The sequence below is a fragment of the Vigna angularis genome, chromosome 8 (genome assembly GCF_016808095.1).
Source record: "Vigna angularis cultivar LongXiaoDou No.4 chromosome 8, ASM1680809v1, whole genome shotgun sequence".
Lineage (NCBI taxonomy): Eukaryota > Viridiplantae > Streptophyta > Magnoliopsida > Fabales > Fabaceae > Vigna > Vigna angularis.
Genome location: NC_068977.1, coordinates 19,664,670 through 19,736,758, shown reverse-complemented (window position 1 = coordinate 19,736,758; position 72,089 = coordinate 19,664,670). Strand labels below are relative to the sequence as shown.

At 30.4% G+C, this 72,089-nt stretch overlaps 2 protein-coding genes and 1 pseudogene across 3 annotated transcripts; 1 reads left to right on the top strand and 2 right to left on the bottom strand.

The window, feature by feature from the left end:
- Positions 1 to 4,155: 4,155 nt before the first annotated feature.
- LOC108343810 (mitochondrial import inner membrane translocase subunit PAM16 like 2) lies at positions 4,156 to 9,133 on the top strand. Its single transcript, XM_017582200.2, has 4 exons — positions 4,156 to 4,436; positions 4,906 to 4,993; positions 7,905 to 8,038; positions 8,854 to 9,133. Exons 1-4 carry the CDS (start codon positions 4,434 to 4,436, stop codon positions 8,977 to 8,979), a joined length of 351 nt encoding a protein of 116 aa, XP_017437689.1. The 5' UTR covers positions 4,156 to 4,433; the 3' UTR covers positions 8,980 to 9,133.
- Positions 9,134 to 18,849: 9,716 nt separating this feature from the next.
- On the bottom strand, positions 18,850 to 31,463 carry LOC108344290 (uncharacterized; annotated as a pseudogene).
- Positions 31,464 to 33,028: 1,565 nt separating this feature from the next.
- Positions 33,029 to 35,855, bottom strand: LOC108343938 (ethylene-responsive transcription factor ABR1). Of its 2 annotated transcripts, XM_052867009.1 has the most exons (3): positions 35,423 to 35,823; positions 35,045 to 35,320; positions 33,029 to 34,451 (listed from the first exon to the last, which is right to left on the bottom strand). In XM_052867009.1, exons 1-3 carry the CDS (start codon positions 35,577 to 35,579, stop codon positions 33,649 to 33,651), a joined length of 1,236 nt encoding a protein of 411 aa, XP_052722969.1. In that variant the 5' UTR covers positions 35,580 to 35,823; the 3' UTR covers positions 33,029 to 33,648. The 2 variants fall into 2 exon arrangements, with proteins under 2 accessions (XP_052722969.1, XP_017437886.1); XM_017582397.2 differs by having other exon boundaries at positions 35,045 to 35,855.
- Between the last annotated feature and the right edge of the window lie 36,234 nt (positions 35,856 to 72,089).

The following is a 72,089-nucleotide window of genomic DNA, read 5'->3' as shown; positions in this document are numbered from 1 at the left end:
TACAAGGAAATTGTTGGATAATATTTTGGGACATTTGGAGGGCTGTCACATAATTCTCCACATAGATATTTTAGAATTAATTAAATTGTAATTTAGTATTGTAGAATGTTTTTGGATTAACTTTTGTAGATTGAGCCAATTTTTGACAAAATGAACTAGGCCTAAAAGTGGGGTGGATGACTTGGCACCCTAGGGTTTTTTGTGTGGACCCCACCCTCATTAAAGAAAACTCACGGGCTTGAGCAGTTGCCAGAGGCACTTAGTTTTTGGTTGGGGGAACATTTTTTTTCAATGGGAAATGGTGCAACGCTGTTTTCAAGGGAAGGAATGAAGAGCTTTATGTTAATTTCATTTTGTTTTCGTTTTTGGTTCATGCACTTTTTTTTTATTGAAGTTTAAGTCTATGATAGTATTGTCCAACGTTGCACGGTGATTATTGGAGAGCTGACTCGTTTTGCTGGAAGTGGAGCTGGAAACGATGATTATCTTGGAAAGAAATGAGGTGTTGATTCACGGAGGAAGTGCGCACCCGAGAGCACAATGGAACACTGCTTTTATTTTGAAGAGGCGCTGGTTTCATCTTGAGAAGCACGCTGACTCATTTTGCTTTGGAGAAAAAGAGAATTGGACGGTGATTCAAGGGCTGTGAGGGGAAGATGAGAGCCGCCACCCTCCCTTTTTTTTTTTTGCTAGAACCGTCCAATGAAGTGCACGTTTTTTCTTTCTTTTAAAGTTGGAAGTAGAAGCACGTTGGAGAGAAGCATGCAGCTCAACTTTGCTTGCACGCTGATTCATGGAAGAGGAGAGAATAGGTGTGGGAAGAGTGTCTCGTGAGGTGATTACTTGGCAGGGAGAAAGGCACAACCTCGGGATGGACGTCCAGGAGAAGCACATGTGGGACGTTCATTTTCTTTTAGAAGGAGCTCATTTATTTAGCTGAATATGTCACGGCCTGGAGGTGTGCACGGGAACGAGGAAGCAGAGAGGAGAAATGGTGACGTCCAGCAGCTGTTGTCACGTCTTTCGGAAGGTCACTTATTTTGGTCTTCACGATTGAACAAAGATGCATTTTTATATTCTATAAATTTGAATGAGTTAAACAAAGCATGCATAGAGTATAGAAGAAAAACCCTAACAATTAATGAAAGAAAGCATATAGATTAAAGAACTAATTTTAAAGTGCACTGACCATTAAAAATAGAATTTTTAAGATGTCTGGTTCATTGGCCTAAACCCCAACCTCTCTCTAAACTCTGTTCTTATTCTTTTTGCTCTGCCTTCTCTCTATCCTTTCACAAATTTCAACCGTTGCATTTTCAAATAGGTGGTGTTCCTGCGTTTCCGGAGTCGAGAGCTTCCCATCCATCCGATTAATTTTTGTCTTGGGTGGGTAAGTCATTCTTTTCTGTTTCTCCATTTCTCTTGAACCTAGGGCATGCAACTTTGGTAGTTGCATGTAGCCAGTAGTTTTCACCTTTAGATTCTCTACCTATTCTAGCTCTAAGAGTTGTCTTTGTCTCCACTTTAGTGGGTTGTAGGGTCTTGCTGTGTGCTGGCTGTGTAAGGCATTGTTAAGGTCTTGTTGTGAACTGAGTTGTACTGTTGTTACAAGGTAAGAGGAGCTAGCTATAATTTTTAAATTTATTTTGTTTGAATCTGTTTTATAAATGGGTATACATGTTGACTACCGAATTGATGTGTTGTTGGATTGTATTTTATATTTTAAGCATGTTGGATGTTATGAACTGAGATGTGTGGTTGATGAGACTGTAGTGGTTTGTTTGGGAATCATTTTGGATGAACGAAAGGGATGTAAATTGAACATGTAGGAATAGGATGGGGTGAGATTTCTGTTTAGTGTCAATTTGGTAAACAGGTTCAACAGTTAGGCAGAAGTTTTAGGTTAGTTCAAGGGAAGTGAGGTATTGAAATTGGGCATTTGGGGTCTAGAGCACAATAGGACAATTTGGACAACTTAGATGGGTTAAATGTAACTTGTTAAGCACATAAGGAAAGTCTAAAACATGTTAAAAATAGTAGAATTGATCTTAGGTCATTGGGTTGTTGATTTAGATGTTTTAGAGAGTGAAGTAAGTTTTGATCACTTGAAAATCATTAGAGGAATGTTAGAAATCACATAAACACGCTTAACTGGGACATCATCACGATCTAGAGATCTTAGAAAATGGGAAAAAGGACTAGAATTGGTCTAGAGGGTGCAAGTGGGCATAATCTGCAGAATTTAGCGTTCTACAGGTTATGCAGATTCGCTATGCGAGTTGTCTCGCATAGCGAGACCTTGTAGAGAGTGCTCACTGTTTGAGTCATTCGTTGTGCGAGTTGGTGCGCTATGCGAATGACCAGAGGGTGTTGCTCTCTGTTTGTGGATTCGCTTGGCGAATGTTGTCGCTATGCGACTGGTGGTGGTTTGGAACCACTGCCCATTTAATTCGAAAGGCAAGTGGGGCGCATAGCGAGAGTTTTAAGGGGATTGGCCTCTGTTTCGTTTCTCGCTATGCGACCTGGGTGCGTTATGCGAGAGACCTAAAGTCTGATACTTATTCAGACTTAATTCGCAAGGCGAGCTGGGTGGGTGCATTATGCGAAAAGCGTCAGTCTCGCCATGCGAGGGTGGTGCGTTGTGTAACGAGTGCTGGACCTAGTTCTCTGAATTTTCTTTTGTGCTGCGTTTGATTAGTGTGCTCTTGCTTTGTTTGTGAAGCATTCTTTAGCATCTATAGTATTGTATTGTGATATTCAAACAAGTATGTGGATTGTAGCAAAAAGTGTATGATTATAAAGTGGTAGAAATATGATCCAAGTTGTAAACCAAGTTCCATCTGTGTAGAATCTCTTGGTGAGATTCTTAGAGTTTAAAATGAGAGTAGGAGCTTAGTCTTGGGGGTCATCCTGAAACTCTAATGGTTTTTCTTCTCACGTAGAGAGGATTGCACCATGTGAGGAGTAGCGGGAGGTCTTAGTCTTGGGGGCTTCCAGTATGCCTCAAGGCCCAGAATAGGCTAACCTTGTGAGTGTGGTAGGGTGGGGAACCCAAGTTTCATAAGCCACCACGAGTGCAAGACCCGCCATAGCTCGACTATCATTCTAAAATCCGGACGAGTCAAGTCTAGTATTCAACATGTTAGAATGTATGTTTTAAACTGCTTTGATTGAAGTTTACCCTAGTATGTTATATACTTTTAATTGTATGTTCTTTTATATATAATTAGCTCACCCTTGCTTGTTTGCATGTGTTTCCTCTTGCGATGATCATTCACTTGGATGGGAGCAAATGTCAAGGAGGTGCCTCTAGAGCATGCATTGGAGGGAGATGACGTTGAATCCTAGTTTCATTAGAATTTCTTTATTTTAACTTATGTATTTTGAAAAACTTTAATATGTAGAACCCTTGGTATGTTGGAAGACTCTAGTACTTCAAGCTTTAACTTCTTAACATTTTAAGGATGACTATAATTTTAATATTCTATTATATGTTTCTAACTGCTTTTCAATATTATAACTTGATGACATAAAATGCCGTATATTTTGGAATGTCTCTGTTATATGTCTCTAACTGCTTTCCAATATTATTATTATTACTAATTTATTTTATTATATCAATTTACTTTAAACTTGTGATTCAAATAATCTTAAAATTATATCAATTTACTTATATATTTATTCTTTTAGCATAAATTTATTAAATTATAGAATATTTTTTATTAAAAATAATTATAAAATAAATAATTTTTATTTTTTTAACTAAGTAGATTTTTATTATTAATAATTATTTGAATTAAAAGAGTAGTTATTAAAAAAGATAAAATGATAAAGTAACTATTTTAATTTATGTAATGATTAAATTTTGATAACAATCATTTAAAAGATAAAAATAAAAATGTAACTATTTTAATTTAAAATAAAAATTACATAAAATTAGAATATATATATATATATATATATATATATATATATATAAAATAATCCACTATAGAAGTATAGAAAAAAAAGTTAAAATTATTATTATTTATTATTATTTAATAAGTTAAATAAATAAATTAAACATATATGTATCTTTGGGAACATATAATAACTAAATGGTATTATTAATTTTATTTTATTATAACGTGATTAATACAATGGTGTCTAGTTTAGTCATTGCAGAGGTTCCAGAATTTTCTAAACATGTATTGTCACAGAATAGCTTTACAATTCTCAAATTGGAACCCTAGCCTCCTCCACCACCGGCGTATTCTTTTCCTCCTCTTCCGCACGCATATTTTCTTGTAGAAGAAGATAATCCTTGTTTCGTGTTTAAACCAAAAAATTAACTCAATTTTTGGTCCGCAAGCTTATATTTTCTCATCTACAGAGAAGAAGAAAAACCCCCAGCTTGTTTATCGCAAGGGTTTCGTATTGCTGATTCTCTAGCTATGGTATGTTCTTCTTTTTCTATTGTTTTTTCTATCAACTCTCTGTTATATGCTGTTTACCTTCTGTGCATCAGGGAATCGAGAATCCAAGCTTGTGTATCAGAAGGGGTTTATTGTTTCTTCTATAGATTCCTCTTTGATTTTCTTTTGTTCTCGTTGTCTCATGAGATTTAGATTTTAGATGGGTTTTATTTGCAGGTATGGCCGTTTGATCAAAGGGTGTTATAAATTTTTTGTTTTTGTAGCCAACCTTGGTTATTTTGTTTTCATTGATTGTTATGCATGTAACTGGGTTGTGATTTCTGTGTTGGTGTAGTTTAGTTTGTTTTGGGGTGTCGTAGTTTCAAGACCTAGATTAGGGCTAACCCACGCTTTTTATCTATGTATCATCAAAAGGGAGAAAAAAAAGTGAAAGAGAGAAATAATCTGTTATCTGTGGATGATAATTTTCAGTACTGCTCTGTTTGTGCAGGCTGCTAAGATTCTTGCGAACTTGCTTGTAATGGGTGGAGGAATCTTGGCAAGAGCAGTTGTTCAGGCATATCGTCAAGCACTCACTAGTAAGCCTTTCAAATTTGTCTATTGATTTGCGAACCGTGGGATGAGTGTAATTGCATACTAATTTACTATGCAATTCTCTGGTTTCTAGGTGTTTGGTTTATTTATTAGGCTTCATCTATTTTTATTTTGTATATATATTTGTGCAGATGTTAAGTTAGTTTCCAACCCCGAAATGATTTATCACTTAGTGGATATTATACTTCTATGCATCTTAAGAATTTAGCAGCTAAGTTTGTTTTCTGAAGATATGTAGGTGCTATGCTTTTGTTGTCTTTAGCATTTGCCCAAGGGTGGCAGGGGATTTATAGAAAACACAATTTTGGAGGGCTAGCCAAACACAATTTCATACACGTTTTAGGTCACGATTCAAAGGAGAATTGTGACTCAAACAATATCAAAAGCAATATGGGAGCAAAAACTAGTGTTACAGTGATTTTTATTGCACAAGATTCATTTTGTATCAAACGGTAATTACCACGGTCTCCACCTATCTGTCAAGCTTGAACTTGACACGGGTAGTTTATAATCTCATGTCACGTGTGCACCTGTGTGCATTGCTTTTTACGTTAGTGAACCGTCATAAATATTCATAACTTTCTGTCTTGTGATCTCCACCCGTCTTATCCTTGCTGCCCATTCATGCGTCATTTCTGTGACTGTAAACTTTTGCACAATTTTGCATTAACCGCCCATCATTCTCCATACAACACTGCAGGTGTTATCAGAGTTTAGTAGATCAATCTGTTCAATTTATTTTTCTTTGACACTCTACAGTTACAATATATTTCAGGCTTCTCATTCTACTTGCATTTCAGTACAATAGGTGACCTCGTAATTGACCTTTTTCCTCTGAACTGGACTACTGGACTCCCTTTTGTCTCTAAAGAATTTCTTTGGTTGCCTCAAACCTATTCATCCAGGAAACTTCTTTGTTAGACCTCCACATCTCCACCGGGTTTCCATTAACTTAAATATACCTTGTTCATTTGAATAGGTGCTACACTCATGTTTCAAAATTTTGCAGTGGATACAATATGTTAGACTTCATTATAGGCTTTCTTAAAATGTATAGATTTTGTATGATATGACTTTCTACCATGGTATACTTTATAGCATTCTAGGCTGATGGATAGCTTAGTAGTGAATCATCTAGTATCTGTTAGAAGTCCCACATCGACTAGAGATAAGGCCAATTTATAATATATAAGTGGATGCAAACTTCACCTTACAAGCCGGTTTTGTGGGGTTGAATTAGGCTTAAAGTCTACTTCTTAACATTGTATCAGAGCCTGGTTAGAGTCTATCGTAGCGGTTGAAATATAATGTCTTTATTATTATGAATATTTATGTTAGGGTGTTGTCAGAGGCTTCGCACCCTTTTACATTTCAGAACTACTGTCTCCTATAAATGCAGTAGTAAGTTGTATCAGATTTTCTAAGTGAAAAAGAAGACTTTTCAGTTTCTCTAACTCTTCAAGTTGGTATCAACACTCCCCTTCAATTGAAGGATATTGTGATGCACTCGAGTTGAAGGATATTGTGATGCACTCGAGTTGAAGGATATTGTGTTGCAGATTGGGCTGGTTGTCCAATTGACAGAAGATCTACCACAAGATATTGTGTTTTACTTGGAGGAAACCTTGTATCTACGAAAAGTAAGAAACAAAGTGTTGTTGCTCAATCTAGTGTTGAAGCTGAGTATTGATCTATGGCTCTAACTACATGTGAGCTTGTGTGGATTAGACAACTCCTTCAAGAGTTGAAATTTTGTGACAATGAGCAGATGAAGTTGTACGGTGACAATCAAGCTGCCCTTCGCATTGTCTCTAATCCAATGTTTCATGAAAGAACAAAACACATAGAGATTGATTGTCATTTTGTTAGAGAGAAGTTGTTGGCAAATGATCTTGTTACTGAGTTTGTCAACTCTAATGAACAAGTCACAGACATTCCGACCAAATCTCTAAGGGGGCCTAGAATTCAATTTATATGTTTCAAGCTTGGTACATATGATCTATATGCTCTAGCTTGAAGGAGAGTGTTGAAATATAATGTCTTTATTATTATTAATATTTATGTTAGAGGCTTCCCGCCCTTTTACTTTTCAGAACTACTTCTCCTATAAATGCAGTAGTAATTTGTATCAGATTTACTAAGTGAAAAAGAAGACTTTTTAGTTTCTCTCAATTTCTTAACATAGTATCAGAGTTTGGTTAGAGCTTATCCTAGCGATATATTTGTTGTTTGTTGGGCATGTTGTTTCACCTGCTATTAGGCCGTTATTGAATCACCTATTAATATTCAATCTCACGCTCGAGATGTATATACCTCGACGTGAGGAGGTGTATTGAAAGTCTCACATCGATCAGAGATAAGGTCAATTTATAATATATAAGTGGGTGCAAACTTTATCTTACAAACTGGTTTTGTGGGGTTGAAGTCCACTTCTTAATGGTATTCAAACTGAGTTTTGGTACGCTAGTTGTTTCCTTTTAGCAGTTAATCTATCACTTCTGTAGTTTCGTGGTGCAACATAGGTTCCTTTTTCAGTTTGCAAAAGTTTTGGCATTTCTCTCATCCATTAAGAGCTGGAACTTCCTTCATTCACCAAGCATTATTTTGTTCTTTAAATTAATGAGGATAACAAGCTAGGCTATTTCCTCTCGATGAAGTTTTTGATGATATAACTCTGATACTTAATGGAAAATTGTAACAAAGTAGTTCCTCCATTCTATCGGTAATTCTGTGGTCTTTGTCAAATACCTTTTGTTTTGACTCTGATACACATTTTAGTGTCTTTATTCTTCTTTTCGTAATGTCTTGGCCTAGTCTATCTCACACTAAACACACAGATATGGTAACACAGCAGCTCTGGATCTTATTTTTCTTAACATTATGTTGTAATTCCAGATGCCGCAAAAACTGGTGTTGCACAGGAGACAATACAAAATACCATTCGCAGAGCTAGCAAGGCAATGACAGAGCAAGAGGCTCGACAGATTCTTGGTGTCTCTGCGGAAACTCCCTGGGAGGATATTATCAAGGTTAGTATATCATTTATGTTGTAGGTATATTACCCATTTGTGTTCAAATTTATAACTTGCTAATGTGTGAAATGCATTTTGGAGGACAGCATATTGAGTAATAGGCTTCAATTGGAATTCAATAACTAAAACTACCTTCGAACTCATACTAGTGAAAAACCTAGCTTCATTTAGAAAGGAATTACATTTAGAAAGGAATTACAGTTTTGAAAAGTGTAATGTTTAATAATGGCATTAAATAGAGTTAACTTAGTTAGAATTTGCTTATATTTTTCAGTCCATTAGACATGAACATATGTTTTGTTTAAATTTTAATCTCTCGGAAGCTTGCGATAAAATACTAGCTATATAATGTATTTTGCTGGTGTTTTTCATCTTTGGAAAATTGCCAATTTTTTTCATTTTTGCTCAATTTAAACCCCCCACATTTTTTTCTTGGATTTTCTACACACAACATAATGATCTGTGCAACAAGGTGAAATTTCTGTTTCGTTACTTGGATGTTGGTTGCAAAGATTACTAAGTAACTTGCACAGTAACTTAACAGATCTATGGAATGAAAGTTTAGATTTTTAGAAAATGCAATGACAAAAGTAAAGGGGATTTAAAAGTGAGGCGAAAACCAACACCTGGCAATTTATCAGGAGAAAAAAATTCCATTAACCATATATATATATATATATATTGTGATTCTAAAATGCACTTGATTTTAAGATTAATGTTCTTGACTTCCCAATTTTTAATGCTGAACTATCCGTCAGTTCAGAGGGCTAAACTGTTATTGTTTTAATCATTTTTAATTTCTTGCCATGCAGAAATACGATAGTTTGTTTGAGAGTAATGCCAAGAGTGGGAGTTTCTATCTCCAGTCCAAAGTACAACGTGCCAAGGAATGTCTAGAGGAAGTTCAACATGGCAAGAGTCAGAATACCACTAGTTGAGAACTTAGATTTTCGCCATATTTTATATTATTACCCCTTGTGTAATCATTTTGGCCTACAAGCTTGTATACGATTTGCGTTATCAGAAGCTTCTGAACTATAATTTTAATTGCTACCAAAAAATGTACATGATTAGTTTGAGATTGACTGCAAATAGAGGATACTATCTATAGAACTGAACTACCCAAATTATCTTTAACAAAATCAAAATCAGAATGGTAGGCAATGATAGTAATGTGATAAAAAACAGTTTCACGTTTCTTTATTTGATTGGCATTAGAATTTTGGCATCTTTCACTTTCAGTTCACTGCTAATCTTCAGAATCACCTTTGTCATCTATTGTAATTTCACTAACACAAATCTCACATGCATTTGTTGTTCTCGTAATCTCTATCGTGTTTTGGTGATGAATGTTTTCAGTTAGGACTTGTTTTTTTAAGTGGATTTGAGAGAGTGGATTTTAGGGGATTTGAGAGAATTTGAACATAATTTTTTTTATTATTTTTTTAAGCGAATTTGGAGGTAAATGAGAGTTAATTTGAAAATAAAATTTGTGATAATTAGTATAGAATTGTATTGACGTGACAAATTAAAAAAAAATATTTTTAAATTTATTCTTATTTACCATTAAATTTGCTTAAAAAATAATAAAAAAAATTATCTTCAAATTTTTTTAAATTTTTTAAATTTATTTTTTTAAATCCATTCAAAAGAACATGCCCTTAAAGTTGGTGATGTATAGAAAGGCCTCTCAGGTTGGTGATGTATAGAAAGGCCTCTCTTTGTATTGTCTGTTGGATTAGGTGGTAAATAGCCACAGAGAAATAAAAAAGAGATGGGAAGAATAAAGAGAGAAAAGGAATAGATAGTAAGTGTATTATTTTTTCCACTTGTTTAACCGAATAAAGAATGTAAAAGGAAATGAGTGAATTGTCTGATTTTTTTTATGTTAATTAAAAAGAAAGAATTTACTCTCTTAAGAATAATTTTGTCAAAGTTATACGTTTTTTTAAAAGAAAAGAAGAATAATATTGTTTTTATTTAATTTCAATTTTTCTCTCATGCAATTAAGAAAATTAAAGTATTTAATACTTTTATCAATCTATTTCTTTTAATTATAACGTGAAATTAAACGGTGTTTCAAATCATTGAAAATTATAAACTCTCACGATTGTTTGGAAGGAAAGGCAATTTTGTCGTAGTTAAAAATTTATTTTATTGAAAAAATTAAAGTAAATGGTTTTTACAATTTAGTTTAGCTATAACTTAATTTTAGTGTAATAAAAAATATTTCATTTTATTTTTCCCTTTTAAAATCGCGGAGAAAGAAGTTTTTCCAAATACACTAGTAAATGGTGATTACTACATTTTATTTCAAATTAGTTTTATGATAATATGATTTCTTTAAATCCTCATCCTGGATTTGATGAGAGATTGATTAACTTTTTAAAAATTTATCTCATTGAAGATTATTAGTTCATATTCCTTTTAAGTGTTATTAGTAGCAAAGGAACAAACATTTAGAACACAATATTTCACACAATATTTCGAAGATATTGGATAAGTCATTATAAAAGAAACAATAACAAAGTATAGAACTTATCCCCACAACTTTCAGGTTTGTGAAAATTGATTGAACCCTAAATTTTATATGCACAGATGATATGTACATCATCCAAAAAATCACTATAGTCTGATAGAAACCATAAACCAAACAAATTCATATCATTTTCAAGTTAAAATATCATTGAACTTCATCAATAGAGATCCACAATATGCTTTCTCATGCTTATCCTTACACTTTTCTCTTTCTTTAATATCTAACACTTTGTTTTATTTCATTGGATCTAATTATCAAAGAGTTATCAACATAGAAAAAGTTTATACATTTTTTATGACCTCATCTTAATATCCATTCAAGAATAAAGAAGAAAAGTTATACTTTTTCTTGGTCCAACTGCTTAATATGGTAGGTAAGCTACCAATCATCCCTTTCAACCCTAATTTCCAAACCCTAAATGCAAACCATGTAGATCTTCCACTTCATAACTGAAACTTTTCTCCCACATTTGTTATTGGAGATCTCACATGGAGAATCAAAACTCTAAAATCCATAAATTAAGATCAAAATTCATCTTAAGTGAATTTATAAGATTTAATCCAACTTAAACTTAAATAATAAGATGGTGTTAAAATTTATGTTAGTGGCTCGTTTTAGAGAATGAAAAAGTGTTGATGTACTAAAATGTTAGTTTTTTATTTACTTACTTTATTATTACTTAATTTTAATAAGGAAAATCAAAATGGGTTAGGGTTATCATGATGATAGTCTGACAAAATAAAATTTTCTAAGAAAAGTGGCATATGTTTTGTTTTTTTAAAAAAAGATGCTATTTGTTTTTCAGAAATTACTCTTTCAAATTTTGGGGAAAATATTACTATAGTTTTGCTTTTTAAATTTTCCTTTTGAAAGAAAAAGAATTATCTAATTCTTATAAAATTTTAAAGTTGGTTTAATACCTATTTTGGTCTCTCGTTTTGTAGAGTTTGTTCAAAGTTGTCCTCCTTTTTTTCAAAAGTTCATTAACATCCTACTTTTCGCAAAAACGGTGCACGTTAGTCCTTTTTGCTTACACCGTTAGAAAGATTAATGACAGAGTTGTTTACCTGGCGAAACCTAAATTAGCTGTACAGTTTATTATTACGTGGCATTATCGGTTTTTCCCTCTTTCCGCTTCTCTCTCCTCCCTTCGCCGCTGCACACCGTCTCCCTCCTCTTCGCCAGACCCTAACACCACCCCTCCATCCTCTACGCCAAATGCAAACCCTCCTATGACATCGACACTTTCTTCTTCGACAACGTTAACCCATTAGAAGACATTGACTTCAACCCACCGGAGCCCCCAGAGGGATTTGTCGCCCCTCCCTGCACTGTATTTCTAAACTGTTTGTTTGTTTTGAGTGCGGGAAGGGCGAGGAGATGGGGCGCGGCGCAGTAGCGGAGAGAGCGGAGGCGTACCGACGATCTTGGTTTACGACAATGGTGAAACACTGAGATTGGAAGATAGTGAGGTTTTTTACGTTAAATTATTTCTGAAGCAATGTGCAATTAGGGATTAGGGTTTGGCACGCGCGATTATGGATTTCACAGCGGAGAAGAAGGAATCAGAGAACAACAACACCAATAATCCCGAAAACGCTCATCAAACATTAGATTCTTCTTCTGAGTTAACGTCGACAATTGGTCTTTACCCTCTGAAGGTTTTTCTCCCTCACTTTGATTTTTTTGAATCTTGGCAACTGAATTACAGTATTATTGGTTAACGATGAATATGAAGAAGTGTGATAAAGATTTTGAGTGGAAAGAGGACTGCCACGTGGCACTCTCTTATTGGCTGAACTTGCCAACTAATTGGACTAATTGGACAGGTCATCTAATTTTGGCCACCAGAGCAACTTTGCCGTTAGTTTTTTAACGCCGTAAGCAAAAAGGATCCACTTAAACTGTTTTTGCGAAAAGTAGGATGTTAGTGAACTTTAAAAAAAAGGAAGGACAACTTTGAACAGACCTTACAAATCTAGAGACCAAAATAGGTATTAAACCTTTAAAGTTTCTTTACTTCGAAACAATACACATATGACTAGATATTTGAAAGCATTTGAACTTTATAGAAACAAACTTGTGTTATATTTGTTTTCATGTGGTTCTATATACTTTATCTTAAGTTTACTAAATTTAGGATCATGTAAATATAAAATAAAAATTATTTAAATGTGGAAAGGAACGAGCTTTGAATTGTCAATAATCCTTTGATAAATTATAATATTTTAATTCTTGAATACTTTTGACATTTTGAATCAAAAGTTTTGTTATTAAATGAATTTCAAATTGGTGTCATTCTCACTAGTGAGTCTTCTCTTGAATGGAGTGATCAAACATTCCATAACTAAAAGATTTTGAGTTGAATTTATAACGTGGACTTTCATTCCAAGGTCTTCTAATTATAAAGATGTTAAAAACAGATTAGTATTTTAACAAATAAGTTATGCTTTTAATGATTTTGTTAAAGTTCTTTATTTATTTATTTATTTCTATAGTCAAATGACCCATTCTATTCAATAGTCTTATTAAATATTAATATAAAGCTAAACATGGTATTGTTTTAAGATTTAATTTTTCTTTTGCTTCTTAAAGTTATAAGAACATTTCCTTTTAGTCATTATAGTTAAAAATATCTCACTTAGTTCCTATAGTTTAATTTTTAATCTTTTAGTTAAATATTGGGCAAAGTTATTAAACTGGACAAATTTGCCTCACATGTTACGGAAATAGGCAAAAAAATTTTGAAATACGAAAATAAACAAGTCGTCGGGGACCCAGACGACTTCTAATAAAGAAGTCGTGTCCTCCCACGACTTCACACTGTTCATGAAGTCGTGCACCCCAAAAACGACTTTAGAGTATGGTATTCGATTACCACGTATTCTAATCAATTACACCGTTTTTAATAAAAAAATATAAAAAAAATTGAAATCGTAAGGGGTTCACGACTTCAATAAGAGAAGTCGTGCACCCCCAACACAACTTTACTTTTTTTTTTAATTTTTAATTTTTATTAATTAAAATCATTTATAATTTTTAAAAAATATTTTTAAATGTATTTAAAATAATTAAAATTATATCTAATTAATAATAAAAATTTTCAATATTATTAAATAAATAAATTTCATACTTTTAATTATTTTTGTAATTAAATTAAATTTTTTATAAAAGAATTTCAATTAAATAATTTATAACTATAATTATTATAATTATCTAATTAAAAATTCAAAAAAATTTATATTTTATTATAATTTATTGTTTTTAACTTTTATTATTATAGTATATTTTTTTACAAAATTATAATTAATTAATAATAATTTTTTTCATTATAAACTATTTAAATTAATAAAATTATTAAATATAAACTAATTAAATTAATAAAAAAGACTAAATAACTAAAATTGTGGAGGGGGTTAACGACTTCTTGTATTGAAGTCGTGCTCCCCCCATACACTTTCACTTTATTATTATTTTTATTTAAAATGATTTATAATTTTTAAATTATATATTTAAATGTATTTAAAATATTAAAAATTATATATAATTAATATTTAAAGTTTCTAAATATTATTAAATAAATAAACTTATTTTTTTTATTAAATTAATCACATTTTTTAAAATTATTTTAATTAAATAATTTATAACTATTATTATTGTAATTACATAAATTAAAATGCATAAATAATTTATAATGAAAAAAATTATTATTAATTAATTATAATTTGTAAAAAAATATACTATAATAATTAAAATTAAAAAAAAATTATAATGAAATATAATTTTTTTTTAAATTTTTAATTAGATAATTATAATAATTATAGTTATAAATTATTTAATTAAAATTCTTTTATAAAAAATTTAATTTAATTACAAAAATAATTAAAAGTATAAAATTTATTTATTTAATAATATTGAAAAACTTTAATTATTAATTAAATATAATTTTAATTATGTTAAATACATTTAAAAATATTTTTTAGAAATTATAAATGATTTTAATTAATAAAAGTTAAAAATTAAAAGAAAGTAAAGTTGTGTTGGGGTGCACGACTTCTCTTATTGAAGTCATGAACTGCCGCTACGATTTCAATTTTTTTTATATTTTTTTATTAAAAACGGTATGGTAATCGATTATACCATGTGATAATCGATTACCATACCCTAAAGTTGTTTTTGGGATGCACGACTTCAACCTTGGTCAAATGAACAGGATGAAGTCGTGCAGGGGGACACGACTTCTTCATTAGAAGTCGTTTGGGTCCTCACGACTTGTCTTTCGAAATTTTTTTGTCTATTTTCATAATATCTGAGACAAATTTACCTAATTTGGTAACTTAGTCCAAATATTGACTAGTGTTGTTCAAAATAATCAATAGACTAAGTTTATTCAAAAGAGGTTATTCAACATTTGAAGGGAATATCAACATGTTGTAAACCTATAACTAGAGACCAAAATAAAATGTTTTAAATTGAAAAGATTAATAAAAAATCTTACAATTATAAAGATTAGTTTTTTTATACGTGTATTATCTTTTCAACCAATCTCGTAAAACACAATGTAATACTAAATATAAATACTTCTTATCAAAAATTCAAATCATGATTCATCATGTGTAAGATTAATTTTTTTCTTATACTAAAAAGAAAATATTTCATTAGATTTAACTCCTTAACACATATTTCAAAAATGCCAGAAAGCAAAATTTATTTAAAGAATTAAAAAAATGTTTATTTTTTCCAAAAATTTAATAGTTATTAGTATTTTAAAAAGTGTGTTTGTTATGATGGTTAGAATAATTTAATTTAGTTATGAACTAATCTTCAATTAATGTCCTTTGGACATTTGTTAGTGAGAAGTGAATTTTATTGTTGGTGGGTGTTAGGTACAACACACATCGCACGTGTCAAAGTGATCTAAGCTGCACACGTGCCATGTTGACGAACTGCTGTCACGTTTTTTCTGTTTTTTAGTATTTTCCCTTTTAATAAATAAATAAATTGGAATCTAATTAATTTAACTTTGTCCGTTACGTTTCTCTACATGATTGCCAAGTGGTGGGACCACATTATCCATCACGCCACGTGTTTTGTACGTGTACATCAACTTCAAGGAATTAACTAAAATATTAAGGCAAACGTTATCACAAATTTGTTAAAAGATTAAATGACTTTTTATTTATTTAATAGTATATTTCAATATACATATACACTCTTTTTTATATCGGAAAATGAAACATCACTCAACTATATATGAAAGAAGCTATATCTATTTTAGTACTCTTCGATGATAATTTTTTTAATATTAAATAGATATTATAGAAAAAAAAGGAGTGATGATGTAGATATAACAGTTAAATATGTTTCAAATATGTTTTTAGTCTCTAAACTATCATGCAATTTTAAATTTAGTCTCTCTTTCAAACTTTGGTACACTTTGATCTTTGTGTTTAAATAAACTGTAATTTCTCGTCCTCCAAAACTAACACCATTAAAACTAGGTTGAACTAGCTAATTGTGTCACATCACTTTTCATTTTCTGACTGAGTTAACTCTATACTTTTTTCACGTGGAAGGTTCGCGAAAGGGGGTGGTGGCTTATGCACTCATCTTCTACCTCGTCATTTTCACCAACATCAACCTCCTCCACAATGCCAACGTCAACACCTTCATCGTCTTTTGCTCCTTAACCCCTTCTTGAAATTAAAAGTTTCTTCCCTTCATTCACCCCAATTGACGATCTCCAAATTGCTTCAGCGATTTTCTTGCTGAAGTAATGGCTTTCAATTTTGGAAGTCCTTATGCTTTGTAAAGTGAATGACTAATAATATCTTCAATTAATGAGAGACATTCCAAACTTCTAAGCTAAGCTTTTACTGATGTTTCAATTCCAACCTTGTAGTGCACAAATTCATGCTTCTTCTCAGCATCCCAAATCTCTAGAAATGCCTATCTCATATTATGAATACTCTCATATGCATGATCAACTCCCGTTGTACGAATAAATGTGCACACCTGCATTCACATGGGATTTTAATTAATTACAAATGTATTTAATTCAAAGAATGAATATGAATACTTTGATTCCAAGTGTGTCCAGGTATCCACAGGCAACATAAACAAAAGTGAATAAATAATGTCATTTATTGTAAAAATGTGTAAGACTAAAGAAGTAGCAGAGGAGTAACCGAGTGTGTGTAGTTTAATTGTTTGTCTTCAAGATGCAAACTTTGGTCTGGGAAGCCCCGAGTCCCTCACCAATCCTCACTCAATCCCCATCTTCAATGGCTTCTTCTACCAATCGAGCAAACCTCTCTCTTCCTTACTCCTCAAACCAGAAATCCAAACTTTACAACGAGCCATCGAGTTCCGCCACTTATGCTTCTATTCTTGACAATTGTGGGTCCCCCACCTTGGGAAAACAACTTCACGCCCATTCCATAAAGTTAGGGTTTCGCGCCCACGAGTTTGTCACCACCAAGTTGCTCCAAATGTATGCAAGAAACTACTCTTTTCAGAATGCATGCCATCTGTTCGACACATTGTCCTTTAGAAATTTGCACTTATGGGTCGCACTCCTGCGTGTCCATGTTAAAAGGAGGGACTTCATTGAGCTTAACTTCAGGAATGGCCTCGAGAAGGAGTTGTTGATGAAGTTGAGGATTCTGATGTCGTGAATCTCCGTCAAAGCATCGAGATCGATCGATCGTGAGATATTTTGAGGTGAGATGTTGAGGATCCATGAGGAGATAGCCTCCCACATGAAGAGAAAAGGGAGAGAGGATTGATACGTTTGAGAAAAATGAAAAGTGATGTAGCACACTGTTAGCCAACTCAGCTTAATTTTAATGGTGTTGGTTTTGGAGGACGACTAATTATAGTTTCCTTAAGGACAAAGATCAAAGTGTATCAAAGTTTGAAAGAGGGACAAAATCTAAACTCACATGATAGTTGAGGGATTAAAAGCATATTTAATTCTAAATATAAAAAAAATGGTGTTTTAGGAATGACAGTGGTTTAAAAATAGTGAGACTCGATTATTTTAATATTAAACATTTTTATTATAAATAATTTTGCTATAAATGATATTCATTATTTTAAAACTTATTATTTCTTTATAAATCACTTTTCTAGAGTTCTCTAACTTCTTTTTAGGAGTTATTTTTCTCTGCTCATCTGATTGAAGTTGAGACAGTAGGAGTGATTCTGGCGACGAGCTCTTCAATTTAGATCGATTAGTTTCTTCGTCTGAGTAAGATAAGTTTCAATCCCTTTTTTTCTGGTCCTTTCTTGATTCACTACAAAAAAAAGGTTATTTAGAGGAGTTTTTTTTTTCGATTTGCGGGGGTTTTCACCCTCCGCAAAATAAATTCCAGGGGTTTTTCAAACCGCCGAAGTTTGAGTCGCCACAAACTATCTACGGGGGTTTTTTGCGACCCCTGGTATCGCGTTCAATTTGCGGAGGTTTTTCTGCGGAGGGTAAAAACCTCCTCTATTACTGACTATTATTTTGTGGGGGGTTTTAACCTCTTTTATTTTCAACTATTTGATCACAAAAGTTTTCTATATTTTTTTCAGTTTTTTATTTAATGATTATTAAAATATATAATATCATTTTTTATTTAATAATTATTAAAATATATAATAACTACCTATTTTCACCAATTTCTTTCTTTTCTTCTTTTTTTTTAATTTGAAAATTAAGTAAATTTTTTTTAAAATTATTAAATACCAAACAAATATGATTTCTCTGAATAAAAAATTGATACCATAGAACAAAAACCCCTGAGTAGGAAGGAATTTTGAAAAATAAATTGAGAGACAATTGTATGTTACAGAAGGATAGGCTAGAAGTCAATGTAATCCTATTGCAGAAATAGTTACAAAGAAAGAAATGTGATCCCAATTCATAATAAACTAAGTATAGTTTTATCCTAAAACAATATCATAAATTTCCTAAAGATTACTTCCATCAGATGATTGTCTTGTTCCCAAAGAAGACTCTGGCTCATTTGCATCACGAGCTTGCTGAAATAATATAAAAAATATTAATAAAATAAACTCAATTACATGTGCTCACATTTTGAAAATAATATAAAAAAAATCAATCAAATAGAATAAACATGTTCTATCAATCAAATAGAATAAACATCTTCTATCAAATAGAATAAACATGTTCTAAAAAATCAATCTTATGTATAACCAATTTATAACTTGAGGACAGCAGCTACAAACTATAAATATACAGATATACATACTTGAGTCAAAATCATCTTATGTAAAATTGTTCATGATTATTGAAGGGCGTTAAACATTTATGAACGTACTTGTCAACAAAAATATGCTTCACCCGGCCATATTTAGAACACTCTTCCTCTACATCTTCTTTAATGTCTATATCAAAATCTGGTTCCGACTGCATTGCAATGTTTACCATCATCAGTACTTTGTTAAATGAAAACATTACCTGTTACTAAAATAAAATCAGTGAACCACAGACCTCAGTGGTAGGATCAAACATATTCTTTAAAAGTAAACACTCGCTTGGGCTTCCTACAGGTTCTACCATTGGGGTAGGCATAACTTGTGCTGGAAGAACTGGTGCACCAATAGGTAAGCTAACAGCCTACTGAGCAGGAACTGAGCCATTCACAACAGGCATACCCATGCTGCAAAGTAGAAAAATGTGAAGATTACGACCAATGTTGCTAAATATGAGGAATACTAGTATTAACAATAAACCTTGCAGAAATGTCAGCACCAGCCAGCCTCTGCATCAGCAATGCTCTGGAGTGAGCATTTAAAGTCTGCACAACAAAAGAGTACGGTAGATAAGCAAGGTTCTTAATTTGAATGTAGATCATTGTTATTATACCAGAAAAATAAAAACAAAGGCAGGAACAAAGGAGCTTACTTAACACCCTCGGAATTGTACTCAACTATAAAGAAATGTGTCATAAGAGAGTACAAAATGACAAGTGAAGGTCCAAGGATAAAAGGTGAAGAAAATAAAAGGATAGATCTTATCATATAAAAGAGGGAATGCTGAAAGCACCAGCTTCTAACCTATGTACATAATTTACTTATAACCTAAGAGCAAATCCTCACCAGCACTAAACACTGACACTTAGGCACAGCTAATGTCTAAAATATAAGACATCATACGTGTGTTTGTGTTGGGAACATATATTGAGAATTGAATTAAGAATTATATTTTCACCTTCGAAAATATAAACTTGTTATGCGTGACAATATTTATGATAATAACATGCAAAGAAAATATTACGAGGGAATGTGTGGTCACTTCACAGTGCAATCTTTTATCAAAAATTCAAGATGAAAACATATTTCTTAAGACAACTAGTTAAGCACACTAACAAGCAGCCTCACAAAAAAAAGTGGCATCAATTTCTAGTTGCTTCAAAAGTATCTAATCTAGAGTTGGTGACCTCCTACATCATCATTATTAAAAAACATACTCTCTAGTTCTGGCTCATCAAGTGACAAATTAGACACTATATTCTAATTTTCTATTTTTATGTTCATTACAGTACATTAAATCATTTTAAAATTTTAACAATTGTTTTTACTTCAATACAATTTAAATTAATTTGTTAATTTTTTTTATAGTAGGAGTTTCCTAGAGGTATTGATACAGCATTTCTGAAACTTTTTGCTTTGATAAATATTTCTAACTTCTGGAAGGACAAAACACTACTTTTTAAGAGTTACATTGATTATCATACATTTTTTAAACACATCTTTAATAGAAAAACTTTCTTTTTCTATAAAGCACAGACAGTAATTTTGAAATATTGCACGATGAGGATTAGATTTAAAATTCTTAATAACGTGCCAAGTTGTAACCAGTTTTGAATACTTTATATAACGAAACAAACTTACCAATCCACCTTCATCATCATCTAAGTCTGCCGATTTTGCGGTGGTATCTTGACTTCCAACATGATCCGTTACACATGAGACCTGAATTTGATGAACAACATCAATCAGAAACACATGAACTAGCAGAATTGTCATCAACAAAACTTAAAGATACCAGGTTAAAACTAAAATGTACAACACAATAATTCCACCTTGATAGTCCTGCCAGCAATCTCCAATTTTCCATTTAAACTCTGAGCAGCCTTGGCATGTTCAAGATGGGTAAACTGCCCAGTGAAATTAATTAAAGAGATAAATACAATTATGTCATAGAGCAAAGTTTTGCAAATTTAGGTGTTAGAAACGAACTTGAACAAACCCAAAACCCTTGCAGTGGCCTGTTTCCAAGTCAAGAGGCAGTTGGACAACCTCAACAAGACCAAATGGCTCAAAAATCTAGAACAGAAAAAAAAAGAATGTCAAGTGGTGATAAAACTGTAACAATAAAAATCAAATCGGTAACAATCTATCAACAAACTAGATCCAGTTTAGAGGAACTTAATTGAAACTACAATGTTCTAGTTACCACAGGAGCAGATAATGGAGATGTAGGTTTTGGAACTGGTAATTTCACAGGAGCAGATGATGCTGGGGATATAGCCTTGGGGACTGGAGATTTCCCAGGAGATGATGTTGGAGATGAAGCCTTAGGAACCGGTGATTTCACAGGTGTAGATGATGTTGGAGATGAGACCTTGGGAACCGGTGATTTCACAGGTGCGGATGATGTTGGAGATGAAACCTTAGGAATTGGGGATTTTGCAGAACCTAGGGTTCAGGTGAGCGGAGTGAGCGGTCTGCAATCTAAACGAGAAATGAAAGAAGAGGGAGTGAGCGGATGGAATGAAGGGAGAAATTAGGATTCAGGTGAAATGAAGGGAGAAATTGTCAGAAGATTTTTAGAAGAAAATTAACTTTTAGAAAAATAATGGATTTAGGCAAGATGAGTTTTAGATCTGAAGGGAATAAAATTTTAAAATTGCTAAAATGAAACTTAGTCTAAAATTTTTAGAGGGAAAAATGTAAAAAAATTAGAAGATGATGAATAAAAATATATTTTTATTTGAAGAGGTTATAAACCTCTCTTGAAAGGAATTAAAACCCCCATAAATATTGTGAGTTAGATAATTTAAATTAAACATCTTAAAGTATGTTAATTTGAGGGGGTTTTTTATAACCTCCTCAAAATAACCACCTCTAAATAACCTCTTTTTTGTAGTGATTTGTTGAATGCAAGCCCTGCTTAGTTTGCCTGCATCTTTTTAGTCTTCAGTTAGAGTTTTTGTTGATTAGTGGTTTCAATGGTGTATCTTGATCGTCTTTTCGTTATCTGTAGGTGCAAATAGAGCTCTTTGAGCTGCGGGAGTGGTATAGGGTTCTTTAGAGCAGTTTGGTCTTCTAAAAAGGTAAGGGAAGCTAATTTGTTTGTGTTAAACTCTTTGGCAAGTGCATCAAATCGTTCAAGTAATAAACCGTGGTAAGACCAGGTATCGTTTTCCCAAGAGACTCGTAATACTAGAAAATTGTGCGATTAACAACTCATCTAGACTCAAGAACAACTCATCATTTAAGAATATATGCAAAAAGATAAATTCACAAGTAATTACAAGGTTGGACTTTGGTATTGAAGGCACTTGGAAATGGAAAAGACTAGAAATGATATGAAATGACATTGTTAAGGTTAGTTTTCACCAATGCACTCTTGTGTATAACCAATTTCATCTCTTCTCTATCAAATTAGTAAAGTCAATCCACTAAAACACTCTAGCCCTAATCCCTTAGGTGAAAAAGCCTAGGTTTTCCTTATCAAACTCCAATCCCTTGGACAATCTAACAAGCAAACCCGCATTAAGAACTAGGATCAAAGACAACATGTGAATCATATCCCATCCCTGGCTCAATGACCCACAAGGACTCTTGTTTCAGTTCAAGATTTCATATTCCATCCTTCGCTCAATGAAACCCCAAAATCAAGTCATGAACGTCCCCATTACATGCAAGCTTTAAGATCGGAAACAAGAATACTAGTAATAGATAGAAAAGGCATTTATAAATATGAAACAATCATTCATTACACAAGAGTTCATAGGCTACATCTAACCCTAACAAGATGAATCTGGTTCTCCATTTCCATGGAGAACCCTAAAGCTTACAAACATGGAAGATGGAAGAAGAAGGAGACCCAAAGGAAGAGGAGGAGATGTTCCCACAAGCTCCCCGCGTCCTCCATGAGCTCCAGACGTGAAATCGCGCCTCCAAAGAACCAAAGACCATTTTTCTTTCTGCCTCGTGAGTATATATACTGCCCGAATTCTCGCTTAAGCTAAATTATTCTCGCTTAAGTAAAAATGACTTTTAAATCAATGACTTCTTGGATCACAGAGACTCTTCTACGTAATGGAGGATCTTCCTAACATCAAAATAGATCAAAAAACAAGGGATTATAGTATTATTTACGTAATGTAGCTCAAAATATAGATAAATACTAAAACTAAATAAAAAAAAGGATTTAAGCAAGTAATAAGCTAAAGAAGAGTTGATTTTGCTACTACAATGATGCTTAGATAATGGTAAGAATTAGCATTATCAGTTTGTCTTTAATTTCATGTTATAATGTATGAGATTATGTTTACTAAATTATGATAAATTATGTTTGAATATGTATGTAAGAACAAAAGTAACTTTGTGTGTGTGATGTTGATATGTTGATGAATGCTTATGGTTTTAATTGAATATAGGTACTGATTAGAGTGTTCTTGATGTAGTATTATGATTTCATTATGTTGTAGAATTGGAAGTAGTGAAAGATAAGTGTTAAGGGGTTGTTTTGGATGAAATTTAGGGGTTTTAGTATGTGAAATTTTAAAGTAATGATCAAAGGGGGAAAACTGAGTTTTAGGATTTGTTGTATGGTTATTTGATACTTGTTTCAGTTGTGAGTTAGCTTATATATGATTTACAAATGAATAATAGTCAATTGTTTATATCTTGAATGGGTTTTAGGTTCATTTTAGGGGTTTTGGAGAATGAGATTTTGATTTGGAAGGTTTCAAGTAGGTTTAAGTGTTTGGGGTTTGTTTGAGTCATTTGTAATTTGTTCAGACCCCTAAGCGGCTTAATTATGAGCCAAAAGTTGTAGATTTGATTTATGGTCTATATAGTACAATTTTAGTTGTTTTTGAGTTGGAACTTCATGACATAATGAGTTTAAACTTAGTTTGTGTTGGATTACATACTCTTGGATAGGTCATTGGTGGCTTAGAACACAAAATGGAAGTAGTAAAGAATGGTAGGAGTACCTAAAATAGCTCAAGTTAGGTTGGAGGATGAAAATTCTGCAGAATTGGTGTTCTGCAGAATTATGCAGAGTGGCTGGGCAAGTTAATGGCTCATTGGGCGAGTAATTGAGTGTTTTGGCAGTGAGTTTCACTGGCTAGGCGAGCTAGCTCGTTAAGCTTGTGGAGCTCACTGTATATGCTTTCGTTAGGTGAGTGAAGGTAGCTTGCTGGACGAGTTTTGGCGATCTTGGGCATTGAGTTTTCGGGGCAAAGCGAGCTTCCTCATTAGACTGTATGAGCCCCCTGTTTGGGCTCTCGATGGGTGAGTGGTTTGTTCTCGTTAGGCGAGCTTGTGCTCGTCGGAGGCCATGTTTTGGAGTTGGGTGAGTAGGTTCGAATTCTTTTAGTTATTTTGTCTTCTCTTCTCTCTTTTATGCTTGGATTTAGATGGTGCAATGTTATATTTAATGCTCATTGATGTCATTTTGAATGATATAATGGTAGGGAGATTGTGATTGAACTCATGAATGATTTGGAAAAAATTTCTAAGATGAAATTCTTAGTGGTAGTTTCAAGTAAGTGATGTATTGATGTAGGGACTCAGTCTTAGAAGTTATCTCGACGCTCTAATAATCAAATCATCTCAAATAGAAAAGGGGATTATGTGGTGAGGAGTAGCATGAGATCCTAGTCTATGGTCTGGTGTTATTTGTCCATAGGTAGTAGATAGATTAACCTTGTGTGGTAACTTGGAGGGTCAATTGTCTCACCACTACAAGTGTAAAAACTTGTCATAGTCTAACATCAATACATTTATCCAGATGGTTTTATCTGAGTAAATGACATGCTTAGGATGATTGGTTTGTTTTGACTGAAATAGGATGTATAATGAAATCTTAATGTGCAATAATTGTTTATTCTTTTACAATATTAGTTTACCCTTATTTTTATGTTTGTCTCTTTTATATGTCATCTTCTTGTTTGCAATAATTATCTTAATGGTGGGAGTAGGTGAGAATGTCTTTTCACTTACTCTAGCGAAGGATGAGGGTGAATCACATAAGTAATTAAATGGTTCTACAAATGTAGATATTTTCTTTGTGGTAGGTTTGTTTTACCTAATTGTTTTATGATTATCTTTGTAACGTTTTATTTTAGTAGTTTTATACTATTACAATGAATCGTTAGAGATGAAATGTTGATATCATAAAATAATATTTTAATTATAATTGTATTATTTTTTAATTTAAAATTCTAATATATATTATTATGCTATTAAAGGATCGCTAATTGTGTGTAATTTTTAACAAGGGTATCAAAGAACTATTTCTCATAAAAAAAGTTAATATTAAGTGAATACTTAACATTCATATTTTATTAGGAAGTGTCAAAAAAGTGAGTTAACTCCATTTATAATTATGAATTTAGCTAAAAATCAGTCAATCTTATTTGTTTTATTTTTAAATAAAAATAAATTTTTTAACTTAAATGATTTAAATATTATTTAATAATATTTTGATATTTAAAAGTGTCAAGTTATTAACTTAGTAGTAAATAATTATAAAAAATTAATTAAAAACTTATAAATAAAATAACAAAGAGTTGTTATTAATAGGTTACAAGTTAACCTACCCTAATCTATTTAACTTATAGACTAAGTGATCCAAATTTAGTTTAACCTAGATTTAATTTTTTTTTATCAATCTAGTTCATACCCAAATCAATTTAAATAATAGATTTAAACTCATTTTAACATGTTTGCTATTCATAAATAGAGGAAAAAAATATCAAATATATTAAATTTTCTTGGACACTATTGAATTATAATTTATTCATTTTTAATAACCACATTAATACGATTGCGCGCTGTCTTTCTCTATATATTATGAAGATTTCTCGTCTAGTGTGTATTATTATTTTAAAATTAACAAGTATAACTATTTCCTCCACAACATAACTTTCTAGAAGAGCTTTGTTCAAATGTTGTTTTATAATATTTCTTACATCCAACGAGAAAAAAAAAAGACAGTTTAAAATATATTTTAAAAATTTCCCTTTTGTAATTTTATAATTATAATATTAAATGGTATAACTAAAATCACTTTTAATTTTTTTTCAAAATACGAAGTCACGAGTGAAAACAACATATAAAATGAGCATTATAAACATATTTAGCACATTGCATGATATTTTATCCTAAACTAGAAGTGGGCCATAAAGGAAAAGCATTAAAAGGAATCAATAAGACAAAGAAAAGAACAAATTTTATTTTAATACTTTGTGGGATTTTCGGGGAAAGTGACATTGGAAGTGAAAGAATTAAAGAAAATGATGTTTGGTAGATTTGGGTGAGTCGTGAACGTTAATAACACGTAATCTTTCTCTAATTAGTGTGTTATGTTTCAATTCATAGTAGATAAAATATGAAGAGATGCAAAAACAATAGTTGAATTTTACATTTAATAATTCACTACAAGGGTTACTTTGTTCGTCTTTTTCTATAACATGCATTGAATTCTAGGAAGATAATTTGTTTTTGTTGTCCCTTTTCGTGTTAAATCAATCATTTTTGTACAAATGAAAAAGCTTTTAATTGTGATTTGCTTGTCATAATTAATGTTGATAAGAACAATGTGTTGTAACACTAAGATCTATCTCATTAGGTTTATTATTTGTTGAATTGTATTTTTTGACATTGATGAAAAAACATGAATATTGAATTGGTCTTGGTTTTCAATAAATCTATTGAACTCGTCACTTGTTAATAGTTAATAAAATTGATGCCTTTATTAAAATGATAACAAACACTACTATATTTTTTTATATTCATAATGGTTATCTTGGAATTAAATTCTTATTTTTTTTTAATTATGGTTATCTTGTTTATGTTTATCTAGATTATGTGTACGAATTTAATATATTTTTATACTTTAAAACTTTCATTAAGAGTTGAAACTAAATATTATATATATATATATATATATATATATATATATATATATATATATTTCTCTTAATTTATTGGAGAACTCCAACATTTTAAATAAAATTATTAACTTTAAACAATATTAGTATCAATTGTAGAAATAAAAAAGACAAGCAATGACATATCAGTAATTTAATGAAATAAATAGGATTATATATATATATTACTATAAAAAATTATATTTCATTTTTAGATTAAGTTATATAGTATTTAATAAAAATTGTGTAAAATATCTTTTTCAACAAATAATAATATGTGAACGTTAATAGTTCATTGAAGAATTTCGTTTATGACATAAAAAAACATTTTGTGTTATTTCTTTCAAAAAATATTTTATATAACTTTTAAAGTATAGAGAAATTAAATATTATATAATTTAATTTAGAGAGGATTTACACTTTTTTTATAATAATTTAAAAATAAAAATAAGTTTAATCTAAATAAATATTTTATGATTAACTATATACAAATTAAAGTATATATCAAAATGAAAGAAAAATATAATTTTAATTTCATGTTAAGAAGCAGTAAATTTCTCAATAAGTATATTTCAGTGTTTCTAAAGTAACAATGTTTTCTGATAGATATACATTGTTTTTCTTTTGAGACTTATTATTTTACCAGTTTTAAAATGAAGAATCTGCATATAGAATACGCAAATAGGAATCTCTGTGACAACAATCGTAGGAATTTAACCACGAAAAATAGTATAAATTAATCTAAATATGAAGTTCAAAGAACAACAACAGTCGATGTTTTTGTACCGAATCCCAGTTCTTTTCCAAAGTCAAAGTTTCGATTTTATGAAATATGTATCCAACTTTATTATATACTTTCATTTTGAGATAACATGTATTTTCACATGATGTAATCACTTCTTATATCGTAATAATTTTTCATTACTTTATTTATGTATTCAATGATGTTCGTAGACATATATATACAACATTAAAATAGTGTGTTCAGATTCTTCGTGATCACCAAAATGAAAATAATGGTTAAAGAAATGCATATTATTTTGCACGTTTATCAGGGCTCAAAAACTTCGTTTAATATGTATTAACTGTAAATAAACGTCACAAACTGATTACCATAAAATATTGCACACTTTCATGTAATGCTCACCCCATCATTCTCTACTCGATATATGAATGAATATATTATAAGAGGAGGGATGACGCAAGATTCTTAATTAATTTGATTGGAATTAACTTTAAATCATTATGATATTAGTAAGTGGTTTTATATCTAATTCAATCTCATAAATTAATTTTAAAAAAAATATTTTAATTTAATTTATATTTTATAATTTTGTTATACTTTAGTCAATAAAGACTTTCAATTCTTGTTGTCTTTTATATGATTTTCTCATACTTCATTAATACTAAATTTCTATGGTATATTTGCTTTCTCAAGTGACTCAACAGTAATATTACAGTCCATAATTTGTCTTAGTGAAGAAAATAAGCAATCTTAAGTTTAATTTTGTAGATTTGTTCATAGATTTTTTGAAATGAATAAAAAAAATAAGATTTTAATTTAATTTATGTTATAATTTTGTCAATATAAAAAAAGAGTATATATAAAGACTAAAGAAAAAACCCTTGAGAACAAAATTGATATGTTGAATGAAAAGAAAGAAATTGAACAAAATTAAAAAGTAACACTAAGGGTGTATTTGGATTCAGGAGGTAAAATGAGCGAAGAGATTTGAGGGAGTATAGAAGAGATTGTGATGTATTTCGTTTTAGTTAATCAGTTCAAATCTTATCAATTCAGGAGGATTTCGCTTTAGTTAATCGTCCTCGAATCTTATCTTTATTTTGCTCAAATATACTGATCCAAAGATAGTCTTCTCCCCTCTCGCTCTACTATAAGACATCTCCATATCCAAACTCTCGTTAAGTGATTTGCTTGGTTTTGTAGGAAACTATTTTTTTAGAGTCCTATCAAACTAGGAATAGATATTAATTGTTTCAAGGTTGGAGCACAAAGTATCAATGTTGAAGGTGGAAGAGGATACTTGTTGGCTGGAAATGAATAAGAATAAGGAGAAGCCTGATCAATCCTTCATAGATTTTTTCTTTGACAATATGATGATTGATGTTACAAAGTTGACAAGTTTATCAAATCATACAAGTAATAGAGTAGATAAGTTCAAATATCTTTTCCCAAAAGACTAACGTGATTAAGTTGAATTATAATGATTTACTTATTTAGGCTAAGAAAAATTTGAAGTAATTAAAAGTATTTATTTTTAATTATAAAATAATTCTAAAATTGTATAAAGCAATTAAAGTGATTTAATGAAATATATGGTAAAGACTTGGTTTCATAATCCAACTCAATCAAACATTCTAAACAATATACTTTTAATTTTTACTCTAGCATCCACACTTTCTATAACAAGTCCTAATGTCTTAGTGACAAGTTTAAACTCTGATAAAAAAAACTTAATGTTTTAGCAATATTTATTATAAGTTTGCATTAAGATCAAAATTTTGATGTTATGAATGACTAATGATTAAAGCTTAATGTGTAAAGTTGAATCTATTAGTTGTTCTATCCTAATCTAGGTTCTGACATCGCGTCCAATAATCGAATATCCACAAATATGCAATCAATCAATTATCATGCAGTTAGCAATAAGAACAGAACACAAGAGTGATGAAAAATAAATATATTAAGTAACAAAAATCACAAAATGTTTAGATACATTACGTCCAACCCCATGAATTAGGAAGTTAGTTTTCCTATACATTCTGAACTCTAGAAAAGAATAAATATGAATGCTTCTAGCCTCTAGAATGCATGCACATTCTCTCCTTTTAGGTCAAGTGTCTTTTTTCCAAAAGAATGATTTTTTAACTCTACCAAACCCTTTATTTATAAATTTTCGAAACCCACAATACGTTTGGTGAATTGGCTCGTTGGGCAAGTAAATCTCTCTTTGCTAGGTGAGTTGGTTTGGTTTGTTGGGCAAATGGGGCGAAACTAAAGTGAGCCTGAAATTTGTACTTGATTTTTGTAATTAAAGTAACCAAATTTGTTGGACAACTAATTTTGTTGAAATATTATTCAATCTTTCATGATTCCCATTTGTTTAATTTTGTAATTAAAGTAGCCCAATCTATCCATAACTGATTTTGTTGAAATATTCTTCAATATTTAGTGATTTCTACTTATCTACAAAATATTTTCATAAATAAGAACCAAATATGTATATTTCTTAATTTATCAATTAATTTCTATATGTTTAGTTAGTTTTTAGAATATTTGATTTGAGGCAATTTGAATACTAGATTGGTTGACATAATAAAGAAAGACATGTTAAGAAGAATAATATTTACTAAATGCACAACATAATTTATTGCATATTACCAAAATTGAGCATAAATATTATATCAAAACATCAAACCAAAGTGACATTCAATATTTTGGTGTTTTGTCTCAATGATACCATTTTGTTCATGCATTTCCACACAACTGTTTTGGTGTATAATTTCCTAAGATTCAATATGTTAAATCCATTGTCAAACCTTTTAGTCTTAACAAAACTTTCAAATTGGTTTCTAACATAGACTATAGAATTTGTAATATGAAAATGATCCAACAAACCAAGAGGAGGTGAATTGGTTTCTTATCGCAAATCGTTCTTTTAATAAATTTTCTCTTAAATAAAAATTCCTTAAAAATAATTTAAACAAATTAAAAGAGTAAAGAAAAGAGAAAACTGCACAAGTAATTTTTATCCTAGTTTGGATCAAACGGATCCTACATCCAGGTATTAATCTCAACTGAGAATTAACGCTTCACTAGCACAAACCAACAAACTTTTACAATCACAAAGAAAATAAAACAGTTTAGGGTTAGAACACTTCTCTTGTTACCACCAAGAGATGAAACTCACTTCCCCTATAACCCATAAGGGATGAACACCTCCTTTGAATCTTCACAAAGGATGAACACCTCCTCTGAATGCTTCACGAAGGATGAACACCTCCTCTGAATGCTTCACGAAGGATGAACACCTCCTCTGAATGTTTCACGAAGGATGATAGACTTTCAACTCAACAACAACAACAACATTCAATCACATTGTGAAAGTTCTCGCTCTATGCCAACACGCCAAATTCTCGTTTTATATATTAATTTATATGTGTAATATATGGTGTGATTAATTTTAAAATTTACAATTTACCCATATGTTTGCGAAAACTATTATGATGGTACACAATATAAGATTAAATGATATTGTATGTGATAAAAGTAAAATTATGTGTGATATTTCTCTTTCCTAAAATTTTATTATTTTTAATATGATATTGTTGGGGGGAGGTTCGACACACACATAGAACTCCACACATGATAAGATATTGTCCGTTTTGGGCCAAGCCCCCACGGGTTTGCTTTTGGTACCAGTCTAAAAGGCCTCTTATCATTGGAGATATCTATGTGTATATAAACCCTTGACTAGTCCTTATTTCACTCAATGTGGGACTTTGTTTGCACTCCAACATCCTCCCTCAAACAAAGGACTGTGGTCTTTCCTCTCAAGATTCATCTGGTGATCCGTCACTGGCCTCCTACCTGGCTCACCTGATCATGGGGGGGCGTACTCGTCTGAGCCCGGTCACCAGACCCAAACCATGGGCTCTGATACCAGACCCAAACCATGGGCTCTGATACCACTGTTGGGGGGAGGTTCGACACACACATATAACTCCACACATGATAAGATATTGTCCGTTTTGGGCCAAGCCCCCACGGGTTTGCTTTTGGTACCACTCTAAAAGGCCTCTTATCATTGGAGATATCTATGTGTATATAAACCCTTGACTAGTCCTTATTTCACTCAATGTGGGACTTTGTTTGCACTCCAACAGATATATCAATAATGCATGATTAAAGATTTAATTTTAAACTTCATGTATAAAAAACCGTTGTAGATTTTTTTTTTAATAAATCTTTACTATATCAAGAAATAATTACCAATGTTTAGCCAAAAATATATGTTATGTTAAAATAAGTAAAATTTATGTCCCTTTATAACTAAAATATAGTTAACCAAATTTGCATGATCATTGAGAAGCCACCTAACCAATTCAATTCAAGTACCTAATTTATAAAGTTGATTTCAAATGCATATAGTGTAGTTTGTAATCAACCTCAAAGCCACGATAATAACTTTATCACTTAAAAGTCTTTGTGTTCAGTCTTCTTACATACACATCTATAACTGAACAGCATTTGTCAAACAAGTCTCTAAACTGGAAAGTAGGTTTCAATCGAACAATTATAAATAAATAAATAAACATTGAAACATTTATCACTATAAAGTTCAAAGACCAATGGCCATTTCAAAACCATGTTTAGACAAGTTGACTCATCCACTTCATTTCATCTCCTAACTTAGAAAAATAACCATAAACAATGGAACACCACATTCCACACAACATGCATGATAACTATTATTATAGTTATGGTGAGTTTCCATTAAAAATAACACCAAATTAGGTTATCAATCTTACTTTTTAAATTAATTTTATAAAATTGAGTTAGACTCATAGCTAATTTTTAGACTTCAAATTCTAATATTGTTACTTTCATCTCATTAATAATCACTTTTTATTTACTTTTGTTAAATTAACTCGTTTATTACTTAAAATTATATTATAATAAAATACTATAAATATATTTTTGAAAATAGTAGATTCAAACTGAACTAGATAGACATTAGACCAATATAGCAGAAAATTCTTGGCTTATGAAAGAATGAAGAAATTTCGTGCCTTAATAAAAAATTCGAAGGGGTCATCTGCATCTTAATATATTCCATTCAATATAAGTCTGCATCTAGAATAAATAAAGAGTACATAGGTTATGAAAAATAAGTACCTAGTTTTGTACAAACAAGACATTTTAACATATATTTGGTACTTTATTGAAAATGTATCATAAAGAAAATTGAATACATCACGTATTTGATTACTGTATTTTGTTCTATTTTAGATAAGAAGAAAATATAAAAAAGGAGAAAAACAGAAATAACTTTTTTTTATGATTTTCTTCCTTTTCTCTTGAATTCAAAATTGAACCATCTCGGTTTCGTTTCTTTGTGAGAAAGAGGTTTAGTGTAAGATGATATCATCACTAATAATGTATCCATTGTATTACTCTTGCTCATTAAGATTGGAATAAATGAACAGATCGAAAATAATCGAAAAGATAAAGAATGATAATGATGACTAAATAAATCTCCACAAAATATTATTAAAAAAAGAAGTAAAGTATAAGAACATTTTGATAAAATCTGTGGTTGTATAGCAGATAGCAGACAGAGTATGTAAAAGCTATGAGGTTCTACATCTTTCCATGGATATATATCTAGGAGAATGTTAACATCATCTCCATTCAGAATTTCAAATAAACTATAACCCTAAAAAACCTAAATGCTACTTTGTCTTTAACCTTCAACCACCTTTTCTCTTTTCAAATAATCTTCTTTACAAGAATGCGAACAAAACAATAGTTAACTCCAAAACTACATGTTCAAGGAATTTACCATCATTTCACAAAGGAACAAAACTTAAACAAACTTATAGTTAGGTATCTTTTGTACTATCTTTTTTCAAAATTGGAGTTTCATCTTATCATTTTGGATTAAATATCTGTATAAACTGAAACTCTAATTTTGATTTGATAATAATAGTGACAAAATATACTTAAAAAAACTGTGTTTTAAGTTTTATCCTTGAAAATAAGTAAAACAAGTTTTTTTTTATCCTAAGTATGAAAGAAAGAAAAAGGGTAAGACAACAAAAAACCAAAAGGAGAATATGAAGGAAGCTGAAACATTGGATCAACCGGAAGGTGGCGGGTTGCCACCAGTATCGGACCATGTTGACGGCGGCATCTCCGGCCTGCTGCCGGCTGGAGGGAGGCTTTCCAGTGGTTGGAAATAACTCATTTGTTGACTTGAAAACATGGGAAATGAAGCAGAGGAAAATTGAGGAGATGTTGAGAATAACGGGAATGGAGTTTGTGACACAGAAGAAGAGAATGAAGGTGATTGAAGAGAAGCCAATTGTGCATTGTAGTAGAACTGCTGAAGCAAACTAGAAGGTTGTGGTTGTGGTTGTTGTTGTTGTTGAAGCTGATGCTGATGCTGATGATGCTGCTGTTGAAAATCACTCTGTAGAAGCTGAGAGTATTGCAAATAGTCTCTGATCAAGTCAGAGGAGCTTTGCATATTTGGCGGCTGAATGAAGGGTGGCGCCGCCATGGCCGTGGTGAGTGGTCGGAATTGAGTGGTGGAGGAGTCAGAAACGGTTAGTCTTGTGGCGGGTTGGAAAGGTTGAATAGGGGGAACTGCCCTAACATTTTCAGGGAAGTTTAGCTTTGCCCTGTTGCCTCTGAACCTCAATGCAGCTTCATCATAGGCTCTTGCTGCTGCTTCTTCTGTGTCAAATGTGCCAAGCCAAACTCTTGCGGCTTTGTGTGGATCACGGATTTCAGCTGCCCATTTCCCCCATGGCCTCTGTCTCACTCCTCTGTACTTTCTCCTCCTTTCCCCATCTCCAGTCGTAGTTTCAGTAACAGCAGTAACAGCAGTTGCTGCTGCTGTTACTGTTGTAGTTGTGGAGGTGGGAGCTTCTTCAGTCACTGGTTAAATTCAAAAGATGAGATAGAAGGCACAGAACATCTGCACTAGTGTGGAGAAACATGCCATTGTGTAATAAATGGCTTAATTGTGAACCATGGTGTTTGTACTTGTAGTTGCAGGTATTTGAGTATGTGACTGATGAGTAATGAACATGTTCAGCATGGTAAACTTTTCTTTGTGATAACATGGTTTTGGAAAATGAAATTCTACTTGATAAAAGAAAATGAGAAATGGAAGGTGTTTATGCATGCAATATAAGCAGCAAGAATGATTTTCCCCTGCACTAGGTGGCAGGGAAGGAGATTCAATGAAAAGAAGGATGAGTGCTTGATTCTGAACACATAACACAGACTAATGATGCTGCATGTTTCATTCAACAAATTGGGATGTTTGGAAAAGATAAAATAAATTGGTGAAGAAAGTTTAAGATAATGGAAATAACGATTTACATACACCCCATTTGTTGTTTTAGATGCAAAAGATGAGATGAGGGTGACATGAAATGATGTGTGAGTTGTGATTGTGATGATTGTAGATATGAAAAACATGTTTCATGGTAATTTGAGGATGTCGTGTAATGAAGGAGTTGCACCTGAAGATGAGTCTCCTTGAGAAGGTAGCATGAAGTCAGCAAGTGTTGTTCTGAAGAGTCTGGGAGCAGTTTGTTGTTGCATCAGGTTATGTGAAGAAGAGGTATTAGTCTCTTGTTCTTCTCTCCCTCTTTTCTGACCAACACCAGAGGGTCCAGAAGAAGGAGAAGGAGAGGAAGAGAAAGAAGACAAACGAGAAAGAGAAGGTGCATGTGCGAAACCTGACATCATAGGATAACCACTTTGTTGCATCCATTCGGTGCTCCTCTGGTCAGACCCTGACGAAACAACATGTGTCAAAGCTGAAACCATTTGCCTCAACTCTGGATCACCCCTGTTGTACCCTGAAACCAAAGAACCACCTTGCATTGTTACCTCACCTTGTTGTTGCAGCATCCCTTGGTTAAAATTGAAGCCTGCTGAACCACCACTACCACCATCATGTCCATAACCATGTTCACCCTCACCACCGTCATCCGCGGTGAACCGGATAAACTCACCTGAGCCCCTTTGGTACGCCACCGTTAGCAAGGACATGAAAACTATAGACTATGGTGTTTTTCTTTTCTTACTATTTTTGGACCAAAATCAAATTTACCAAGATCCACCTGGAAATTTTGTTGTTTGATTCCTTCTCGGAACACCCTTTGGAATGCTATGGAGGATGAAACGGTTATATAATAAAGGGGTGCAAAAGATTTGCAAAATTAAGCATGTGGAATTAAGGTACCAGCCACCATTAAAATAGTGTAAACTAAGCTATAAGTATATATCCTTTTCCCTGTACCGTATGCTCTGGCTTCTACATTCACCTCAACGCACACACCCTTTTACCACCTTTATAATTTCTTTAGTAGTTTAATTTTCATGGTGCACAAATTGTTTTTGGATTTCTGAAATATGTGAAAGGGAAATTGTTTTGGTATTTTGGCAAATACTAAAAAAAGAGTGAATTATAAAATATGTATTCTCTCTGTCACGGCTGAGAATTTTGGTGGCTATGTTCACACGTAATCTTGCTTTGACTGAGAAATAGATAGAAAGTACAAATTGTAGCTAACTAGTTAACACCTTATTGCAGTCTCTTTTGCAAATGCTGTCGGTGTCAGTCTAGAGAGAGAGAGAGAGAGAGACAGAGACAGAGGAGATCATGTTTCAATTGAACTCTATCACCATAAACAGCCAAAAGATTAATTTTTTTAGCTCTAACATTTAATGGGTAAAAACATTTTAAAAAAAGAATTAACCATAAACATGTATGCTTTAATTGTTATTATTTATCAATCACTGATATTGGCAGTTTAGAGTTATTGATTTAAGATATTTTTTTTTCTTTTAACAAATTATAGACCACTTTAACACTTGTACAAGTGGATGATTTTCCAGCAACAGCCACCAAGTGTTGAAGATAAAGGCATAAACTGTAGCCAATTGATAAATTGGCACAGTACCAACTTGCGAATTTCTTTATAAATATATTGATTACAAAATTTAGGTAGTTCTCCATAAAGCACATTACAAACATTTTATTTCAGAATATTATACCAATATATACATAAATATATTTATGTATATATATTTGTTTGTATTCCAAAACGGGTAAAAAAATTGAATGAATGAATGCGATTTATGGTCAAAACACGGCTCTGTGATATGCAGAAGACAAGTGAACGTGAGTTTGGTTTTGTGATGATCAAGAACAAGAAATTCAAACAGGAAACATATTGTAAACTGATTTTGAATTCTTCAAATTTGGTTACCTTTTTATGTGTTATTTGACACTTCTGGGTTTTGGTAGAAATATTTAACACTTTAAAGGGTGTTATAAATAAGGTCAACTCGTTTACTGGGTCGCTATTTCGAACAGATTCTTTCCATATTGATCATTTGCATGCATACCAAATAGGCAATTATCTTATTTTTAATTGTGTTCGTTTATCTCTAATTATTAGTAATATATGTATCATCATACGTATGAATTGTTCACATAAAAAGGAAAAAGCTTACGTATAGTTGCGAGACAGTGAAAACCGTAAATTTTTATCATAGAACCATGTATAAATTATTAAAATTAAAGTTATTGCACTGTTGTATGATTATGTAAAAATTCCACCACTTTGATATAATAATAATAATAATAATAATAATAATAATAATAATAATAATAATAATATAATGTAATATGATAATAGTAAGAGTTAGAAAAGATGGTAAAAATGTCAACGTGGGTTTGAGTGAGAGAATAAAGGTTACACGTGTGGACCAGAAATACGAGATACGGAGAAGAATACAGAGAGTGGGGGTCCACACAAAAGGTTACCGTACCGCCACGCAGCAATTCCCATGTCACTCATTTATCAGAATAAATTACTATGTATGTAAGCTTTTATTTTAATAATAATTAATTTAAGAATTATACTTGTATAAAACGTGATTGGATGTTGTGCAAGTCTTTTACACCTATTATAATTCATAACAATTTATATATACTGGTATTTATGATTTTTTGTTTTATTGATTAATTATAAATTCGCTAAACTAAGTCTATAAATATTTTAATTATTTTTTCATTAAAAGATGTATTTATTAAATGTAACGCATATCTATTTCTAATCATAATTCATATAAAAAATAAATCATAATAATAATAATAAAAATAATAAAAACAAATGAAGTTTAAAACATCTTTAACTAATAAAATAAATATTATCATTTTTTATATGTCAATAAATAAAATAAATTGAAATAATAAAATATATAATAACAAATGAGGTTAAAAACCATCATTAATTAAAATAGAATTTCATATAAGCATAAATGAAGTTAGAGACTCGTCAAATAAAATAAATTAAAATGAAGTTAAAAACATTGATCAAAATAAAAAAATAAACAAATATAAATAAATGAGGTTATAGACACCATATCAAATAAAATAAACAAAAATGAGAGGTTATCGATATCCAAATAAAATACAACTCAATAAAAATAAGATTAGCAACATCTTACTAAATAAAATAAAACATAAAAAGAAAATATAAATGAGAATGAGGTTATAAATATCTTATTGAATAAAATAAAATTCAATAATTATTAAAATAATTATAAATAAAGAATTAAAAAAAATATATTTTCTTTACATATAACTTATAAATTTCTCAATGTCAACATTAGATAATCATCTCACATGATAACAAATCAACTCATTCATCAATTATCAATGCAATAATAACATATCACAAAGTAAAAATAGAAAGATAATTAGCTCATTTTACCTCAAAATAATTTGTCCAATTTAAATTCTATTTCTCGATAGATTGAGTTACTCCAAAACTATTTTGAAATCTAATCAATAGATTTTTTGAACTACAATTCATATAAGAAAATTTTGGTGTCATAAATACATATATTTATTTCTAACCAAAGTTTATATAAGAAAATAAATCATAATAATAAAATAAAATAATAAAAACAAATTAAGTTCAAAATACCTCAATCAATAAAATAAATATTATTATAAATATAAATGTGAATGAAATTATTGACATTTTATTGAATAAAATAAATAATAAAAATATAACATTTTGGGTTACATTAATTTAATTTTACCATTAATCCTTATTCTTTTACGTAAATTTTGTGTTAGAAAACTTTTTGTTACGAGTTTATAACTTCAAGAAGAATGAAAAAGTAATCAAGAACCTGAATTAAGAGAAGTGTAGTTACGTCAGGTGCCACAAAGTTGTGTCCAATGTCATATGGTCAGAAACCAAACCTAGTTCTAGAGTTGGCCAACGTTGGACAACACCTACACAACGTCGGGTGCCACCAAGTTTAAGAGTTCAACAAGTCGGGCACCACTTATGCTGACATGTCAACTTTGTCCTGTTTCTACTTGATTGCTCAAGAGAAAGGGAGCTTTGGTAGTTTTGGACACGATTTCTTGTTCTTGGAGAGTTTGGAAGTGTGCTAGAGCTTTGTGGGAGCAATCTCTTCTTCCTTTTAAGTGTCTTTGTTTCTTTACTTAATGTTTGCTTTGGTTTGACCATCTATTGCTTAATGTTGGCTCATATGGTGTTGGGAAATTACTTTTGTAAGCTAGAACAGAAACAAAATACCTAATGAAGCTTGTGTCTAGAAATGAAGCATGACACATTAGTTATCTTAAATCCTATTTCATAAATCAGATTTGTTTATTAGGAGTTCAAGTGATTGACTCTTAATAAGGAAAACTAGACTCATTCTACGATCGAATTAGGGTTTAAGTAAACTTGTAGGTTGACATTAGTATAATGGAGAAGAGTTATGTTTATATTCATGAGAATGATGTTGGTGAAATCTAACCCCAACAATATCATTCCATATAATTTCTCGTTTTTTTCACTATCTAAGCATTTTAACTTCCACAATTATTTTTACTTGTTTATGCATCAATTTAATCTATTGTATATAATCTTAAATTATGAAATATTCTTTAGTTTACATTATTTATTAATTGTGCAACTATTTTGTTATTACTCAAGTCCTTTGAAAAAGGATATTCGGTCTTACGGATTACTATTTACACGATTTGGTAAGCTTCCCAAAAAGTTAACAAGACACCAGAATTAATAACACATTAAAAAAAATTAGATGTAAAGCAAAAGCACAACAACTCACTTTTCATATGCTATCTAGGACCAAAGTGCTCTAATCTATAATATGACACCAAAAATTTTAGTGCTATAAACATGCATATTTACTTCTAACCATAATTCAATAAGAAAAATAGATTACATTAATAAAAAAAAATAAGGTTCAGAATATCTCACTTAACAAAATAAAATTATAATAAATATAATTTTATTGAAATCTCACTTAATAAAATAAATTTAAATAATAAATATAAATAAATAAGAAATGAGGTTAAGAATGTCATATTAAAAGTACAAATAAACATAAATAGAAAATGAGACTAAGGATACTTCACCAAATAAAATAAACAAATAATAAATAAAAAATAAGTTAAAATATTTCAATGATTAAAATAAAATGGCAAATAAATATAAATAAAATAAAGTTATGGACATCTCATTAAATAAAATAAATAAAGAATAAATAAAAATAAGATTATAGATACTCTAGTGAATAAAATAAAATGAAATATTAAAGACAAATAAATAAATATGAGATTCGTAACATTTACTAAATAAATTAAAGAAAATATATATAAATAAGAATGAAGTTATAGATACTTAATAAAATAAAATTACATAATAAAGACAAATAAATATTGCAACAATTATAAATAAAGAATAAAAATAATGATATATGTTTTTCTTACACACAACTTATAAATTCTTTAATGCTATCATTAGATAATCATCATCACACCAAAACAAATTAATTTATTCATCTATCATCTATATATTAATACACAATCACAAAAACAAAAGTAAAAAGATATTAGCTCCTCTTATCTCAATAAAATTGTCCAAATAAACTCTATTACTTAGATTAAATCACTCCAAAATAATTTTGAAATCTAATTCATATATGGAAAAGAAAATGAGAGTGGAAGGAGAACGAAGAAGGGTGAAGGATGTAGCCACCAACAAATAAACTTTTTCTCTTCTACCCTTATCATTATATAAAAAAACCAAATATTATTATTATATTATTATTTTAATTTTTCTTTTGTTTTCTTAGTTTCACAGACCTTTCAAAGTGAAACCACCATACAATATTTGAATAATATAACAAGCATTCATGCATATCAATTATTCACGGACTTACATTAAATATATAAAATATTATTTTTATCTTTATTTAATTATTTAAGTATTTTATTTTTAATAAAATAACCTAATTGATACTTTTAACTTATTATTAATTCTTAAAAACATGAATAGTTAATTAATTGAAAAATTAAATATACAAAAATAAAATTACAGTCATAGTCCATTTAATAGCAAAAATAAAATAATAGAATAATTAAATAAAACAAAAAATGGCCGAACACCTGCGAGGCCAAATTTTGACTAAGTGGTGAGTGCATTAATAAGTCTTGAACAATATTATAATATTGAATTAAGATATTTTAAATTAAATCATATAAATTAAATAATAAAATGAATCTATATCAAAATAATTATCTGTAAAGCCGTAGATGCTTGTTGACGTTGATGGTGAGACTGCATCCTTGTCTGGTTCCTTGTGGTTATAAGGGATGCCTCCCGACCCCATGGTGGGCGCCAAAATGTTTCGGTAGGATTGCTGAAGTTAGGCGTGTGATTTAAAGAGCCTCGACTCTTGGTTGAGTATTTAGTGAATGATTATCATTGTTCGAATATTTGAGAATATGAGTTGACTGTGAGTAGACCCTGAATGGAATGTAAGTGGAATGTACCTGACTTTCGGTCTTGACTTTGTATTTACAATTTACCTCATGGATCCTGAGCTCATACAAGCCCAATAAAATATAAAATAAGATATAAACAGATTACCTGAAAATCTCGTTGGTTGTTTATAACCTGCTTATCAATATCTTTAATTAGATATTCTTTGATTATTGTTGGCCTAACAATAGCTTAAGTGCTGGCCAAATTACTACCCAATCCTTGACTTGAGTGGATAGACCAAACGGTGTTGAATGTTAACCGTTCCGCCTCCATTGGATACGATTTCAGTTAAGTTCTATGTAAGATTACTGATGTTTTTTTAGAAGAAAGCAAAGTAAAGAAATAGAGAAAATAAATAAACATTAAATATTATTTCTTTATTATTTTAAATAAAAAATAATTTATTGTCTTATTTAGAAAAATATTGTATTGAATGAAATTTAAAGTGCTTAACAGATAAATTTTTCATTTACTAAAATATCTTAATCGTTTTTTTTTTTTGGTTTTTCAGGCTAAAGGTCTTGAATTTATTCTTCAGACACAACTTTCGCCCTTTCTTGTTCTTATTGTTACTACTACTTTAAAAAAATAATAAAATAGGTACAACAAGAATTATAAAATTGACAATGAAATTACAATGCCCAAGTAAAAAATAGTTAATAAACAAAGGTTTCAGTTCTTTTTATTTATTTCCATTTTTAGAAATAGTTATTTAACTAAAGGATACCTTTTTTCCTATTTTTTAATCAAACTGAAATTTCTTCAATCAACACCAAGTATATTAAGATTTTTATAAACCCCCCACAAACATAAAATCTTATCATGGCAATATTTTAATCTATATTTTTATGTTTTATAGACACAATGCATGAAATACTCGATAATTAAAGTTAAACAAGTGACTTGAAAGAAATCTCATCTCATCTTAACCTGAAAAAAACAGGGTACATTAAGTAAAATAAAATCCTTGAATATCTAACAAAAATTTATATGATTATATTAGCGAGTGTTGAATTCACAATCTTGTTCATTCGAGATGAACTATTTTTCTATCAATTTTATGAGAGTTTTTTAACAAAAAAAAATATTAATAAAAATATAACAATTAAATATGGTCTTAGTCTAGAAATAATAATAAATCCTTTTAAAAAGTGAGAAAAAGTGTTGAATTAGTTTGGTCTAATATATAGGTTCAACTAAACTTCAATCTACTAGGAAGTTTGGTATGTCCTCATTAATCATCATTTTTAAGATTATTCATTGAATGTTGAACTTGACAAAAAAAGATAAGCCAAAAACAATTCCTAACTAGTTAGAGTTTTTCTAAATAAACGTGAAACTTTCCCATCTAGGATTCAACTCCATACCTACACCTTTGTCGCAATGTTGCTTTACACAATCACCTATATACTTATTTATTTCATAAATTATTTATCATATTATTACCTTTTAAATTATATTTAGAATATATATAGCGTTTATTTTACAAAGAATATATATAAATAAAACTTGAATATCTTATAAATAAATTAATAATAAAGACAAAACCTAATTGTTCAACTATATTTTATTATATCTTTAATACATTATTTAGCCACAACAATACTATAACATTTAACAATTATTATATCATTGTTAAGGATAAAGTGAAGATGTTTGAGTAAATTTTGAATTACACAAAATTTGGGAAAATAACATGAGATTATATAGAACATAATAATTATTGCAATGATATTTGAAAATATATTAATAATTATAGTCTTGTATAATATTTTGCAAAGTTACACATGAAGGTAGGTTCAAAATATGATAATTTCAAAGATTTTGAAAGATTTATGATCATGAGAATTTGAAGAAAAAACTATCCAAAGAATGAAGAAAGATATGAGAGAGTTAAAGAGATATCTTTCAAATAAAGGAAAAGAAAAACAATCCATGTCACTTGCAAACCTATCAAAGATAAGTGCATAATAGAAGAACAATATGAAATGATCAAACTACTATGCCAAGATGGTAAAAAATGGAGGGCTTTTGATTAGCATGGACAACCCTAAAGAAATAGTCATTGACAGCATTATCTAATAAGGATAGGTCAATGAATAAGCATTTATCATTATTTGAATGTTCAAATTTATTTGAAGACCATAAAAAAATAATAAAATGAGAAACCAATAAAGTGGGCACATGGTTTTATCTAGAACTTCGTTTAAATATTTCTATAAATATATCAAAAGTTTTAGGTGACTTTTGAACACCTACAAACACATGTACAACTATTATGTCCATCGTTATGTCTCTATCATTTTATTAAAAAATAAATAGAAATTCTTCCACATTTTTCATTATTAACTTTGCTTTCTTGAACTTATTCCCCTTTCTATTATCCCTTCATTTGTCTATAAAGTTCTTTTCTTTCTATCATTTATTCTTATTTCTATTATATTTTCTTCTCTCTATGACTTCTTTAGTTTATTTATATATAGGTTTTTTTGGTTATTTGTGTTTCATTAATCATGTTCCGGTGTGTTTATCATTGCAAGATTTATAAGATGATGTGAGTTATTAGTTCTTAGTATTATTGTTTCATAATTCCTTTATCATATTATTAAATAAGGAACTTATGCTTGTAATTAAGTTGGTCAAAACATTAAATGAAGAGAGTCCTTGTAACTAACCTCTTTCAAACCCAAAATGAAACCCTTTTAGTAGTTAATTACTTCATTAAGGCCTTAGTGATGCATTAAGCTACTCTTAAGGGCACCGAGTGTGACATCCCAAATATAGTAACCACATCATATAATTTAGGAGTCAACATTCCCAATAAAGAGAACAGTTAGAGTACGACTAGTAATTAAATACAGAATTACAGTCATCCAAAATATAATACAGAGTTTTAAACTTAGACAGTTTAGAGTATTTCACATCCAAGAATTTAAATATCTAAATCCTAAGTAGACTGTGCAGCAGCATCATTCTCCTCCAGCTCTTGCTCCAGAGGTATTTCCTCAACAACATCTGCTCTCATCCAAGTGGATGATCATCGCAAAGAAAAACATACACAAGCAGCACACAACACAGAAGCAAGGGTGAGCTAGATAAACAGGCAATAATCATACAGTTCAATCAATTAATAATCATCATGCTTAGTACATATAAAACAATTAATACATAACACTTTAAACCATGACTCAAACACTCACGCGACTCATCCGGATTGGTATCACTATCGAACTATTGGTCATCTTTGCACTTGCGTAGTTCAGCTGGCACTCTCTAACACGATGCAAGGTAAATCTCCCAATCTGTTTATGTCTAAACTCTAAGACTATAGACGAGGACCTCCCTCTACTGTCACCACTTACACTGCCCTCCTCTATCTGAGTATGAACAGTGCTTCGAGTGTAGGGATAGACATACCAGTTCAAAGCATCCATACAGTTATACAGAACAACAACAACACCCCACACATCACTTTCAATCATCTCACCCTGAGATGTCCATTTCATACTGAATCTCATAATCATAATTCACATTCACATGCTTTACAACCACTCAAACATCATACATACATCCTAGCAGTCAAACAACATCAATCAATCCAAACAGAAGAAGAAAAATGAGTGAAATCCTCTCCATGCACTAGTTTATGTTCTAATATATATATATATATATATATATATATATATATATATATATGGTTCTTATTTGGTAAACTACTTGTCTAATTTTCATCATAGTAGAGATCTTACTTTTTCCCAATTGGTCACCGGAGAGGGTTCAGATGTCTGAACGCATCAGACTCACCTTCGGCGCTAGCACATATGACTAGTCACAACGTACTGGACTAGGCCAGGGCTGCTCTATGATCAGGGATGTGTCAACTTAGGTTTTTAAGTCCCCTCTATCCTACCAACAAAGAAAGGCTCTTAACAAGTTATGATTTAATTATGTAAGTTATTAAAACTGTCCTACAGTGTTCTAGACATCAAATACCCAATTATATATATCTCTCTTCCCCTCACAGTAACCTTAAACAATATCTGTCCATATACATGCTATCACAAAGCCCTTACTCCAAACACTCCAACCAGAACAATTTCAACCAAAACAGATTAATTTCAACAGAGACACTTACAAACATAATTTCCACATGTACCAGTTCAACACCAAAGCATAAATTATTTAAGCACAATTTCACAGTAATCTTTTAACCCTTTACTCCTCTCACAATACCAACCCCTAATTTCCATCTCAACCACTCTTTACTACCCAATTGGTCAACGGAGAAGAATTAGATGTCTGAACGCATTAGTCTCACCTTCGGCGCCAACACATATGACTAGTCACAACGTACTGGACCAGGCCAGGGCTGCTCTATGATCAGGGATGTGCCAACTCAGATTTTTAAGATTCCTCTATCCTACCAACACAGTGCTCTCAACGAGACCCAATTCAATTATCTAAGTTATCCAAACTGTCCTATGGTGTTTTAGACTCCACTTTCCCCATTTGTCCTATCTCACTTCCCTTTTCAGTAAGCTAACCCAGTACCTATACAATTAATTACTATTCCTTTTCACTGTCATCACAGAATTCTCATTCCAAACCTCTCCCACAGAATCAATTACAGTCAACCAACTCATCCAGTCAAATAAAATCAGCATAGTATGATCACACAATTTCCTCAATTTCCACAAGCACAATTTAAACATGCTCATCACAAAAAAAAAACAGCATAACAGTACAATCAAAATAAATCAAACAGGCACATCATATATCACCTAAAATGCAACTAGCTCCCCTTACCTCAGAGTTGAACTACCAAGCTCATAGGAACGCTCCTATACGGTGTCTCACCAAATGAGAACTCAACCAAACCCTACAAACCACCAAAGTAGTGACAGCAACAGCTCTTAGAGCTTGATTTAACAAAAAACATATAAACAAAACCCCCTAGTAACATACAACCAGTAACATTGCATGTTCTAGGTTTGAGAATGGAGACAGAGAAGGGAAAAGTTGACTTACCAGTCCAATCGAAAATGCAATCGGTTCAAAAGGAAGCCTTCGGTGAGATGAATGTCTGAGCACCCTCCAACTCAAGATTGAACGGTTCAAAGAGCTGGAAATTTAGAGAGAAGGCAGAGAGAGTTAGGGCTTGAAGTTTTTAGAGAGAGAAGCTTAGAAAATTAGAATCTGTTGAGCTCTTTCCTAAGGTCAGATTGGCTTAGAGGGTGATGGGCCAATTGTCCCACATAGGGCCCAATGGCCTAATAATTCTCAGGCCCTTACACCGAGCCTTCTAAACAAAGCTAAACAATGTTATTGACCAAATACAAGACCTAAAATAAAATATATTACATATTTACAAGGCTTAAGAGAAAGTAACACATCTTCCAAAAAGAATGGAAGTCCTTGAAGTCCTTCTTCTTCTTCCATTCTCCAAATCCAAGCTTAAGTTGGATATTCCCTGGATGAATCTCTATTAAGCTCCCAAGATGATTTCCATCAATAAAAAAATATCATCTATTAGAAAAATAACTTTGATAATATAACTTTATAAAAGGTTCATCATTCACTCCTTTTAACCAATAATAAAGACATGTTAATTATGTGACAAATTTGGACCTACAAACCTTAAATGTCAACATAAAAGAAATTTGTATACAAAAGTATCATCTACAAAAGACTCCATAAATGTTTGATACCAACAACTCTTACAATTTTTATTGCATAATCTTTGTTGAAAAAAAAGATCAAAGTTCAAACTAATATATAGGGGAATGATTGTTCACATCACATGGAGGGAGATAATTCTTTGTTCCTAGACCTCAAATGTCTTAAAGGATAAAATAATAGCTTTTCAAGACACAAGAAAGACGATGAAGATTTTGTATCTATTCTAGATAAGGTAAGAATTCTTAAGTTTGATTTAAATAGGTTAAATAAACATTTTAATTACACTATTATCATGACTCTTTTTTTTCAATTTGGATGAAAACTTTAAATGTTTTCAGTTTTAATGAGTGTATATATTTCTCTCTATCCATTTGTCAAATTACAATAATAACATATAATATGAATTATGACGGATAAGTCATTAGTTAAGTTGAGTTGTAAATAAAAATAAAATAATTTTAAATAAACGAATATTGCTTGATATTGTAATAACATTTCCACCATAAATTTTAGATAAATAATTACATTGATTCACTTATTAAAACATAAGACCAAATTAAGATAATTAAAATAGTAAGACATTGAAAATTTTAACAAAATACAAAAAAAAGATACAAGAATCATTTTATAAAATTCAGTTTTATATAGAAAATTTAAAGATTTAAACTTTATTTAACCATTTGACGATAATAAATATTTAAGATACAAAAATAATAAATTGTTTGTTATTTAAACCTTGGAAAATAGCTGAGAATATTGGTTTTATTAATGCGCACTCCTTGTTCATAATCATGGATATTGAACTTTGTAATATTTTACACATAAGCTTGAAAGACTTGAGTTGTTAAGTTGAATTTCATGCGTCAACATAATACGCATCTTATATACTACTTTTTAGTGTGTTGTTACAACTCCAAGTAAATAACCATTGACCAAATCTCTTTCAAATTTCAAGTCATTAATATATTCAGTGCTTAAATTGCCAAAAATAAAATTATCAAATCACTTTCTTTCTTACTCGTGCTAAAGCTTTTAATATTTAAGTTTTATAAATCTTACATTATTAATTTAATTATCTTACATTTTAGAATATTACTTGTCATGATTTTGTTTTTAATAAATGATAAAAAAATAAAAAAGTATTTAAACGGTTTTAAACCTAGACTTAAATCTTTTTTTATATAAAAAAACACATATATTTGTAATTAAAACAAAATCATGTACTTGCCCTAGCATTACCCTCAAAGGACGTTGTTAGATTTAGGTTTTGTGGATATAAAAATTAAAGAAGAAAACATTCTATTAAATCCTATCAATTAAGATTTTTAATTAATCTGTTGCAATAAAAGAACTTGACTCGTTGTAGACTTAAGACTAATAATTCTTATCAATAAAAGAAATCACCAAAAATTATTTATTAATAAAGTTAATATACACTTTTTCATATATAAAATAACGATAGTTATTATAATTTGTGTTTGAATTTATATCAATCTTACAAAAACAACCTCCATGATAAGAGTTATTCATTACCTAAACTCTTTAGTTTGATTACATCACTAATTAATATGGTATTTTAAACACAATTTATATAATAAAAGGAAAAGTATTGAAATGGTGAAAAACAATTAGGAGTGTAACAAAATAGGTTGTTTCATTAATTTCTAACTTAAAAAAGGAGTTTAAATGGTTTAACCTAGTTGGAAAAATAATTTAAAATATATTAAGTAAGCTATATTACTAGATATGTGAGATTTTTAAAAAGGGAAAATGTGTTATAAATAGATAAAGGAAAAAAATAAAAAATGATGTAGGGTTGGCAAAGTGTGTAACGAAATAAAAAATTGTAGTATTGGGTGTAACTACCAAAAGAAGTCAAAGACATTGGCTTTGCCAACAACCGCAGTGGTTCATCAAAACTGTGACGTTTCACTTTCATCCATAACATCTTCATTTTCTTCACTCTCTCTTTCACACAAAAATAAAACCCATGTTTATCACGATGGCCTCGACCATGCCTTATTGAAATACTTTAATTTTCTAAATTTTTTATTAAATAAATCATATGCACATGCATCATAATAATTTCAGAATTTAAAAATGATTGCATAAAATTTGTTGTAATATTCACATAAATTATTTTCTTAATATAGTAGACTTTCATCAACATAAAATATTTCGTTGGACCCAATAAATATGATGATGCTCACAGAAATGATAAATAGCATTTCTTATAAAATAAAAAAAGAGACAGCACTTCTTTATGTAAAATAGTCAGGCCTACAAAAATTATGTAAAGTTGATAATTTGTTTGAAGCCTATCCATATTGATTATTTATTGTGGAAAGTGATAATGTAGTAAAAAATCCAGAAAAAGATTATCACATACATGAATTTACGATAAGATGATAAACTTGTTTTTATATCATTTTTTAATTGAGATCGAAAATGTTGATGATGGATGACTACATCATCATCATCCCCTGAAAGATATGTGTGGATTCAATAGGTAATGATTACCATATTTAGCTTTATTTAATTCTATGAATGCCACCTTTTCTTTTTATCCATAAATAGATATTTCCTAACCATTCCATGTCAACTGAGTTTCATTTTTTATTTGTTTAAATAGATATTTGTAAAATTATACTTTTAGTTAACTAAAATTATGTTAAATAATAATATTATTCTTATTATAAATTTTTAATATGCAGTCAAAAACAATTTTCAAAGATGATAATATAAATATTAAAATTAAATTATTTATTATTAATTAGTTCTTTAAATATATTAATTAAAAAAGTGTATTTTTATGAAATTATGACAAATACTTTGTTGTGTGGATTTATTATTAAGTTATGACTTAGACAACATTTGTTTAAAAAACTTTTAATTATGCAATTGAGAACACAATATTTTCGTTTTCTCAACTTAGGCAACTAAAATTAAATCTTTTGTTTTTAGTTTGTGTTGGTTACTTACACCTTATTTAATGGAAGTTAAAATAGCTAAACCTCATCCAATTAGTTGAATGTACACAGATAGTTAATTACATTGTATGTGTGAAAAAGTAGTTGGATTTAGTAACACATGAATCTTTTATAATTATCATGACATGGAATTAATGTTATAATATAAATAAAAAATAACGAACAAAATTAGACGTTTCTTAGACTTAATCATGGTTGCCATTTTTGGTTTAGTTTCAAAATCAAATTATTAGTTCAATTATTAAACTTTGTCGTCAAAAATACGAAAAAGGAACTCGGCACTTGGATCAACTAATTAATATAACCATTTAAATGTAATCAATATATTTTCATTAATTAATAAAATCAAATTGATTGATAATTTTCACTGTCAATAAAGTATATTTTGTTCCTAATTTATCTCTAACCTTCCAGTAAAAGTAATATATTTATTGAAATAATAATATTATTTTAATATTTTATATGACCTATTTATTATTACTTAATCCATAAATTCTAAGTTGTAGATAAACCAAAGTATTCCATTTACACCAAAAATTTATTATTCCTTACACACTTTTTTTTACTTGTTTTCCAACCCCTTTAAGAGCCTTAAATGAAAAAATGTAGATTGAGAATGCAACCAAAATGGATTAAAAAAATTAATGTTGATAGAGAATGCAACCAAAATGGATTTAAAAATTCCGATTGGAGGATGAATTGGAGGATGTGGAAATTAATAAATTTAAGAGGAAAAAGATGTGAAAGTAAGGTTGTTTGAATAATGGGAAAGATGGTGAGAAATAAAGAAAAACTTTATTAAAGTTTGTGAATTATTTGATAGGTTAAAGAATAATTTATTTTTTAATAAAATTAATTAATTAAATATATTCTTAAAATTAATTTCTAATAATATATTTTAAGTATTTATTATGTTATGATAGGGAATAAATATTTTATTTTATTTTATTCAATTTTAATTAATTATATTTATTTAATTAATTATTAGTTAGTTTTTAGATATAAATCATTGTAAGAATTAAAAAAAAAAAACTTTCTTTCCTTTACTTATTGTTGTGGATTTGAGCTATGTGAGTGTCAAATGATTTTATCGGATTTTGGAGTGTGGTTGAAAAGCGAGGAGATCTGCTTGCAAAATACTCTTCAGTTCACTTGTAAAAGATTCACCGACACTAAAGTTAAAAGTCAATAAAAGAGTGAGATCTTAATAAGTATGATTTTCCATGTCTCTTTCCTGATCAAATACATGTGTCTTTATAAGATCACGGAATCCTATGTCATTTATCCTATATCATTTATGTGGTTTAAATAAGGAATATGTTTGTCATGTCATTAAAAAGAATCTAATGACTATTTAAAGGATATATTAATACTGTCGGAAATTTTAGTAATAGATCTGCCTAACATATTTGGGTCGGGTATGTATACTCATTTTTTGAAATTTAATGCGTTGATTTTTGTACTATCAGCTCAAATCAATGCTCGAAAGCTTTTCATCCTAAGAAACAAACACACTCTTGGTCACCACATAATTGTATATACTTATAATATGAGGATTTATCTCCAGAAAGTAAATTAAAAAATATTTAAAAGTTACTTTACCATGTTTACAATTTAAAACAAACTATGTTTTCTCTAACATGTTTTGGATACATAAATTTCCATCAATTGATTCTTATGAAAATTTATTTTTATCTCATGTTAATTTAAATAAATAAAGGATAGATTATCAAGTATATGAATTTTACTTTTCTTCTCATAGATCAAATTATCATTCATGAATATTAGATGTGACAAGTGGGCTTTTCATCTCTCTAATTCAAAGTTATTAAAAAACATGTGTGTTTTTTGTCATTAAGCATCATATAAAACTTTCTATTACTATAAAGAATAGAAAAATAGATCACAAATCTCTTTATTCTAAATCTTTACTCACACTAAAATTATTTATTTGATTAAATCAATCAAAATTCAAATTATCTCATTAAAGCCCATCATGATCTCCATTATTGTGTAAACTAGGTAATTCCAATCCACTAAATCATATATAATTTTGAAATTTACTTTAAGACATAATACCTCATTGTTTTTCATCTAACCACTTATTCTATGTTTTCCCTTTATAAAAGCAAATTGATTCATTGAAATCATCCACTATTACAACATGCCATTTTTTGGTACTAAAACAAGAGCCAATGTATCATGTATATACTATATTGGTCCATATGTCCGCTTTTTGTTTCCCTTCCTCATCTTGCATGCATCATTGTCATTCTCCTAATTTCTTACTTTCTCACTTTCAAATTTCTTGAATGTTTTCGCTTCCCGTATGTAGTATTGTCACTTTTTTTCTTCTCTTCTACTCACAGTGTCTCTTCTTTCACTCAAGACCTATTTGTTGTTACCACTATCACTCCACATTTAATTCATTCATTAAAATGTTAGATTCCTCACTTCTCAACTACTTCTATTTCCTTGATTCTTATTCTAATTATAGTTCACTCTATATCTCTCACACACTAATCTTTGTTTAAAATCTACTTCAACGTCGCATGCACATTTTGATTTGTATTTTCTACTTTCTTAAATCCTCGTTGCTCGTGATTTAGGTTTTGATATTTAAACCATTTTCATGTATTTTTCTTTTATATATGGAAAGTTTGATTATTGTTAACATTCTTGAAAATCTAGATACCAAGTTTCCTAACATGGTTTTTTGTTTGATGGAAACTTTCATAAAAATGATATATAAAAAGAACATAATTTTATATCGTTCCAATTTACATTAGTTATGATTTTAAACGATGTAAAATGTCCCATTCTAGATGATACAATCTTACCTAGGAAAGAGTACAATCTTTTCTGAATTTGAGTTCTTAAGTGGCACAACAAAAATAAATCAGAGAAAAATGTGAAATAAGCCAAAGATGGAGTCGTCACAATCTAGTAGATGGATAAGTCAAGTGAAGATTCACCATAAAGATGTTAATCTTTGATAAATATCAGAGTTCTAATCCAAAAACCAAGAGAATCTTCTTTCAAAGAATGCAAATGCATAAAATATAACTCAAAAGTGTTTACATTAGCTTTTGGTACCCCTTTATATAGACACATAAGTTTAAGAAAACATAAAAGCCCTAAAATAAAACTCAAAATTCAAAACACATAAAAATAACAAAAAATGAAAATTGCAAACTCAGAATTTTTGCCCAACGAGGCCCGCTCACCAAACGAACCCAAATTGGCTCGTCCAACGAATTTAACATTTTGTAAAATTAAAATAAAATTACAAAATATTTAATTTCCTAAATTATTTTTTAATTGTACTCATGTTCTTCATGTTCTTTAAATTCATTCCTTCATGGAACATTATAAGATTCAAGGAGACATGTTTTGATCTTAGACCTTGTCGTAGATCCTTTCAATTGTAAATATTCTCCTCAAGTTTGTCTCATATATGTTTGAGGAGATAGTCCTCTATCATACCCTCTTTCTTGAAGAAAATTTGTCCTCAAATTCGTACCATTTGAAGATTCTTTATCATTATCCCCTGTGTGGAGAGAATTCGACCTGAATTTTAGAAGATCCTACGCACAATAGAAATAATCACAGACACAAATATAAAATATTCCAAAATAAAAATTGTACTAAAATGAGTTTTGGATCCTTGAAGAGACCAATATCTTATTATCAAATATTTGGAGGTCTGTCTCCAAGATCAAATACCCTCTTGCAAATATCATTAAACAATATTAAATTAAAGATGCAATGCTCAAAGAAGATCAAAAGAATATTTCTCAAGTAAACAACCAAACTATAAGTATGACTTTGATTACTTGTAAGTTGCTTAGAGATTGTCAAACAAACTAACTCATGTGCATATATTTCTATGCTTGTTTCCATACTAAAAGAATGGCTTTGAATATCCAAATGAATTGACAAACATGCTGACAAATTATCAAACACAAGTTCTTTAAGCTTTAAGCTTTCCTTTTCTGTCATCATGTCATCTTTCCATTGTTGATACCATGGTTTATTGATAAAAAAATCTTCTCTAGGCAACAAAACAAAAAGAGGGCAATTGGTATTTTCTTTTTGTTAGAATAATTACTAAGTCTACTTGCTAGTGTAGTCAGTATGACTAAAATAGGGGGTAGTGTGTTGGGTTATCTCTAATCATTGTACCTAGCAGTCTAGGACAGTGACTTGACCTTCTATCTCTCTATTGTATCAACTCTTTATCTATATAAATAACAGAACATGAGAGGTGTCTTTTAAGCCCTCAAGAACATATTTTCATCTCAAGTTGGTATTAAAGCAAGTTCATCGTGCTCTGGTTTCTGTCCTAAGTGGTCTACCAGCATTGTCATTGTTGTTTGCATCTGTCCGGTGCCCATTGTCGTCGTCCGCGGTTGTCTTGCCACTGTTTACAGCTGTCAACTGCAGTTTGAAGCTCTTCAACTTGGTTCTCTACCATCTCGCATCTGTCCACCGCCGTCCATTGTCACTGTTCCGTCCGGCGACCACTGAATCTGGTTCGCCTCTTCGCGCAACAGCCAACCCCACCGGTGCCGACGTCTGATTCTTCCCCACGCACCGCTTCCTTGTGCGCTGCAAACAGGCGCGTGCAGCTCATGCACCGCCCTCTGGCCGCCGGAAAGTCACCACGACACCTCCATGACCACACGTCTTCTTCGTGTTCCAGTGCCTCAATCTTAGGAAGCTCCTGAAACAATGGAATCATCTGTCATGGTTGCTACGCGGAGAAGAGGAGGACGGGGCACTAGAGGAGGAGGACGTGGAGGTAGGGGACGTTCATAGTGCACTTACTGTAAGAGGATGGGTCACACATAAGAAAACTGCTACTCCTTGCATGGTTTTCCTTCAAAAACAGCCAATATCTCTAAGACTGAAACTCCCACTTCCAACTCCAAGTTCATTGAGGAAGAGTATCAAGAGTATCTGCAATTAAAGTCTAACAACTTGGCGCAATCATCTCAATCCCCAAGTACATCCACAACTTGCATTTCTTCATCCATGGAAGGTCAAAATTCATGGGTAATTGACTCGGGTGCTTCTGATCACATCTCTAGTAATACCTCATTGTTCTCAACCCTTTCCCTCCAAGAAAAACCCCATTTCATTACTCTTACAAATGGCTCTAAAACTTGTTCAAATGGAGTCGGTCAAGTCTCCCTATCTCCCTCTCTAACTCTGAAATCTGTTCTTTTTGTCCCTAATTGCCATTCAATTTAATTTCCTTAAGTCAGTTAACCAAAATGTTACATTGTTCAAGAACTTTCAATTCAAAATATTTTGTTATACAAGAGCGTGGCTCGGGGAGATAGATTAGAGAAGGATATGAAGCTGGAGGTTTATACCATTTTGGATCTCGTCCACGGGTATCCTGTGTTGCAGCTCTTCCCCCTAAAGTGTTACATGACCGCTTTGGCCACCCTCACTTGTCAAAGTTAAAAAAGATGTGTCCTGAACTTAGTGGTCTTCAGACTTTAGAATGTGAGTCTTGTCAACTAGAAAAACATGTTAGATCTGTCTTTCCTAAAAAGTCTCAATCAATGTGTAATTCTAGTTTTTCTATTATTCATTCTGATGTTTGGGGACCTAATCGCGTCTCTTCTTTTGGTTTTAGGTACTTTGTTACCTTTATTGATGAGTATTCTAGATGTACTTGGGTTTATCTAATGAAAGATCACTCTGAATTGTTACCCATCTTCACATCCTTTTTGAATGAAATCAAGAACCAATTTGGTCAAGTGATTAAAATATTAAGAAGTGATAATGCTAAAGAGTATTTCTCATCCAATTTTTCTGCAATCCTTAGCTCCCATGGTATTTTGCATCAGTCCACTTGTCCTCATACACCCCAACAAAATGGTATAGCCGAAAGAAAAAATAGACACTTAGTTGAAACTGCTCGTACCCTTTTGCTTGGTGCCCATATACCTGTCCATCACTAGGGGATGCCATCTTAACTGCATGTTTTCTTATTAATAGGATGCCCTCCTCCTCTCTTAATAATAAAGTCCCTTTCTCCATTCTCTTTCCAATGATCCTCTCTTTCACACTCCTCCTCGAGTTTTTGATTGTGTATGTTTTGTTCACGACATGTTTCCGGGGTTAGACAAGCTCTCCGCTCGTGTGATCAAATGTGTCTTTTTGGGCTATTCTCGACTTCAAAAAGGGTATCGGTGTTTCTCTCCTAAAACCAAGAAGTACTACATGTCTGCCAATGTTACATTCTTTGAACAGACACCTTTCTTCTCTCCATCTGTTCAAGATGTCCATATTCTCCAACATGTCATTCCTCTTCCAGTAGTTGAGTCCAATATCTCTAATGTCACTGTCAATCCAAGTCATGCTCAAGGTCCTCCCGAACCTTCCTCTCCACATATTGATATCTTACGACACAGTATCCCGATGGGTAGTCCTCTTCTAGAAAATGGTGGATCTCCTCCTTCAGATTCTTCTCCCCTATCGCCTCCTGCCACGCCTCCTGGTGAAGATGATTCTGATTGGCCCATTGCTCTCAGAAAAGGTACTCGTTCCACTCGAAACCCTCATCCCATTTATAATTTTCTTAGTTATCACAGATTGTCGCCCTCCTTTTATTCCCTTTTATCCTTAGTGTCCTTTGTGGTTATACCCAAAAATGTGAAAGAAGCACTCTATCATCCTGGATGGCGACAAGCCATGATTGCTGAAATGCAGGCTCTTGACCACAGTAATACTTGGGAGCTTGTGCCACTTCGCCTAGGCAAAAAGGCTGTTGGTTGTCGATGAGTCTTTGCAATTAAAGTTCGCTCTAATGGTGACATTGATCAGCTCAAAGCCCGGCTAGTTGCAAAAGGGTACACTCAGGTGTATGGCCTTGATTATTGTGACACATTTTCTCCCGTGGCCAAGATGACTACCATTCGTTTATTCTTTGCAATGGCAACAATTCGTCATTGGCCACTTCATCAATTGGATATCAAGAATGTCTTTCTCCATGGTGATCTTGAGGAGGAAGTTTATATGGAGCAACCTCCTGGGTTTGTTGCTCAGGGGGAGTCTGAATATAGGGCAATGGTGTCATTAACATGTGAACTTATATGGGTGAAACAGTTCCTTCAAGAGCTTAGCTTCTATGACTTCCAGAGTATGAAGATGTATTGTGATAACCAAGCTTCTCTTCACATTGCATCAAATCCAGTGTTTCACGAAAGGACTAAGCATATAGAAATTGATTATCATTTTGTTCGGCAAAAGTTATTGTCAAAAGAAATATGTACCGAGTTTGTTGGATCAAGTGACCAACTCGCAGATGTATTGACTAAGGGGGACCTCAAATCGAGTTTATTTGTTCCAAGCTTGGTACATACAATCTGTATGCTCCAGCTTGAGGAGGAGTGTTAGAATAATTACTAAGTCTACTTGTTAGTGTAGTCAATAGGACTAAAATAGGGGGTAGTGTGTTGGATTATCTCTAATCATTGTACCTAGCAGTCTAGGACAGTGACTTGACCTTCTATCTCTCTATTGTATCAACTCTTTATCTATATAAATAATAGAACATGAGAGGTGTCTTTTAAGCCCTCAAGAACATATTTTTATCTCAAGTCTTTTAATTGCAAATCAGGATGCTCTCCTCTTTTTCTCGCTTTTCTATCTTTTTCTTCTTTCTCTTTTCTCTCTTTCTTTTCTTCCTCCTCTTTCTCTATTTTCTTTCTCTTCTCTCACTCTCTTTCTCTATTTCCTTTCACTTCTTTTGCTCTCTTTTCTTTCTTTTCTTTTTCTTTATTTTCTTTCTCCTCTCTCACTCTCTTTTCTCTCTTCTTTTTCTCTCTTCTTTTTCTCTCTTTTCTCTTTCTTCCCCCTCTCTATTTTCTTTCTCTTCTTTTCCTCTAGTTTCTATTTCATCCATTTCTATATGTGCTTCTTTTTATTATGCTCTTTTAAGCTTATGCTCTTGTCTTCTTTTCAACACATTTAATTTTTTGTAAAGTCCTTTCTTCTTCCTCTTTCAAATATAGAATGTAGTTCTTGAGGTCTTTATTAGTATTCATAGGACTTACATTTCAATTAGGACACATATGAGTTTCATGCCTATAACCTTCACATTTGGAACATCTTATAACACCTGATTTAACCCTTGTGAAAACATTTTTGTTGCTTGTGTTTCCTTTTAATACTAAAAATTGTGTCATTTAACTTTACCATTTTGGACTCCAAGGCATTGATATTCTCCATTAAGGCCTCACGAATACACAACTTCCAAAAAGATGTCTCTGCTGGAACATGTTGAATTGTTTAATATTGATAAATCTTGTAAAAGGTTAGGTGGTGTCGTTTGAAATTGTAGTTACATTGCTTGTGAAAATGAACAAATGTGGTGGAGAAGCAACTCCACAATAAAGTGTCAAGGGATGGCGGTGAAAAGGCTAATGAGATGAGATAAAGATGGTGGTTAGGAGAAGAAAAAGTTGGGTGAAGAAAAAAGGGGACATGAAGGTGAGGTGAAGTATAGGTAATGGGTCTTAAAAGTTGCTTGCATTGTTTAGTCTAGTGAATTTTGTGGGATTTGCAGGTAAATTGAATGGACAAGATCGTGAAACAAACAAAGTTGTAAAAAAAATATTGTTTTCTATGATAGGTCCCCAAATACCTATCATAGTAATTACACATATTATGACAGATAATAAAAACTCTTCCATAGTAATAAGTTAGAATGACTGTGATAAGTGATCAAAAATATGTCATAGTAAGTTAAACTACTATGATCGACAATGTTATAGTAACTAGACATACTATGACAGATAATTAAAAGTACATTACAGTAAGTTAGACATACTATGGTCGTTTATTGAAAGTATGTCATAATAAATCAGATCTTTTATGACAAGTAAGCAAAAGTACGTCTTGATAAGCTGGATTTACAATGACAGATTATTTCGTTACATCATAGACAATACGAACTTTTTTATGATTATTAAAACTATGATACTAGAACACTTATCATAAAAAAATGAAGAAAAGAGACATAAATTTAAAATGAAGAAAAGAGACATAAATTTAAAATTATGCAAAATTAAAAAATTTCTCTTTTCTAGGTAAAATTTAAAATTTTCTATTTTTAAGTAATATAATTAAAGATACAAGATTCTAAATTTTTTTTCTCAAAAAATATATTTTTTTCATACAAATGTTTCCAAATTTATTAAAAAAGTAATACTCTATCAAAAGTTCGTATCTAGTTTTGAGAAATAAAAATAAAAAATATAAATAATTAACACATAAATACATAATTATTATACAATGATAATTCTTTTATAGAACTTTTTACATTTTTACTTGTAAAATGCATGAAGCAAATATTTTTTCTAAACAAATAAAATTCATAAAAAATAAGTAATTTTAGTATATAAATTATAGAAAGAATATCGATTCCTCTAAAATTTTCAAAATTCACTGTTTTTTAAAATGCAGCACTTTTTTTAACCCAAAAACACGTTGTAAAAATGCAAAAGCAAAAAAAGAAAAGTTATGTATTTCAAAATTAGAGAATTGAAAAGTAAACACAATTTCTGTGAAACTAAAACAAAAATAAAAAAATGTTGAATGGATGAAAATATATTTTATCCTTTATTATTTTATTATTACAATTGTAATGAATATTAGTTAAAGTAAAAGCGTGGTTTTTGTTGGTAAGGTGTATGAGGGATAACTTAATCCGCATGTTTGGATGTATGTGTGATTTGGAGAGAGAAAGTGAGGAAATAATAAAAGGATAGAGAAAATGGGAAAGGGGTTATAAGGGTGTAGTTTTGGAGGCTGGAAAAGAGAGAAAAAGGTCAGGTTCATTGCTCAGATCTAAAAGGGTCCCATCCCAATTCAATTCCTTTCATACGCATACATTCTTTATTACTCATGCCTTTAATAAATAAATCTTAATTATGGTATCATGGGACCAAGCCTGCCCTACACCCAATTAATCTAGCCAACAACCATAGCATAGATAGAAGGTTAGTTATTGTATTGAATGAATCTAGGACATTTTCTAAACATAAGATCAAAGATTGTATGAATAACCTTCTATCTCATTTTCATGCCAATTGCTTTTACATCTGAATGTAAAATTAGGTTTTCTTGTTCATGCATGATATATCATTCTTATGTGGTCAAAATCCATGAAAATTGATGTTATGATATGGAATTTTTTTGATGGGTCAATTATAATGCCTATGATGGATTGACAAAGATATGAGATTGTATGGTCAATACTCAATAGTATACCTTTTTATCAATGCCTAGTTGTTATCACCCATATATGCTTCAAAACGTTCCTCAGGTTAACTTGTTAAACATTAATTCCTTTTTTTCTTCTAAAAATTCTTTTAAAGTTTGAGTAAATTTGTTGACCATAGCAAATAAAGTTTAAATTATGACTAAATTAGCAAAAATTTTCATTTGATCAAGTTCCAGAAATTGCCTTTTCTTGAGTATATAGGGGCACCTTAAAGTTTTTTTTTTCATCAAATGTGAAAAATTTTCCCCTTAAATTATGAAAAGACATCGTTTTTAAAAAAAATATAGTTTTAAATAGGTTTTTATTGGGTTAATCGTCACTTTGATTACAATTGTACTTTTTTGAAGTTGAGACTTGAAGGATAATTTATATTTTTTTTTAATTGAAGTCGTGAATTGAGAAATTTATTGTATTGAAAAATAATATGTATATGTTTACTTTTTTGAAGATGAAATAAGCTATTTCTAAGATGATAATTTTCAATTAAATTTTTTATTTAAACTTAGGATTTAATGTGAAGTTTTTTCATGTAATTTAAATATGTAATTAAAAAATTGTACTCATTTTAATAATCTAGCTTTTAATCTAGACAAAAAATATTTGTTAATTTTCCAACAAGTTAAGCTTAACGTCTTGAAATCCATTTTAGTTTTTATAAATACCTTCTTATGCATATCCTGATTTTCATATATCACTCACCTTTAAGGATTTTTCCTACATCTAACCTTATCCAACCATTGGAGCAAGATTTTAAAAATCTAACATCGTCATCTTTGTCTCACCCACTTTGAATTTGTGTGGTTGGCTAAATTTATTGTAGTTATTAGTTAAATTCTTCTATATGAACTTGATTTAATATAACTTCTTGTTATTAATCTGATTTAATATATCTTCTTTAAAGTACTTTGAACATTCTTGCTATCTTAAGTTTATTTTTTTAAGAAATAATTCTTAAGTAAGAGACCTAGATCAATAAAAAATATTTTATTTTTATAGTATTGATGATATATAGGTTATATCCTAATATATTAATTGTGAATATATCAAACATATTTCATAATATATTGGGATATAACATAATATGAGGATAAATTATTATATCATAAAATATTTTTTGTAATTATTTTGGAGATATTTCATAATATTTCAATGGTTGATAATTTATTAACAAAATTTTCAAATAATTTTTCAAATTTGATAAAATATCCATATATCTACGGTGAAACTAAAGCAGCAAACAAAGTTATAATAAATTGAGTTGAAGAAAAAATTTAGCCAAGTCAAAAGTCTAAGATTCTAATTATATTATAATATCAATGTAATTTGTAATCATAGACATAAAAAACACTTTTTCCAACATATATACTAAAGATTGTCCTTCCTTCCAATTATACTAAAAATTAGCATAATTCAAACATGGTTAATAAATTCTTTAAATTTGAATGGTTATGAACATCGACAAGAAAATGTTGGAGTTAAAATTTTAAACTAATCTTCTCTTATTCACTAAAAGTTTAAAAAATAACTTAACATAATCTAATAAAAAATTTCAGAAATGCAATTATTAAAAAAAAATCTACAATAATCAAACCACCGTTAAAATTCGGTTATGAAAAAACACATAATACATTACTTTTTCTTCTATATTTATAAAAAAAAAATATACAAAGGTTTGAAAGATAAAAAAAACAATGTTAACTATTAAACAAATATTTTAATATCAAATGACACAAAAGTTACATTTTTTTTCAAGAATGAAATATAACAGTTGGAAAATAAGAGAAACAAAATAACAAGTTTGTGTTTTTTCTTAAGAAACAAAAAGAAAATAGGCAAGAGTCAGGAAATGAGTACTATATGAAAAACACAAAACACAATTAGAAAGAGAATAAAAAATATCTTAATAAATATTTTTATTCTTTAATATATTTGACTTTATGTTTTACTATATTAACATTAAATGTTGTCCTTTATAAAAGAAATAAAAAGATACCTAATTTAAAATTTTCAAAAAACCTTTAAAAATTCCCAATATATAAATTTAAAAATTTTAAATAAATTTTGGGAGAATCAGGGCACTCCTCTCCCTTAAAAAATCCGTCACTGGTTTAGAGAATCCTTGTAAAAAAATAAAAAAAAAATTCATAATAATAATAATTTGAGCCGATTTCAATCTTATATACAAGACAGGAGAATAAACTCGATTAGGAAAGAAAGTATAAAAAAGTGAGTAACCAATGTATTATATTAATAATTTTGAATTATATCAATTATTAATAAAATTTCAATAATGAAATTAAAGTTTTTGTAATAATAGTTATAATTTTTTTTGTTATACTAAAAATGAAACATATATACCTTAAAAATAATATATAAATTTATAAAATCCTGTTTCCACGATAAAATGTTAGTTACATAAAGTACTATGAAGCATTAAATGGGTTTTGTTTGTCATATAGCAAAGTACATAAGCATATATGGTTATTTTCCTTTTCAAATTGATTCCTCAAATCCAGAATGGATCTGAAGCTATAAAATGTCCCATTGAAAGATACGCACCACCAAAGTTCTCTTTTTTCCAACTCAAGTACATTCACTTTAAATCTAAATTATTCTCTCCATTAAACACATACATATAAACAACAACAGAAAGAAACAATTAATCTATAATTAATCTATAAATATAAGTCCTACATTAAACAAAAATTAAAAATGAAGACTCATTAACCTATTGTTTTAAGATTTTGGATAGATAATAATATTAATCTTTTATGTAATTAAGTTTAGGTTTTATTGATGTTGTGTCTCTCTAATGATACATTCTTCAAAAAAGTGAAGCATCATATAAAAGTGAAGACTCATTAACTTATTATTTTAAGGTTTTTGATAAAAAATGATGTAAACAAATTTAAGTTTTTTTAGTATTATGTTTTTTTCAATGAATCGTCGTGGTCTTAAATCAAATGTGAAGGAAAAATGAATGTAATAATTATTGTAATTTGTGGAAAAACACAGAGAAGATATGCATAAATACTGAAGCATGAAAAAGAAAAAAGAAAGTGTTTATGAGTGATGGGAAAGGTAAGGTACGTGAGTATGTGCAGTGAAGGTTGAGCACGCGAGAACAAATGGGATTGCATATATAAGAGGCATGCATTTGTGTGTTTTGCTTTCCTGTGTGCTATCACGCTTCAACTTCTCAGAATAATTACAAAATCTTTCGGATACCCTTTGAACTGTGTTTGTGGTGTCACTTTCCAAAAAGAAACATTCTCCTCCTTCTTCTTTACCCTACACAAAACCCTTATTTCATTCCATATTCTTGTAAGTTTTTCCACACAAATGAAAGTAGATTTTAATATAATCATACTTTTTTTCTTTTTTAATTTATGTATCATATACTTCTCATTAAAGGGAAAGTAGAATCTATTTGTTTTAGATTTAGAATCCCAATTCTATTTTATAATCAGTAATCCAAAACTAGTTTTTTTTTAACCAATAATAAAGACTATATTGATGAAGAATATTTGGAGTGTTTCAATTTTTTTTTTTTACAAAAACATACAAAAAGAAGGTTCAATCACAAAAAGTATACAAACAAAAATTCACAAATAAAGAGACCAAGTATAAAATGTATAATGTACTCAAATAAAGAAGTATACTCATCTTAAGATCTACCATATTCAGCTAACTTATTCATGATACCTTCCTAATATATTGCATAGTTATTATGATCTTCAGCTAAAAGTGTTTGGATTTTATTTTTTATTATTGGTATTTCTTGTTTAGCAAACCTTCAAGTCATGTTATAATTAAATTGATGTTCAATTCTTATAAATAAATATAAAAAAAAAATCAAATCATATCATAGTCAACATATCAAGAAATCTAATATAGGAGTATTATTTTTGAAAGATTAAAAATAGAGAAAACGAAAATTTACATTGATTAAGAATATATTTTACATCAATTTAATGTTGAGTTGGATATAAATTCACTAACTAAGATGATATAAGAGGATTTAGAATTTATTCTAAAAATATTAATTGAAAATCAATGACATATGTTATCAAGCTCTTACACTATTTATAATATTTAATTTCATTTCATGTTCAAGATATTCATTCTTGAAGAAGATGAGAAAATTAGACATAAATTCATTTGTCAATATCTATTGTTACAAATAACAAAATTTTCTATTATATATATATATATATATATATATATATATATATATATATATATATATATATATATATATATTTTGCGAACTGAGGTGTATAAGTTAAAAATAATTTCAAAATTTTCATCTTTTTTATTTTTATTTTTCTTTGGATACTTTAAACTTCGATTTCTTTAATAACCGCGGTGATAAGGGTGTATTGCTTCGGTTATAGGAAGAACCAATGTAGTATGTCTTATTAACTTCAAAAATTTAACCTATTGTTCATTTTCTTCTCGCGCTGCTTCTTCTTCCTTAGGCGTTCTTCTCTTCTTCCTCATGTTCTTCTCTTCTTCTTGGCGCAACAACCGTTTCTCTTCGCACAACAACCATTTGTCCTCGCCTTCTTCTTCTTTGTCTTTCTCGCACCATTGCCTTCAACTGTCGTTCATTGCCGCATTGTTGTTGCGCCTTGCCTCTTGGACCATTTCCTGTATATGTCTCGGTTTGAGAACCGCTGCAGATAAACGAAAATAACCATTATCGTTTTCCTTTACTGCATTAGTGTGAGGGTCCATAGGTGTAACCTCTCAGCTTCATTTTTGCACAAAAATGTAATATAAGTTTTGTCATTATTATGCAAATTTAGTAACTTATTTTAATATTCAAAAGTGATAAGCTATTATAATACTCAAAGAGATAGTCATTGTTTTTTTTTTATCAACTTGTTCAGTGCGTTTGGTGTGTGTTTAAAGTGTGTACTTGATTAAATTAAATGAGAATAGAAAATTAATTTTATTTTGTTTTTAAGGACTTTTGAAAAATAGGTAGACACGTTTAACGAAACTGAACTAAACAAGTGATTACTACAATACAATAAAGAAACCACATAACATAGGCCACTCAATCTACTAACATAAAGTTGAACATTTAAAAGTGAAAAGCAATTTGAATGGTAAACCAAACGTACTTTGAGTGGTGAAGATGAAACATGGAGCACGAACAAATTAAAGTTGTCTAGAAAAAGAGAAAAGAAAAAGAAAACGGTGTGTGATTTTGATTTTGAGTTCTAGGATATTATTTTACGAGTATCTAAACATAGAAATGAATGATGAGAAATGGAAAATTAATACGCACACGTACGTGATATTCGGCAAGAGATTATTATTAGGGTTTGGTTGATGAGGTTGAAGTTTGGTGAGTGATGGTGTTGTTTTTCCATGGAGGTGGACCATGATGAGTTAATTATGCATGCATGGGTCCTTCAAGAGCTTCATGGCACAAAGACCAAGCTTGATTTTAGAACTTCACTACTCAAAAGGTTGCCACGTTTAACGATTATGATGATGATGATGGAGTTCAAGATGCTTTGCTTTTCTTTCTTTTGGCAACATGTGCAAGCCTTCTTCATTCTTTTCCCACGTTTCACAACTCAAAATGCACGTGTTATTTTTACATTATTTTCTCCATACTATGGATTTTCATTTTGTGTTTTGACATTTTCTTTCTCTAGTGAAATTGTTTGCGATTAATCATGAAAATTTTGCAATAGCATAATTCAATCTAGCACATTCATGATGACTTCAGTGGAGTACATTGCTTCAAGATAATAATATTTGTTTAATTAATTTAGCTTGATTTAATTAAACTTTAGTAATACAAATAATCAGATTAAATTTTTGTTCTCTTATGTTTTCAAAATGTACTAATTTATGTAATATTTTAATATATTAAACAATAATACTTTAAAATTAGTGTATTTTAACAGATACATAACAGAACAGTGTATAAGAAAATTCAATGAATGTCTTCAAAGAGATATGTTTTTTTAATATAAAGTGTGTAATCATATATATATATATATATATATATATATATATATATATATATATATATATATATATATATATATATATTTATTTATTGAAACGCGTGTTTGTGAAAAAAAGAAGTTTGCATGAACTTGTTGTATGTAGTTTGACAATATATCCTATAAATATTTCTGTAAAAATATTAAAATGTATATAATGAAATCATAAGTGACTTTTAATCAATTATTACAAAAATCGACAAGATAATTACACAAATCAACATATGTATAATTGGTCGGCAATTCTTTAAAGAAAAAATATGATAGGCACATATATTATTTTTTTTAAAAAGTTTGAAACTTATATAACATAAAATAGAATTAAATAAGTTTAATACCAACTTTGATCCCTAGTTTTGTTAGGTGTGTTCAAAATCGTCTTTTTATTTTTTTTAGTTGTTCAAAGTGATCCCATGTTTTGTAAAAATGGTTCAAGTTACTCATTTTTGTTGACAGCATTAAAAACCTAACAGTGTAATGTTTAATTTAACCAATAATAAATTACTTGTCCAATTATATGACAACTAATCAAATTGACATGACAATTGAGTACAATTGTCTGAATCGAAGCACATTGTTCCGTAGAACCCTAGTCTAGGGCAAATTTCATTTGAATGCCTCTTGTCTTTAATGAGCCTCATAAACCCAACCAAAAGACTATGACTCCTGAAAATCTCCAACTTGAAGACACAAGATAGGGTTACTCTTCCCTTTTCGTTCTAGTTCGAGAGTGTTTCGCAATAAGGGGAGACAAGTTCTGGTGGAAGACGCGACTTCCATCTCCGTAGTACCATAGGCATCAACAACTACGTCTTTGTTGCGACGTGAAGGCTTTGTTCTTCGGCGTCTCTGTGACGACAAGGGTCTCGTTCTGCAACATCTTCACGGCGACAGTCGCAATGTTGCGTCGCATTTTGGGGATCTTGTTTCTCGTTACCTGGTTCGCGATTCACACGGTGTGAGCCATGAAGAGGATGATCTTGGTGATTGCAGCGTTTTAGGGTTTCCTTTTCTTGTGTTTTAGATCTTGCAAATTTTAGGGATTTCATATTAGGGTTTTGAATCAGGGTTGATTTCGCGTTTTGTGGTTCTTTTCTTTGTTTGCGAATTGAGTTTCCTTTTCTTGGGATTTTGTTTCTCCTCTACATATTAGTGTTCATGATCTTGCAATTGGGGATTTTCTGTTCTTGCTTTATCAATTTTTGAATTTGGGATTTGTGGTTTGCATGTTGTAGAATTGGATTTTTAGGGTTCATACTTTTTTTTTCTATGCTAGATTGATATTGCAATTTGAGGCTAGGGTTTAAATTAGGATTTTGAATTTTCGTCGGAGGATTATGACTGCGAATTGAGGTTTTGTTTTTTTTTTATTTTTTTCGTTTTTGTTCTTGGACTGAAGAGTTGATGGAAAAGAAAGTAAGCAAATTAATTTGGATAAAATTAAAAAATTTATCACATCAATTGACCTCAACTTGTCACACAATCAATAACTAAATATCTCATTCATTTTTTGTCAATGTGACAATTATACTACTAGCGTTTTTAACGTCGTAAACAAAAAAGACAAACTTGAACAATTTTTACAAAATATAAAACAACTATAAATATATCAAGTAGAATCATTTTGAACATATTTAACAAAACTAGCAAAAACTAAGAATTCGCTTATTAAATAAAATCATGGTTGCCTAGATATACTAAGAATATAATAAAGTTTGTTTGCAGTAAGGAAAAATATAGATATGATAGAAATTGAACATGATTTATACGATTTGAGGTAGAAATATCTAGGGTTTGATATTCCACCATATTCTTCTCTTCCCAAATCTAGAATACTTTTTATATGAGAAGAAACAAAAATGTTTTACTTTTTGAGAATAGCATAGCCTAGTCATCACAAACCTTTCGGCTATTTGTTTTTCTTCACATGTTGTTCAAAAACCTTTCCTTTTCTAGAATCATAATCTTTATTATTAGGTTAGACGAGTTCCCTTAACTATCATTGTCATTCATGATATGCTACCCTTTCTTCTTGTCTCCCTAAGCTCCTAGATAGCTCCAAAAATATAACATAATTTAAAAGATTAAATTAACTTAATCCATCTTAACCAAGTTTCAAGTCCATAAAATCGGCTTGGAATAATGTGAGTAAAGAGACAAATATCCAACAAAATTGTAACTAAAAAACAAACCTCGTACATGAAGAGGAAGAAAAAAAAAGTTGGTCGGACAACTCTCTCTTAATTAAGGCCAAAAATAAATGAAATCAATGTTTTGGGTTGATTTAGTTATTTAATTTAGAAAAGAAATGGTAGATCTAATGAGGTGACATATAAATAATATGGAACAATGTTGTTGGGACGAGATGAAATTCATCCGCTAATATCGTGAAGAAATTGCAAGTCCAAAAAATCGGCTAGAAGTGACAAATTACGAATTTCATAAAAAAAAATTAGTTAAATAAAAAAATAAGGTGGTAGTGGTACAGACACACATAAATAAAATAAAATAAAAAAGTTAATTCGTAAATTCTCTTTCGGCGTAAAATGTCTCAAGGTTTGTCGTACTTACGAAATAAAATTTCAACCTGACACTTTAGTCAGGTGTTTGATTTCAAAAGAAAGTGAAAGAAAAACAAAAATCAAAGAGATTTTCGATTGTTTAGTCGAAAAAAAGTAGATTATATATCTATAACATAATATAAAATAAATGTTATTGATTTTATTTATTCAACTATTTAAGAAAAACTATTTACAAGTAATAGTTATTGTGATTAAACAAATTGTATAATTATAGAATTATAGAAATAATAAAAAGATTAATTTTATAACTATTTTTATTGATATTTTTTAATAATTTGAATATAAATTTTGGTAACTCCTTTTCAATGCTTTAAATATAAATATTGGAGTGACTCTTTAGCAAATTAAAACAAAAATTCAATACATATATTCAAAAATTGAAAGCGTGAATCAGTTTAAATTTTTAAAAAAGATAAAAATATTTTAAATCGAAAGGACGATGACTAACAATAAATCGTGTTTTGAACAACATTATATTATAAGAGAAGAAGATGAACAAATTTGGTCAATTATTTTGTTCAAACTGACCATGATTCAAATTCAATTTTCAAACTTCTCATTTTGATGGATAAATTTGCATTGAAATTTTCCAATCTATTTGTATAAACCACGATTTACCCTATTTCATATATTTTTTTCTTTTGTAGATAATAATAACAATTTTGTTAAAAAAAAAACATGTGCCCTTTCACTTTATTTTTATTATTTTTGTAAAGGAATAATATTAACAAGTGTTTGTACTTTCTGAAACATTGTTCCGTCCTATATGAAAAATTAATAATTTCAAAGCATGAATAGATACAGTGTATCTAGCAAGCCTTTTTCTTAAGAAAAAAACAAAAGAAAAAAAATATTTTAAAAGATTTTAGACATGCGTAATTTGATTCAATTTTTCTTTTCGAAATTTTTATTGTAAATAATTTGTTCCCTTGTTGACTTGTCGGATACACTGTCTAAAGCCAAAATATACTTATATTCCATTGTCTCGTGTACTTTTTACTTTCTTATATATTTTTATCTTCTTAATTAATTTTTTATTTTCTAATTACACATAAATATACTCCGTCGTAGTTAACCAAATACAACGTATATTTAACTTTTTTAATTATTTATAATTAATCATTATTTATCCGTCATTGATTAAACTCCTGTGTGAGAGTTGCTGATTCATAGAGCACATACATTTTATATGTGATAAAAATAAATAAATACTAGACATAAAGAAACATTTGACAGTATTTTATATTATATCATGATTGTAATAACGGAGAATTTATAAAAAAAATAACTGAGAATTTATAAAAAAAAATCAGGTGTATGTATTGGATTGGATCGTTCGGTTTTCAGAAGTAGTATATAAATGAAAGCATTGGATTGGATCATTCGGTTTTCAGAAGTAGTATATAAATGAAAGTTTCAAATTTCGTTCCATTCTCTACATGCACCCTCTTTTTCTCTTTAAAATTTTGATCTTCTCTTTTCTCCTCATTCTCTCTAAAAATCTCTCATCTTACTTCATTTACTTTCCAATCAGACCAAGCTTAGGTAATCTTGAAGTCATAAACATCTTTTTCCACCGATCAAAGTCTTGTTTAGAACTAGTAAGTCTCGATTTCTTGAACTCTTGTGAGATTCCAAAACTTTTTGACACATGCAAGTCCAGTTTCTGGTTGCATGTGTTCATCAACAACTTCCTCTTCCTATTTATGATCATATATCTGGTCTTTTGGTGGGTCTATTCTTATTAATCAGTGAATTTTAGGTTCTTAGGAATTTCTGGTGGTGAGCGAGTCTGCAATTGTTGAGCTTTCGGTTCGGTCAAATAAGTAAGGGAAGCTAGTTAATTTAAATATTTTGGTTGATGATGTATGAAAATGATGTTTGATGGCTTTGCATGTGTGTGAAACTGAATGATTGTGTGTTCGGTATTGTTATTGAAGACTCCTGAGTGTTGTACTCAAGTTGATTGTGATTCTGCATAATTCTGGTTTAGTGGTCGAGTGATATTGGGAGGAAGTGTGATAATGAAGATGGAGAATTTGTGTTAGGTGTGAGTTTGGTTGGTATAATATAAATTGGGAGGATTAGAAGTTGGGAAGAATGAAGGAAATTGGTAAAGATTTGGTGTTGATCATAATTTTGCAGTCATTCTGCAGAATTATGCAGTTCGCTAAGGGTCCTTCATTGACCGTTTGACTTTCTCCTTGTGGTTGGTCCTAACTAAGGTTTGCTTATGTGGCACTTCAGTTAATGATTGATCGGTCTTGTACTAGTATTAGATTTAATCTAGCGTTCGATCTTAATGGGGGTGTGGTCTCTCAGTAGCAATGGATCTTAATGGGGTGTGTAGTCTCTCAGTAGCGATCGATCTTAATGGGGTGTGTGGTCTCTCAGTAGCGATCGGTCTTAGTGGGGTGTGTGGTCTCTTAGTAGCGATCGACCTTATTGGGGTGTGTGGTCTCTCAATAGCGATCGGTCTTAGTGGGGTGAGTGGTCTCTTAGTAGCGATCGACCTTATTGGGGTGTGTGGTCTCTCAGTAGCGATCGGTCTCAGTGGGGTGTATGGTCTCTTCGTAGCGATCGGTATTAGAGTGGTAGGTGGCCTATTAGTAGCGCTCAGTCTTGTACTAAGTGCTCGATCTTAAATGCATTCGGCCTCTCACGGGCCTTACCTGTTAATGACCGTTCAGTGATATTTTAGAAATCGGTCTTATATTAATATTTGGTATCAACTCTAAGTGTTCGGCCTAAGCTATAGGTGTTCGGCCTAAACCATAAGCGTTCGATCTTGTTCTTTAGGTAGTGATAGAACGATCGATCTCCAACATTCACAAGGTGTTTGGTCTTGTTCATATGTGTTTGGTTATTTCTGTTAGGATTATATTTATATTTATTCCAATGTGTTATGTTAATTAATTGTTCCAATTGCTTTGATGGTTGATGTATGCATTATCATAATGGTGTCAAATTGAAAGTATGGTATGATGTTCCAATTGGTATGAAAGAGAATTCCAAGGAGGAATGTCTCAATGATTGGTTATCAAGGTAGTGGTAAAGTATGAATATGGATAGCGAAATCCA

Excerpts from the sequence above, each read along its gene's own strand:
- LOC108343938 (XM_017582397.2), bottom strand. The coding sequence starts at position 35,579 with ATGTCCTTGCTAACGGTGGCGTACCAAAGGGGCTCAGGTGAGTTTATC. Across the intron at positions 34,452-35,044 it reads TCAAGGAGACTCATCTTCAG|TGACTGAAGAAGCTCCCACC; the intron begins GTGCAACTCCTT and ends GAATTTAACCAG.
- LOC108343810 (XM_017582200.2), top strand. Across the intron at positions 4,994-7,904 it reads ATATCGTCAAGCACTCACTA|ATGCCGCAAAAACTGGTGTT; the intron begins GTAAGCCTTTCA and ends TTGTAATTCCAG. Across the intron at positions 8,039-8,853 it reads CCTGGGAGGATATTATCAAG|AAATACGATAGTTTGTTTGA; the intron begins GTTAGTATATCA and ends CTTGCCATGCAG.